Here is a 72,089-nt window from a genome sequence, read left to right on the forward strand (position 1 = left end):
TTAACAAATCCCTTGGCTTGCCTCTGTTGGGTGTAGGATCAGTCCAGTTCTAGTATTAACTTTGTCTCTTTCACACAGCCTCCATCTTGGTATTCCTAATAGGCAAGCGTCAGAAAAAGTGGTTGCCATGAGCTTGGAGTCTTTATGATGACAACGGTCACCTCCGTCAGCTTATTCTTCACTCCTTCCTTCTAGATTTCTTCTACTTTCAGTTCAAGTTCTACTCTTGTGGCATCACTAAGTTGAATTTTAGTTTGTCTTCCTCCCTCCCTTTTTTCCTTCCTCCCTTCCTTTCCCTCCTTCCTCCCTCTCAGAGCCTGAATAAAGTGGGCACCAATGCCCTAGAACTTTAAAGTGCTAAAACTTCCTGGAGTCTGTGGTGAACTGAGGGAGAGGCTCATTGCCCATTTTGTGTTGTTTGTCTGTCTGTTCGAAGCTGGGCCAAAGATTGCTCCTAGGGATGTAAAAACTGCAGGTAGTTGGAACTACAACTTGGAGAGGTGGTCACGTTCCACTAAGAGTTTCTGTGAAGTCGAGGGGCGCCCGGGTGGCTCAGTCGTTAAGGGTCTGCCTTTGGCTCAGGGCGTGATCCCAGAGTCCTGGGATCGAGCCCCACATCAGGCTGCTCCCCTGGGAGCCTGCTTCTTCCTCTCCCACTCCCCCTGCTTGTGTTCCCTCTCTCGTTGGCTGTCTCTCTCTCTGTCAAATAAATAAAATCTTAAAAAAAAAAGTTTCTGTGAAATTGAGAAAGGAGCTTGCAGAGTGAGAGAGGAAAAAGTACTTGTAGAATCAAAAGCAGAAATGAGACCCTAACAGCTTTGCAGGCAGTTTCCAGGCTTGTAGGCCTGACTCCACCCCTGCCCTTGGGGCTCCCTAAGATACCTCTGAAACCTTAGAATAAATCCCTCTCCTCTCCCTTTGTGCTTGAGGTAGCTCAAATTAAATTTTGTTGAGGAAATCATAGAGCCTTGATCAGTTATTACCCCTTCCCGTGCCTGAGGCGATGTATAATAAATTTAAAAAACAAATATATAAAAGGAGGATGTAATGTTTAATTCCATATGTCAACTCGAGTGGACTAGAGGAGGTCCAGAGAGTTGTACAACATTATTTCTGGATGTGTCTGTGTGAGTGTGTCTGGAAGAGACTAGCATCGGATTCAGTCGTGTGAGCAGAGAGACCCACCCTCACAATGTGGGTAGGTATCATTTAATTCACTGGGGGTCTGAATAAAACAAAAAGATGGAGGAAGGGGGAATTCTCGCTCTCTTCACGTGCTGGGACATCCATCTTCTCTTGCCCTTGGATATTGGAGCTGATGGTTCTTAGACCTTCAGAATCTGGGACTTACACCAGCTGTCCCCCGGTTCTCAGAACTTTGGACTCAGACTAAATTCTATCACTGGCTTTCCCAGTATTGTAGCACGCAGATGGCAGATGGCAGGACCTTTCAACCTCCATAACTGCATGAGCCAATTTCTATAACAAATTCCCTGCCCCCCTCCCCCCACGCCAGACATTTGAACAACACAGGGCCTGCGGTTCCCAACTCCCAATATAGTGAAAAATCCTCGTATAACTTTGCACCAAAAGTTAACTGCTAATAGCCTACTGCTGACTGAAAGTTACTGATAACATAAGCAGTCGATGAACACATATTTTGTATATCATATGTATTATATAGTGTATTTTTAAAAAAGATTTTATTATTAGCGTGTGAGAGAGAGAGAGCGAGACCATGAGCAGTGGGGAGGGGCAGAGGGAGAAGTAGACTCCCTGCTGAGCAGGGAGCCCTACGCAGGGGCTCGATCTCAGGACCCTGAGATTGTGACCTGAGCCAAAGGCAGATGCTTAACCCACTGAGCCACCCAGGTGCCCCCGTATACTATATTCTTAAGTGAGAGAAAACATTGTTAAGAAAATCCTAGATGGACCCGTGTAGTTTAAACCTGTGTGTTTAAGGGTCAGCTGTGTGTGTGTGTGTGTGTGTGTGTGTGTGTGTGTAATGTATGCACACATACATGGTCATATATACAGGACACCTACATCTATCTGTAACTATGTATGACATGTGCTATATATAAATATTCCGTTGGTTCTATTTCAGGAAGAACCCTGACTGATACAGAGGGTATCTGCTTACTCCACACCATTGCTTTTCTTCATAAATACCTCTGGCATTCCCTGCATTTTTGTATTTCCATTCTGTGTCTTTTTTTTTTTTTTAGCAGTATACAATGTTTTTAGCCATCCCTCCTGCAGTGCTTACCTTTTTGTCACTCTCTCCTCCCAGCGCTATTATTTTTGCCGTCCTTTCCAACATCTTTTCATTAACCTTTGTCCACGTTGCTTTCTTATTCAGTCCGTGTGCAGTTTCTCACAACTCCTCTCCTCTCACTTGCTACATTTGAAAACAATTTCGAGTTCAGGGAGCGGAAGGACTTGCTCAGTGCCCATGGCGAGCCTCTTCCCTTCTGCCATTCTTTACTATAAGCCATTCTGAAAAGTTAAGAATGCTGCAACTGGCCTAGCCTGCACAACTGGAAGGATCTACCGACAAGAGCTAAGGTCAGGATGCGGGCATTGCAGGCCCTGTCTCCAGACCCTCTCCGTGCAACCGCAACCCCGTCGATGAAAACATTTCAGAGTGACCTTTCCTGAAGTTGGAGATTCCACTGGGACTCTTATGCACTAAGGTGTAGAATACAGGACCAGAAATCGGTAGCAGTAATTTCACTGGTAGCAGCTTTTCTTCAGAGTTCTTCCTGTCCCTCCAGGTCCTTCCAGGCCACTCTTAATCCCTGAAGTTCTGTCCAGGGCAAATGGTTGCTCGCAAGTCAGGATCACTCTCTTAGTAGGGGCCTTGAGATTTCTGCAGCAGCACGGTGAGGAGGCAAGCCAGAGTCACCTGGTGTGCCCAACCTTTGCACTTCGTCTCACTCCTTCTAGGAGACATGGTACCGAGTTCATCTCCTTTGTGGGATTGTGGGATGTGCACAGGGGCATAAATGCAAATTGAGTTCTAGGAATGGCTCAAGGGTTTGCCGGTTCCCAAGTACGAACACACAACCCTCCATCTCAGGTACATTTTTTAGTAATCTCTTGATTGCTAGGTCTGTGCTAGTGATGTGCTAAGAACTTCAGATGTGGTAACACATTTAACTCTTACAATGAATGTTTGAGGTGCAGAGTTCTAACAGGGTCTCCATTTTAGAGGCGAGGCTATGGTTTGGCATTACCTACGGCTGTGTAGCTAGTAGGGTTGGTGGATTTGAACTCCAAACCATGGGATTCCACAGCCTGTGGTCTTGACCACTAGGCTATGGTGCCAGATCTAACTCTACTCTTATGCGGTGTGCATAAAATAAATATTTCCACACAAATGGACCTTTAATAACGGTCCTGTGGCCTACAGTGTAATCAGTATCCACTCCATATTTGTCATTCTGGTTTGGGAGCTCCTCCCCTACTGTTGCCACCCTTCCTCCCAGCTCCCCAAATACGTTCACCTCGTTCCCGACCTCTAAATGTCAACCACATTTCCAATGTAACAGAACACTGACAATCTTTATTTTTGTGCCATCCCAGGTTATTTTACTACTCTTTCTTTTTCCTTCCCAAGAAGGAAGATGAACATTCATGTGGTGACTCTCCCTCAGAATTCATCCCTTGTACTTAGTGAGCAAATATTAACCCTCTGCAGTGCTCACTGCACCAGGGACCAACAATGTATTGACGGCAATGCTATTTGGCAGCTCAAAAGAAGGTCTTGCTAGAAATATATTTTTTGTCCCCTTTAGTGATTACCACCTTGCTGTTTCCCATGTGAAGTCTTTGAAAACCCTTTGTGTCATCAAGTAGCACTATTTCCCTTGTCAGTGCCAAATTATTTTTTTTATTGGTGTATAATTGACATATAATTCTATTAGTTTCAGATATACATGATAGTGAGATATACATGATTGTTTAATATGGAGTGAGTACTTTGTATATTTTGGATATTAATTCTTTATCACGAGTATGACTTGCAAATACCTTCTTCCATTTAGTGAGTTACCTTTTTGTTTTGTTCATGGTCCCTTCACTGTGCAAGAGCCTTTGAATCTGGTGTACTTCCATTCATTTATTTTAGCTTTGGCTGCCCTTGCCTGAGGATACTTGTCCAAAAAAATACCACTAAGACTGGTCTTCTAGGAGTACTATGGTTTCAGGTCTTACATTCAAGTCTTTAATCTACTTCGAAATGATGTTTCTATATGCCTTAAGATAGTGGTTCCATTTCATTGTTTTGCGTGTAGCTGTCCAGTTTTCCCAAGACCGTTTGTTGGAGAGATTCTTTTTCCCCAATTGTATATTTTTGCTTCCCTTGTCATAGATACATTGACCATAGAAGCATAGGTTTATTTCTGGGCTCTCTATTTTGTTCCGTTGATCTGTGTGTCTGTTTTCATTCCAGGACCACACTGTCTTGATCACTATAGCTTTGTACTATAGTTTGAAATCAGGGATTGTGATGCCTCCAGCTTTGTTCTTCCTCAAGATTGCTTTGGCTACTTGGGGTATTTTGTGGTTCCATACAGATTTTAAGATTATTTGTTCTAGTTCTGTGAAAAATACCATTGATATTTTGCATTCAATTGCATTGAATCTGTAGACTGTTTTGATAGGATGAACATTTAGCAATATTCTTCCAATCCATGAGTACAGAATATCTTTGTATTTATTGTGTCATCCTTCAACTTCTTTCATCAATATCCTACAGTTTTTAGAATGTAGGTCTTTCACCTTCATGGTTAAATTTGGTCCTAGGTATTTTATTTTTTGATACAATTGCAAATGAGATTCTTTTCTTTTTTTTCTTTTTCTTCTTTCTCTTTCTTTTTTTCTCTTTTTCCGTCCTTCCGTCCTGTCTTCTTTTTCTTTTTTTTTCCTTTTCTTTTCCTTTTTTTTTCTTTTTCTTTCTTTTTGTGGATGGATTGTTCACCTTTATTTATTTTTTGTATCTCCATATGTCATTTTGTTTAAGTACAATTAACAATATTAGTTTCATTGTACAACATGATTCAACAAGTCTATACATTAGTGCTTACCATAAGTGTGTCATCATCTATCACTATACAAAGTTATTAAATTATTACTGGCTTTATTTTCTATTCTGTACTTTTCATCTCTGATATACTTACTTTATAACTGGAAGTTTGTACCTTTTAAGCCCCTGTATCTGTTTCACCCATCCTGCCATCCATATCCCCTCTGACAACCCGTTTTTTTTTCTCTGTATTTAAGGGTCTGGTGTTTTTTTTTTCTTTATCCCTATTGTTGTGAATATGAAGATGTCCTTCTTTTTTATGGCTGAGTAATATTCCTGTGTGTGTGCGTGTGTGCTGCAACTTCTTTGTTCATCTATGGATGAACACTTGGGCTGCTTCCATATCGTGGCTATTGTAAATAATGTTATAATAAACTTAGTGGTGTACGTATATTTTCGAAATAGTGCTGGTATGTTAGGTAAATATCCAGTAGTGGAATTACTGGATCATATGGTATTTCCATTTTTAATTATTTTTGGGGAAACTCCATACTGTTTGCCATATTGGCTGCACCAACTTGTATTCTCACCAATGGCGTATGAGGGTTCCTTTTTCTTCACTACCTTGCCAATACTTATTTCTTGTCTTTTTGAGTTTAGCCATTCTGACAGGTATAAGGTGATATCCCATTGTGATTTTGATTTGCTTTTCTTTGATGGTTAGTGGTGTCGAACATCTTTTCATATGCCTGTTGGCCATCTGGGTGTCTTTAGAAAAGTGTCCATTCAGATCCTCTGCCTGTTTTTTCTCCCCAGAGCCCACTGTAGCTTAATCCCGCAGCAGCCACTTGTAAGACACATTGGTCCCCAGGTGTGTTATGGAAACATCATGGCGGTATCAGCAAACTGCCAGAGTGGATTTCCCGATGGTCACACATTTAGTTAGCCAAACAAATGGCCTTGTTTCCAGCAGGTAACAGATGTTATTAGGTGTAGGATTTGCTATTTTTTAATTGGATCATTCTGTGTGTCAAGCTGTATAAGTTTTTTATGTATTTTGGATTTTAATCCCTTATCGAATATATCATTTGCAAATATCTTCCCCTATTCTGTAGGTTCCCTTTTCATTTTGTTGATCATTTCCATTGGTGTGCAAAAGCTTTTCATTTTGGTGTAGTCCCAATAGGTTATTTTTGCTTTTGTTTCCTTTACCTGAGGAGGCGTATCTAGAAAAATGTTAGGGCCAATGTCCAAGAAATTACTTTGTATATTTTCTTCTAGGAGTTTTATAGTTTCTAGTCTCACATTTAGGTGTTTAACCCATTTTGAGTTTATTTTTGTGTTTGGTGTCAGAAAGTGGTCCAGTTTCATCCTTCTGCACATAGCTGTCCAGTTTTCCCAACACCATTTGTTGAAGAGCCTGTCTTTCTTCCATTGTATATTCCTACCTCCTTTGCCATACATTAATTGACCATGTAAGTGTGGATTTCTTTCTGGGCTTGGTATTCTGTTCCATTGATCTATGTGTCTATTTACGTGACGGTGGTTTTTTTTTTCTTTAGTTTTGATTACTGTAGCTTTGCAGTATATCTTGAAATCAGGGATTGTGAGACCTCCAGCTTTGTTTATCTTCCTCAAGATTGCTTTGGTTATTCAGCGTCTTTTGTGGTTCCATACAAATTTCAGGATTATGTGTTCTAATTCTTTGAAAAATGCTGTCAGTATGTAATAGTGATCGCATTGAATCTATAGATCGCTTTGGATAGGACGAACATTTGACAGTAGTCTTTCTATCCATGAGCGTGGAATGTCTTTTATATGTGTGTCATCTTCAATTTCTTTCATTGTTATTTTATAGTTTTCAGATTACAGGTCTTTCACCTCCTTGGTTAAATATATTCCTATGTGCTTTATTCTTTTTTGGTGTAATTGTAAATGGGATTGTTTTCTTAATTTGTTTTTCTGATAGCTTATTATTAGTGTACGGAAATGCAACCAATTTCTGTTTGTCCATTTGTTTTGTCCTGTGACTTTACTGAATTCGTTTATCCCGGTAGTTGTTTGTTGTTTGTTTGTTCGGTGGAGTCTTTAGTGTTTCCTGTATATATGATCGTGTCATCTGTGAATAGGGGTACTTTTTCTTTTTCCTTGGCAATTGGGATGCCTTTTCTTTTTCCCTCCCCTCCCCTCCCCTCTTCTCCCCTCCCCTCTTCTCTTTTCCCTCTTCCCTTCCCTTCCCTTCTCTTCCTTTTCCTTCCTTCCTTCCTTCCTTCCTTCCTTCCTTCCTTCCTTCCTAATTGCCATGGCTAGAACTTCCTGTACTATGTTGAATAAAGGTGGAAAGAGTATCCTTGACTTGCTTCTGATGTTAGAGAAAAAGCTTTCAGCTTTTCGTTATTTAGTATGATGTTAGCTGTGTGCTTGTCATAAATGGACTTTAATATGTTGAGGTACATTAATTTTATACCCACTTGTTGAGAGTTTTATCACAGATGAATGTTGAACTTTCAAATGTTTTTTCTGCCTCTATTAAGATGATCATAGAACTTCTACCCTTTCTGTTATTGTCGAGTATCATGTTGATTGATTTGCAGATGTTGAACCATCCTTGCATCCCTGAGATAAATCCCACTTGATCATGGTGTATGATTCTTTTAATGTATTGTTGAATTTGGTAATATTTTGTTAAGGATTTTTACATCTGTGTTCATCAGGGATATTGGTACATAGTTTTCTATTTTGTGGTGTCTTTGCCTTGTTTTGGTATCAGAATAATGCTGGCCTTGTAAAAGGCTTTAGAAGCATTTCTTCCCACTCATTTTTTTTTTTTTGAATAATTTGAGAAGGATAGATACTAACACTTACCTAAGTATTTTGTAGAATTCACGTGTGAAGCTGTCTGGTCCTAAAATGTTATTTGTTAGGAGTTTTAAAAGTAGTGACTTAATTCCATTTCTTGTATGGGTCTATTCTATTCAGGTTTTCTTTTTTTTTTTTTTTGTGATTCTTTTTTGGAAGGTTGTGTGCTCGTAGAAATTAATTTTTTTCTAGATTTTCCAGTTTGTTGACATGTAATTAATAATTGTAGTAATCTCTCACAAACCTTTGTATCCGTTGTAAGTCCTTCCTTCCTTTTTTCTTCTCTCCTCTCCTCTCCCCACCCCTCACCCCTTCCCCTCTTTGCTTTGCTTTTCTTAAGTTTATCTGGGTCCTGTCTTTTTTTTCTTGATGAGTCTGGCTAGAGATTTATCAATTTTGTTTATCTTCTCAATGAACGAGCTTTTCATTTCCTATTATTTTTTTAAATCTTTATTTCTATTCTGATCTTTATGATTTCCTTCCTTTTACTGTGAGCTTTACCCTTCTTTTCCTAGTTCCTTTGGGTATAATGTTAGATAACTTGCGATTTTTCCTGATTCCTGGGGTAAGCCCGTATTGCTATGAACTTAGAACTGCTTTTACTGCATTACATAGATTTTGGTAAGTTGTATTTCCATTTTCATTAATCTCGAGGTATGTTTTGATTTCCTCTTTCTTCACTGACACATTAGTTGTTCAGTTACATACTGTTCAGTCTACATGTGTTTGTGAGTGTTTTGTTTTGATCTTGTAATTAATTTCTGCTTTCCTAATGTTGTGGTCAGAAAAGATGCTTTCGGTCTTCTTGAATGTATATTCCTGTTTTGTGGCCTACCATGTAATCTGTACTGGAGGGTGTTCCATGTGCACTTGAAAAATATGTCTATTTTGCAGTTTGGGATGAAATGTTCTATATGTATCTATTAAGTCCATCTGGTCTAATGAGTCATTTAAGGTCAATGTTTGCTTACTAATTTTCTGTCTGGGTGATTTATCAATTAATGTAAGTGGGGTTATTAAAGTCCCCTACTATTACTGTATTACTGTCAATTTTCCATTTATGTCTGTCGGCTTCACATGTTAGGTGCTCGTGTTATATTAGTGATTAAGATGATCACGTGTTTTTTTTAACATGTCATTTATAGCAAGTGCGGTTCCTGCTGTTAATTTACGTACGGTTTGGCCGTATGTGTTCCATCTGATAGCAGAAGTGTTCCCTTTTTTCTGTTTCCCTTTTTTCTGGAGTTGGGAGTTTTCATTATTGTAATTTAAAAAAGGGGGAGGGGGGTCATTGAACTGTCCCCTATGAAAAACTCTCATTCAGAACACTTGGCTCCGTTGCTTTCTTCTTGCTAGAGTTTGATGGACCTACTTTAATATATGTTAGTTGACCAGACTGTTTTGTTCACTTGGTTTGATCACCGTAACCGGGCAAGGGTGAACATTCCACCTGTGTAGGATGTGTTAGCGTTTCCTCCTGGGCTGGAGATGCCCCCTCTCCGTACACATCTACATGCTACTCAGAAGAAACATGAACACTTCTGCACTCCAGGCATATACTTCATATTTTGGGTCCAGAAGACTGTATATCCTACTATTTAGTTGATAGTGTCACACATCTTATTTACTTGGCGGAGGTAGAGGAGTAAGTTCAGAGGAAAATACAGTTTAAATAATAATGTGAATATGCCTTATCCATTTGGAAGACAGAAAATGAATGAAAGGAGAAACAATATGGTTAGCTAGGCAGTCAGATAATAAGGAACCATGGACTGCTTTTTCTTTCTTTCTTTTTTTAATGTCTTAATTACATTCTGGGGCAGGGAGATGCTCCTTGGTACACACGCAAAACATTGCTAGTTTTTTCCTGCTGTTCCCATAAACAGAGGATCTTTGCTCAGAAAGGACTGCAGGAATCCAAGACTGCTTTACTCCGGCGCCTTCAGGCATTAGAATGCTAAATGTGGCTACCAAAAAAAAAAAAAAAAAAAATCAGATAACAGGATTCTTTGGGTTTTTTAAAGTCCCTGTTTGCTGTTTAAGACAAAGTTAAGTTTAGGTTTTTGGACAGTCGCTTAAGTTTCAATCCCTGAAAAGCTGGGTCTGGACGTAGTACACTGAAAGAGAAGTTTTGACTTGTAAGCATAGACCTCGTGATGTGGATTATTTCTTAGTATTCATTTAGTACCAGCTTATGCATTAGTCAGTCAGTGTCTTTATCACTGTCCTCCAATTTGTGTGTTTCAGATGACATTTTATTTTTTAAATTCTGATCTACACATAAACACTAAGAGTATAGATTAAACCTTCTATTTAAGAAATGATTACGTAGGTTTCCTCCAGGTGGAATTTGTCCCAGTTAGTATTTGACTTAGTAGTAATTGATTTCCTTTGCCTTCAGTTTGGGCTTCGTTCTTTTTCAAGTTTTGCTACCTTTTGGCGTGTTTTTTTGCACAAAGAACAAGTTGAGATCTTGTGATGTCTCTTTTTAGAACATCCAAGAAAAGGGGATTTACAAGTTCCCAAAGCCAAAAACATCCTGCTCCCAAGTCTATCCCACCAGAAGGAAGTTGTTGCAATCCACACTATCTTAAAAGAGCCACAGTGCAGGTCCCTGAAACTATTACTGAAGACAGGCCTTTGGGATGATACAGGTGGGCTAGTTTCACAGCCATTGACTTACTTGAAATTGCTTTAAACTTAAAAACGAAAAACTACAAGAAAGATGTAGTTTAGAAAATAAGTGAGTTTGTGGGCAGGTTGTATGACGTGTTATCGGTAATCACCAAGGATTTTGCATAAATACACCCTCGCTCCCTTTCCTCTGCGCCTGTGTTCTGCAGCCCTTCCAGCAGGTGTCACTATAATCACAGAACAAACATTCCACAGCATGGTATGTAACTTTATTTTTCTAGCATAATAATTTAAAGTATTTACACACTGCACACTCACTGTTTTACACAGATACTTATGCATATACCTATGAACCACATCTAAAGGTTTCTTTGCAAAGACTCGACACACTGGGAATTTCCAAGCATAACAGAGAAGAAAAGTACAAAAAAATGTTTTGAGTCTTTTAAAGACAGCCATGTGGAGCATCTGTGAAAACCAGTGTTTTCCCCCAAGTTTTAAGCTCCCCCAGGAGACCTCTGAATAGCTACAGCCTAGCCACATGTAGGTATAACCTGAAATTCTATGGGCTAAGGAGGATTTAAAGAACCAAAACATACAAGTACTATTTTCTCTAGAAGTCCTGGAAAAGAAATGGAAATATAACCTGGTCCTTCTCTAGAGAAGCATCTGTATTTGTCAGTTGTCTGTGGGGACTGGAAATGTTGTACAGGGACACTGATTGTAAAGGGACAACAAATACACCGGTACGGGTGCTAGTGATAGAGAACGCTTATTTGAAGCGGCCTTGCCAGTCTCAGTGTCTTTCCCCAGCTATGAGTCCAGGTGGTGGTTTTGCTTTCCCTGAAAAGGACAAAGGTTCTATTAACCGTATACACTCTAAAGCCAGATACTGTAGAAATTTCTACCGCTTTTACTTCACTTTTATACTGTTTGCACAAGAATAGTGGTTATAAGTACTCTATTTTTCCTCCTTTGTTCTACTCAATTACATAACAAAGTTACTAGCTAACTCTTGCTTCTGAACCTGGCACATGGTTCCATAGGTGAACAGAAACAGCCCCAGTTCAGAGCCGATGGCAGGTAGGCCCCAGTCCAGTTTTTACGAAAGGTTAACCGGTTTAGGTTTCAATTCTCTGGTGTTGCAGCTTTATCAACTAAGAAGCAGGATGCTTTTTTTGCGATTTTCCCTGACCTGCCCAGATGATTCTGTCGTATACCAGAACACGAGAGGAGGGTTGCCGCCTATAGACGAACCCACAGCTCCCTCCTGTGATCGGATGATAGCTCAGTTCACTACGAAACAGAAGTTCCCCAAAACGAAATCCTCTTTTCCTGCCAGCTGGGGCCTCCGGCAGTGAGCCTGATCAACAGGACATGGCAAAAGGCAGAAATTACCCGGCCATCTAAAACTGAGCACAGTCTGAATCCAAAGTGCTGTGTATTTAAAGTTCGTTAACTTTTCCTTGCACTTAGGTAAGGTACAAATTGTCACCTTTCTCCTTGGTACCAAACATTTATTATAGACCCCCAAGAGAAATTTACCTACCCTAGAACTCCCTTCCTCATGGTTCTTGAATTTTTTGGTGGTGCTTTCCTTTTGCAAGGGGATGCCAACAGTGAAAGGGAAGAGGCAAGGAGATACTTTACAGGAATTTTACCAAGTTAACTAAGTAATAGTCACTACAGATGTTGAGAGGGAGAGTACCTGATGAAAAAGACCGCCTGGAGAGCAACATTGCTTAGTGAGAACGTCTGGGTTAAGCAGCGCCCAGTCGCATACTGGGTCAGGCCAGGAAACACCCTGTTCATCCCCATCCCTACAGATACAGCAGCGGCTGACGGAGACCACGGTGTGGGGGGCAAGGAAGAGTGGCAAACCTTGTGATGGGAGCTGGGCCTTGATGTGAAGCAAGAATCCAACAAACCCCAATCTCTGGGTTCATAAGGTGAGACTGAGGAGGGTTCTCTGTGGGGGTTGGGGGGAGACAGGGAACAGTGTGTTTCTGAATACAAGCGGCCAAGGACCAAAAGGTTAAGAACTTGGGCTTGCACAAATTAGAAGAGCAAGGTGTGACAGTTTCAACAGGGACAGGGGACGAGGAAAAGTCTGAGAGCTCCTGGGGTCTAGTAAAATGCCTGGTATTTATCCATGAAATTGCTCTCTCTAGATCCTTCTGACCTATTGAAACAGCAGTTTTGTCTGGCTCAACCCCACATACGGTAAGTGCTCAGATAAAATGATCCTAGTTCATAAAACCGTTGTAATATTCTCTCTGCCCTTTGAAAAAGTGACAGCTGTGACAGAGGGTGAGGGTTCCTTCGAGATGTGTGTTTCACAAGAGCCGAAGTGCCTGTCGGGGAATTAGCCGTCCGTCCACATCCAGTGAGGGCAGGGGGAGGCGAAGGACATCCCCCAGCTCACAGGAAGGACATAGCTCCCCCCAGAAGGCGGCGAGTGAAAGCTGCACACCCACTGTGGCAGGTCAGTAGCCAAGGGAAAAGGCAGGATCGAACGGCCAGGAACAGCTACAAACACCGTCACTGGTCATCTTCGCCGGGAACGCTGCGTATGGTGTCTGTGTATATGTACTATACATACTAACCAGGTACACACATAAATATTTAATATATAAAAAATAAAGTGCTTTCTAACAGGTCCCCAGGCAGGGACATTATAAAATATTTCACAAAACTGCAAAACAAAATCAATACAATCAAAGAACACTACATCCGACATACACGAAAACAGTCAAACACAGTATGTACACTCTGGTGGGTGCCCCAGGACAAACAGCCTGTCATATACATGGTATATACATATATACTCTTGTACTCAATATATTATGACAATATATATTTTAAAATTCTGTTATAGACAAAAAATAAAAAACAGAAGACGACCCCTACAAAAACAGAACGAAGATCAAGCACGGGAGTCCGAGGCCGACAGCCCAGGGGCTGCCTGCGCGGGCCGAGCCCCGGCTGCCGCTCGGGAAGATGTGCCAGCGCTCCTTGCGCGGGTGCAGCGCCTCCACGTCCGCCAAGGCACTGTGGGCGGCGGCGGTGAAGTTGGCGTCCCCGGTGGTGAGCAGGTCGAAGACACAGGACTGGAAGTAGATGTCCTTCACTGGCATCTTCTCGTGGCAGTGAGCACTGGCAGCCTCCAGGGTGTAGCCCGGCCAGGCCGGCGCCAGCGAGGTGCGAGGCACGTGGTGCCCCAGGATGGCAGACACCTGGCCCTGCCCGTCGTCGATGCGCTCGCTCAGGGGGCAGCCATTGACGCACAGCTGCAGGTCCTGGCTCTCCTCGTAGGACATGGCCAGGTCCTCGGGCATGCGCACGGCCAGCGTCAGGTAGCGCCCCAGCTGCCGCACGAAGACCGTGGTCCCGATGTAGCGGGCGTGCATCTCCACGTAGCGGCCACTCTCCCGCTCCACGACGAGCAGGCTCTTGGTGTCGCCGTCCCCGCCGCTCGTGCTGCCGTCCACAAAGGCGGCCGGCAGGTCATCGGTCACAGCTTGGTACACTTTCTGATCTGTACACTCCCGGTGAGCTTTGAAGATGATGGTGATCTGGGGGCAGGAACACATACAAACGTAAGCAGCCCGGCGGGGACGCAGACGGCGCTCCCCTGCGGCCGGAGCCGAACGGCCAGCGCAGGGGCTCCTGCCTCCCCAGTGAAAGGGGTCACTGTTCAGGCAAAAGAACCTACGGGTTTAGAATAAAAATTTAATGCGAATCTAGGGAGTGTCCGTTAAGAAAATGTCTTTACTTTCCTGAAACAGAACTCCGTTGCTGCTGGGGCACAGGTAATTTTTACTGATAAGCTGGGTCTGTCTGCTTCCCCGGTAGATGACGGGCGGTATAGCTTCCACTCTACGTCCGTGGAAACGGCAAGGGGCGTAATTAATGATACACCCATCAGAACTTTGATTTCTAAAAGATCCTCCGTCTACAAACTGTTACAAACGCTTGGGCCAGAAGCAGAGTTGAGGAGGGGCCATCCCACCGACAGCCACCGTGTATCACGTGCCTCCGCGAAGGTTTCTGTAAGTCTCTTCATCAAAAGTCTCACATGACTGGCTAATCCCTGCGACTGGGAAATCACTTGGCAAACACAGCTCCCAGGCACTGGCAGAGAATAAATACCCTCAACCTAGTTACAGCAAATGTTTTCCCCAAACAGCACCACGGCCCTTGAACTTCTCCAATTTTTTTCCTGCGCCAACTCTCAATTCTCCAAATTAAGCAGAAAAAACGGATACTACAGCAGCTTTCCTTGAGGAAACCCATTTTCCTTCCTTATTTAGAACAATGACAAGACACCGAACCTTGGCCTCCAGCACCGTCCGCCTCCTCCGGTCCGGGGCGGAAGGGAAGAGGACTAAGGAGAGAGACGGGGCCTTCTGGGTCACGCAAGGGGGGAAGAAAGACAACATTTTGAGATTTGTGTTATTCTCAGGACCTGAAGTAATGGCTTATTTTTCTTTCTTCTTAAAAAAAAAAAGTATCAGTCAAGGAGGAAGGTAGGCAGGCCACTCTACAAACCTCCCTGGAGAGAGGAAACCTCCTACCTCCTGCAAGGGAACTAATCCCAACAATAGACCCTTGTTACAGAGGCCAGCAAGAGCCCTGCCTGCCCCCCCCCCCCCCAGTCCTCACCACCACCCTCAAGTTTATGTCTGAAGCTTTGTTCCTCAAGCCGGCCAGCATTTACTCACACTATTTAATTCCACATGTTCCCACTGGTGTTACTTGACTGGAATTTTCCAGCCATTTCATTTTACTTCGGCCAGTTACAAAGCCAGATCTGAACCAGCTGCACTGCAGCAACTGGTGAAGTTCATGCCGTTGTTTGCAGCTGCAACTACAAGCCAGACAATGTACTAGGAAAATGCTCGCTTCGCTCCCTCCTAATTACCCTGACCCACAGTTTAATTTCACTACCAGCCTTCTCGCATTTCAACACCTTCTTAACAACCCAAAGGAGGTGTACCAGAGATGACTGCAGGAAATTTGTTGTGCATCCAAGCATAGGACCTTCCAGAGCGAATGGGATTTTGAGCAAGCTATCTAATGGGACTATAAAATAGATTTATTTGGTGGCTCTCAAGACAGTCTGACAAGTGCTTTCTTTAGGGCAAGCTAGGATCCCTTGGAGGTGAAAAGCCTAAATCAAGTAAAGTCTGCACCTGAAAGAGCTGAAAGCTGACACAGATGGCTCCAATAAGGGCAAGACTTTTCATATAATCAGTGTCCTCATTTTCAACTGAAGCATTCGCACGTGAAGACTGTCTTTCTAGTCTAACAAACTTCTAGTTTAAACTAAATTGACAGTATTTTCAAGAATTAAATACTTCGTTCATCTTAGGAAAAACAAAGAGGAATTAGTTTTGTTGAGACAACAAAACAGATCTAATTCCGAACAAGCTCCCAAGGGTAAGCAACGGTCGGTACGGACATGAGTGGGGTAGCTCCACGTGCCTTACCAAGCCTCGTGTTGCCACCAAGCACAGCGATTCCAACTCAGGAGCCCTTTCGAACAGCTCATGCATTCCTGTCTTCTGCTGGGCTGGCGGCACTAATTCCCAGACCTCGAGAAGACCAAAGAACACTCAAAGCTTGACTTCTGCCCTAGGCTCTACACTGACCAAAGATCCCAATTTACTTAACAGATTTTTGTCTAATTTTCTAGGAGTCCTTTTCTCTAGGAGACAGGGAAGTTGGTATCTTTTTGTCTCTCTTCTGGGTGAAGTAATTCCTACACAGAGCAAATAAGTGTACAGAATTAGCCCTTGAATCAAAATACTGAGGGGGATGATGAATCAATCTCCAACCGTGGAGAGGGGTTTCCGGAGGGCTCCTCCGTAGTTTGGGTACGTAGTGAGGAGGAACCTAGAGATACAATCAACGTAGGTGTCGAGAACACGAGGCAACAGTTGTACCTGACTTAACATTTTGTAATGTTCATTCCTCACACAATCACAACTCAAACTCTCAAAAAAAAAAAAAAAAAAAAAAAGGCATTCAGCCAGGTAGGGCCAGAAATTCATTTTCAGAAAAACAACATTTGTTCATTCTTATGAAGAAGTCTTAAAAAAAAATCAAAACTGAGAATTTTTGGAAATTCCCAATGTTTTCTATTTTAGTTCTGATAGAATACAGTTTTGATTTTCCTGTTTTGCTAATGCTTTCAAACAGATAATTTAAAAACACCAGCCATGCTGCTTGCTTTCCCCTTCCGTGAACCGAGCCCTATGCTGTAATAACTCAATCTGGCACATCTGTTCTATGCCACACCATTTATCATTGATGGATGGCATTTCTGTGCATTTAAAACATCAATGCCTTTTGTTAAACCTTTCCCACCAAGTCCCTCTCAACCCCTGCCTCAGACAAACTACTCGAGTTCTCCTCATTCATTTTTAATGTTTCACTCCCTGAGATCTTTACCACCCAACAGGGTCTATTAGGAAGACGGAGATAGCAGCTTCAAATCAACCTTTCCACATGCGATTTAAGGATTTAAAGTTTGCTGTGAAAAATCAAAGTTTAGAGGCACCTGCCTTTCCTTTCCACCATGAAAAGAAAATGCATTAAAGAAGAAAACGAGGTAGCCAAGGAAGGAAAACCCAGGCACTGATTTGCCAAGAGACAGACGTAGCTTCCCTAGGCTCGACAGCTTGGGCATAGGTTTTCAAACAGCAGGATTCCCGAGAGCTGTACACTTAACTACTTGTGCTTCTTGTATTTTGGAAGAAACAATTATCTGTGTTTAGTCAGGCTCTTTGGCGCTGCATGTGCAGGACCTCGTCAGGGTCGATAGGAACCTGAGGATTCACCAGAATCCTCAAATTCCAGAACTGGACTCCCAGGTCAAGGGACTCACATCTCTTGGATTAAAATGGGCCAACAAAGTAAACTGAGATAGTCACAGAAATTAGGTTGGAACAGAGAGAAACACAATTTTGATAAGTTTCTGGTTAAAATTCTGCTTGTGGTAAAGGAAGCTAAAATGAATTCTATTTCACATAATTAGCTTACATGTCTACTGCATTAGACCCTCTGGGTGCAATTATAGGTTGAAAAAGTAGGCACCTCTGAGGCTAAGAGACCACTGCTCACAGCCCCTTTTACTCTTACACAGGTCAGTGGCATCCAGCCTCTACAGTAAGTCCCCAAGTGTGAGCAAAAATCAACCACTCCAGGAGGATACATGCTTCAAAGGAAAAAATTCACATGCTCTATCTCCAGGTCTAGAACATCTCATCTTTACTTCTGATGGTCAATTTCCTCTCACATTAGGAATAAAATAAAGATGTCTACTTTTGCCACAGCAATCAGACAAGAAAAAGGAATCATTCCAAATTGGTAACAAATAGGTACCACTGTCACTATTTTTACAGATGACACTGATACGACCTCATCAAAAACCCCATTAGAATAAACCAATCCAGTAAAGTTACAGGATACGAAATTAATATATAGAGATCTGTTGCCTTTTTATACACTACTAAGAAGCTACTAAAGAGTAAGAAAACTATCCCATTTACAATTGCATCAAAATGAATAAAATACCTAAGAATACATTTAACTGACTAGGTGACACACCTCTACTCTGAAAGCTATAAAACTGATGAAAGAAATTTAAGACACAAATAAAGAGATGTACAAATAATTAAGATATACCATGCTCATAGCCTGGAAGAATACTGTTAAAATGTCCAAACTACCCAAAGCAATCTATAAATTAAATGCAATCTCCATCAAAATACCAACAGCATTTTTCACAGAACTACAATAATCCTAAAGTTTATATGAAATCACCAAAGACCCTGGATAGCTAAAGCAATCTTAAGAACAACAAAGCTGGAGGCATCACAATCTCCGATTTCAAGCTATAGTACAAAGTTGTAGTAATCAAAACAGTACAGTACCGGCACAAAAACAGACACACAGATAAATGGAACAGAACAGAGAGCCCAGAAAGAAACTCATGCTTATATGTCCATTAATCTATGACAAAGGAGAAGAACATACAATGGAGGAAAGAGTCTCTCCAATAAATGGTGTTGGGAAAAGACCACTTTCTTACACCATAAAGATAAAATGGATTAAAGACCTTAATGTTAGACTGGAAACCATAAAACTCTTAGAAGAAAACATAGGCAATAATCTCTTGAACATTGGATTTACCAACGTTTCTCTTTGTTATGTCTCTTCAGGCAAGGAAAACAAAAGCAAAAATAAACTACTGGGACTACATCAAACTAAAAGGTTTTGCATAGTGAAGGAAACCAACAAACAAATAGGCAGTCTACTGAATGGGAGAAGATATTTGCAAATGATGTACCTGGTAAGAGAATAATTTTCAAAATATATAAAGGACACCAAAATAAATCCAATTACAAAGCAGGCAGAGGAAAGGATTTAAAAATACAGATTCAAAGGGTACATGCACCCTGATGTTTATAGTAGCGTTACTGACACAGCCAAACTATGGAAATAGCCCAAGTGTCCATCGACCAATTAATGGATAAAAAAGATGTGGTATATGTATATACATTGGATTATTACTCAACCAACAAAAAGAATGAAATCTTGTCATCTGCAGCAATGCGGATGGAGCTGGAATGTGTTATGCTAAGCAAAATAAGTCAGAGGAAGACACATCATATGATTTCACTCATACACGGAATTTAAGAACAACAGATGAATGTGTGAGAAGGGGGAAAAAGAGAAGGGGGGAGGTAAACCCTAAGAGACTCTTAACAACAGGGAACAGAATGAGGGTTGATGGAGGGAGGTGGATGGTGGATGGGCTTGATGGGTGACGGGTATTGAGGAAGGCACTTGTGATGAGCACCGGGTGTTGTATGTAAGTGATGAATTACTGCATTCTACTCCTGAAACCAGTATTACACTTTACATTAACTAACTAGAATTTAAATAAAAATTTGGAAGAAAAAAAATGGGCTGAGGACCTGAATAGGCATTTTTCCAGAAAAGACCTACGGATGGCCAACAGACACATGAAAAGATGCTCAATATCACTCATCAACAGGGAAATGCCAATGAAAACCACAACGAGAGATGACCTCACACCAGTCAGAATGGTTAGTATCAAAAAGACAAGAAATAACAAGTAGTGGTGAGAATGTAGAGAAAAGGAAACCCTGGTGCACTGTTGGGGGGAATGTGAACTGGTGCAGCCACTTTCTGTAGCCACTGTGGAAAACAGCATGGAAGTTCCTCAAAAAATTAAAAAACAGAAATATCAAACAACCCAGTAATTCCACTGCTGAGTCTTTCCCCAAAGAAAATGAAAACTAATTCGGAGAGATACATGCATCCCTAGGTTTATTGCAGCGTTACTTACAATCAACAAAATATGGAAGCAACCTAAGTGTCCACTGAAAGTAGAATGGATAGATGTGTGTGTGTACACACACACCCCCCAAGGTGTTGCCGTTTGCAAGAACATGGGTGGATATAGAAGGTGTTACCCTAAGTGAAGTCAGTCAGAGAGATACCATAGGACTTCACTATATATGGAATCTAAAAAACAAACTAAAAATACAGAGACCAAACTGGTGGTTGTGGAGTTGGGGGGGGGGTTGGGGGAAAGAGATACAGGGGATTAAGGTACAAACTTCCAGTTATAAAATAACTCCTGAAAAGTACAACAAAGGGAATATAGTAAGACTGTAATAACACTGTATAGTTACAGACAGTGACTACACTTACTGTGGTGAGCATTTTATCATGTATGGAATTGTTGAATCACTGTGTACATCTGCAACTAATGTTAACACTGAGGATACTTTAATTAAAACACAGGAGAGTATATATATATGTATGTTGAGATGGTTACTAACTGAAATGCAATTTTACAATTATGACTTAATTATGTATCAAGTATCCACCTACAGGAAGGCTGAACTTCAGACCTAGAAAAGTATTTTGTTCGACACTAAGACAGTACATGTGTGAAAGGGGCAGCAGATGAAAAATCTTACCCTAGATTCCTCTTGGGGCTGGAATGAGCGCTTAAGGGCCTGCTACCTTCAAAAGAGGTCTCAAATTAGGTTTCTCTACCCTCTGAATCTCTTTGCACAGAGCTCTGTTCCAGGAGCACTTCCAGGATTCCAGAGAAATGGAATGGATCAGACTTATTTATGCTTCAGTGTTGCCCCAGGTAATACATGCAGGAACAAGGGCTGCCTTGGCTGCTGGAGGGCTTCTTGGCAGCAGGTGGAGAAAGAAGAAACCAAAGCAGAGGCGAAGGACACCCACAGCTGAGGCTGCTAGGGTGGTCCAGGAGAGAAGCATTAAGCTCAGTGGCTGGAAAGAATATGCAAGAGTGAAAGCAAAGCGGGCCCAGGGATGATACTTGAAAGAGGCACAAAAATGTCGACTTCCAGAGAGTAATTTCTGTACACTTACAACAAGGAAGGCTGGATGTATAAATAGGTTCCAAAACAGTGAAATTGGCCAGCTTCCTTGCACAGACCAGAGCCATGCTGCCCTGGGCATGAGGAGGAAAGGCCTTGAATCCTCGAGTCTTAGCCACTCAGAGGACTCAACATGCAAGTGTGTGTTTGCTGTGTTCAGACTCCGCATTAGAAGGAGGCCAGTAAGTGTAGGAACTCAAGGTGCTTCTAGATGGGAAGTCAGGTATGTGGGGACACTATTACATCTGCCACTGTGCTGCAGACCAGAGGCCAGAAGTATTTTGAAAGGTGAGAGCCAGGGCCAGAGGCAGTAACTCCAGGGGCCGGAATCTGCCCTAGCAGGTCTTGCCTTCAGGATCTCCCTTCTCACAGGGGGAGGGGGCGGGGCCATAGGCCCTGAGGCCCCAGAGCAGGACCTCTGGCAAACAGCTCTAGGCCTTGGTTCGGCACAGCTGAGGCCCGAAGCAATGGGGATTAGGAAATCACAGCCTCTGATCATTTTTCAGTTTTGGGAGGTGATTTAAAAAAGTAAAAGGGCTTGGGGGCGCCTGGGTGGCACAGCAGTTAAGCGTCTGCCTTCGGCTCAGGGTGTGATCCCAGCGTTATGGGATCGAGCCCCACATCAGGCTCCTCCGCTGCGAGCCTGCTTCTTCCTCTCCCACTCCCCCTGCTTGTGTTCCCTCTCTCGCCGGCTGTCTCTATCTCTGTCGAATAAATAAATAAAATCTTTAAAAAAAAAAAAGTAAAAGGGCTTGAAGGTCTTTCTTTACAATACACTCACACTCTACCACTTCTAGGTTCAATTTCAAGCTCCCAGGGCTATTAAAAAAAAAAAAGGAAAGAAAGAAAAGCCTACTGCCGAAAGAGGCGGTTAGAGGTGATGACCCTCTGTTTCAAGAAGCCAGTTAACTGAAATGCTACCGAACAACATCCTCTGTCTTCATTGGCCTGAGGCAAGGAGTGAGGAGGACAGCAACAGCACTCCAGCACAGACGGGGACAAGGGGACACAAGGACACACACCTTTAGGTATAAGAGGAACCCTGACCCCCTCTATTTCAGGAGCAAGTGCAGAGCAGAGGAGAATTCAGTGTGTAAATGCCGTCCTACCAATCCGCCCACAGTACACAAACTGTGTTCTAACACTCGAAGAACCCCACCAGAATTAGCCATTCTTTTGGCTTCCACTCTTAAAATAAGCAGCTAACTGGGACACAAAGAACTCCTCGCCACAGACCCAGTTTCACCGAAAGCTCTTTCTACGAGCGACAGCGCGGTGTTCGCAGTGCAAGCCCGTCCAGCTCACGTCTGTACCTTAGACACGTGCTATTCTTGTTAGTTATCGCTTCCAAGCTGAGCAGTTTAAAAAGTCCTTACGTGACCCCACCCACGAGAGCACAAAATTCAAAACCGTGGAAGAGCAAGTTCTACTGCAGTCAAAACCAACAAAGGCAGAATGGGTAAGGGAGATCTTGCATTGTTCACTACCGTAGGTGACCTTTCACGTGCCCCATTCCACACAGGCAGGAACTGTTTGGTTAGCATTAATTGAGGCCAGCAGAAAAGTACCAACCATCCCATGTTTCCTTCTCACCCCTTCCTCTCAAAATGTTGACTCAAAGAAAATTTAACAGGCCAGAGAAAGACACTTAGAAATGTGGCCAAGAAGTTCTAACTCTCAGCTGTGTATCAGACGTGGCCTGTGCCTCTGGTTTAGACTACGGAGGAGCATGGCTTGTTTGAAAGCAGCAGAGGCCCACAGCGCCGATGGAATCCTGGCCTGGCTTGGGCAGGAGTTGGGTTATTTTCATTTACAAATGGGGGATATTTTGAAAGTCTCCTCCTCCTCCTAAACCACAGCTGGGACAGAGGGAGTGGCACAGAGAAGGATGATTCAAAATACAGTATTTAGGAGATACGCAGATACAAACTTTACACGATTTTAGAAGGTTTCTACTAACATCTTTAAGTCTCTTCACTCTAGAGCATTAAGATGGTAAAAGACTCATTACCCAGAGTATTGAAATGCATATGGACAATACGACGATGTAGCTTGTACAGAAAGTACAGCATAGGGGCGCCTGGGTGGCTCAGCTGGTTAAGCGTCTGCCTCAGGTTCAGCTCAGGTGACAGTCCCAGAGTCCTGGGATTGTTGGGCTCCTTGCTCACCGGGGAGTCTGCTCTCCCTCTGTCCCCCACCCGACTCATGCACGCAAGCTCACAGTAGGAAAAAGTACACCATAAACAATAACCAAGGTAGGGCCATTTATCTTACAAAATGATCTTTCACACTTCTGGATATACCATACAGCTAATAATTTCTCCTTTTTCTGCCCCCTCCCCCCCATACTTAGAAATCCTTTTACCTCTAGAAAATCTGCTGAATCTGTATGAAATAAAGTTCAGTAGTTCCTGGGCCTAAAACCTTATATCCAATACAAACAGGAGCTATGCAGGAAATGGAAAAGGACAAAATAAGAACACTACCACCTGAAATTATAGCCAACTTCTACTCTTCTAAAAACTATTCTTTGCTGTTTCGATATTGTTTCTACAGTAAGTAAATTCAGGGAGGAGAAGGTCATCAACGATACGCTTTCATGGGTTTTAAAAATGAAATAGGAGCCAGAAAAATGAATTTAAGAATTGGAGACTCTGACAAATTCTAGAAAGCTTTGGGTATTAAAGAACAGCAACCAGGGGGAGAGAGAGGCCCTGGGTAGTACATCAGCCCATCTCTCTGGCCCTTCTTGACATCTGTGACAACTTGCTAAGCAGGAACACTTAGAACCAGCTTATGAATATTCTAGAAACACCTAGAACCAGCCTACCAATGTTCTAGAAAGAAACCCTGAATGGCTAGTTTTACCCACAAGCCCCACAATGCTCCACAGACCGCTGCAGGTTTGTTATGTGCTTAGACTGAGACCGAGACTGAGATCGCCTCTACATCTCCCCCACTGTCCCTCCACCCCCACAGGAGGCCATGTGATGCTCGGCGGTTCCGATGCAGTGCTGAGTTAATCATACGTTTTTATCAGAGAAATGATTACACCGAGCAGGAAGCTGCAATGGCAAACTTCTCCCCCACCTGCTCCCCAGTATGCCTCATTCAGGGTGTGTTTTTTGTTTTTTTTTTTTGTAACCGTTTTTGCAAAAATGAGGACCAAGACAAGGAGCTATTATAAAGAGATGGCAAGAATTTCCCAAGTAACAGATAATCATAACAAAAGAAAGAGCAATTTCAGCCTTTAAAAGTTAGTTATGATGTATCTGTAAGACAGTTTGTGACCTCTGGAAAGAAAGGGCTCTATATTCTTAAAGAAAATGCCACTGTCCCCTCTGTAACAATGCAACATGCAAGAACAGGGTCCATATATTCAAAATACAATCCTGCCGTTGGGAGTACGAGGCATCTTCTCTAGTCGATAAAAATAAGAATGATCACCATTGTGTAGCTCAGACTATCTCCATAAAGATATTTTTACTATCAAAAACTTGGCCAAAAGAAAATGCACTAAACCTCAGGTCCAAAGAGGATGGTGTCTCCAACCTTGAACCAGAGATTGCTTAAAATGACAGTTGAAAGCCTTTGAAATGCAGGCACGCCTGATTTGCTTTCGTAACCAACAGAGAATGGGCCCAAACACTGGTTTACATGCCCACAGACTGCTATGAAACCATAGCTACATGCGAAGGGGCATGAGAAAAGAGGAGAGGACCCAACTCAGGCTCTAGGACCCCACAAGGGAGTATGTTTTGTAACGAGGAACACCTTGGGTTACACAGTTTGAAGGAGACAGAAAGCAAGAATTAACCGAACAGTCTCAGTCTTCCTACAGCTCTAGTATCAACCAGTCCAAGTTTTCAGGCATTTTCCAGAAAGTAGCTGGAATTTGGGATTTAGGGATAATTATGGACTTTAAAAAGTAGATAACTGCTGGGCCTGGCCTCTTCCCATGCTTTGTACCCATGGGAACACAAGGAGCTGGCAGCCCACAGCGACAACAGGGGCATGCAAGGCACGTCAGGGTGCTCACCCATCTGGCTTGGTCAAGACAAACAACACACCTCTTTCCCAAATGCAAACACTCAAAGGTAAACCACTTTTTCTCACTGAAGGAGGAAACATGGAAAATTCTGTAGCAGATCTATAAAGGAACCTGCTGTCAACCCCCAGCTCCCCTCCTACTCGTAATTTTGTTTTACTGAGACTGAAGGACAGGATGACAAAGCTGGAGTGATGGGAAAGGACATGACTACATTAAAGCAAATAGAAAAATAAACCAAAAGTATCCAAAGTACTTGTAAAAACTAAGTTTAAAAAGTATTCCCATTGTTTAGGTGTACAATAAATGCATTCCTGAAATTTTTCGGAAAAGGAATCATTTTAAATGTACCAGAGAGACTGGCAATCTTAATGCATGCTGTTAGGAACGCATCTGTAAGGCACAGAATCTTATCAGAAAATTCACTCCACAATCACTCTCTGTAACCACGGCATATACAAATCCTTATTGAGTCCACTTAAACAGAAACACACAGACACACAGAGTGAAGTCAGTAGGAGATGAAGGGGCTGGCAAAGAGAATGTGCAAAAGGGGGTACAGAAGATAATTATCTGCACAGGTGATCGAGCCTATTTACCTGAGGCCCAGGAGAGCTATGTACACATGTCCTTTGGAACCTAAATACTTTCCTCCTCTCCCCCAAACAAAAACTGCTTCTCTTTCCTATGTGGCCAACTCTGCCAGTTCTAAGCCTGTCCCTCTCATCGCTCTTCCCCAGGGCCTGCAGGCCTGAAGCCGCCGCTCCCAGCCGAAGGTGGGGAAGATGGCCCTGAGCTGGCGTGGATCTCAGCCGAGGCATGCAGGTACGCCAGAAAGCCCCGCAGCCCCTGGAGTGGAGATGAAAAGCTAGCCCTGGCCTCCCCTTCAGGCACACACCTACCTGGCAAAGCAGCGACTGCAGAAGACTCCTCTGGAGAGAAGGAGCCAAACAGGCTGGTGGAGGGCCTAACAGCACGAGTGGCCCCGAGGAAGCATACCTGTACACACTATGACCAACCGGAAAACCACATGAAGTTTCCCAGGGAAGGGGGACAGAAAGCAGACGAGGGGGAGCTGAGGCCACATTGCTGAGTGCTGCAGGTCTAGCTGCCCTCAACTTGCTGCTTGCTGTGTGGACAACGGAAAAGGCTTAGCTAAGAAATGGCCCCTTGAGTACAGGACTTTTCTTTCATTCCGTTTAGATTTCTCCCCCTACCTTTTGTCTTTTTGTATTGAGAGAAAGATACTTAGGGGCAGCTAGGGATCACAAAGAGGACCTCTGAAGATGGCTTGCTCAAGAAGTTCCCAGGACTGAGGAAGTGTGTTAAGGACCTCACTGCACCTAACACCCGGGTCCAGTGATGTAATGCAGTGCGGAAGGTAGTGAAAGCAAGGAGTGGTTACATACAACACCTTCAGCAGCACAGCTGGCCAACCCCTACCACAGCATTCGTCAGCTCCTCAATCTAGTGACACTAGCACATGGATCATTACAAATGCTTGACCCCCAGGATGACTCGGTATCTGCCCAGCACAGTTACCACGTAGCTGGTCTGTGCACATGTTTCAGGGCTCCGTCGAGCGGAGACTCATACCAAAAAATCTTCTGACAGATTTTTTAAAAAAGTATTGCAGTAGCCCTAAAAAAAAAAAAAAAAAAAAAAAAAAAAAAATCACATCTTTTTGGGAACTGATTTCAGATGTATTTTTTGCCTCAGAGCTTTTTTATTTTTATGACCGTCATTTTTTCATTGCTTAGAATTTTTTAAAAGGTTTCACTTTGGCCCTGGGTAGGTGAGAGGAAACTGTGCTGCAAAATTTTACGCCTTTAGTTGTGTTTCACCAGCATAGGTCATACCAGCACCGAGACAGGTCTTCAGCAGTAACCTTCCAGATGCTTTTGGGAACTTTGGAGAGAGTTGCAAAAAACAGAAGGAAAAAAAACCCCACGACTACCAGAGGTCGTGAAGCCATAGTCATCTGCTCCTGAACAGCATGGTCACCAGATGCGGGAACTACTTTCCAACAGTGCACTTAAAGACCAAGTATTCTCATTGTCTGCTGGAATCTGAGTCAGAGGTCAGCTTGCCTCCCACATCCGTTTTGGAAAGGGTGAAACTTTTGAACCTCATCAAACTGCGAGAGAAAACAAAGCTATACTTTTTATTCATTTGTGAAAAACGATGGTAGACCCGAGCATAACTGAAATGGACCGACCTAAAGTACTTCAGTGTCAACTGTTCCTTTTATGTAATATCGATACTCAAAAGGTAACTGTTCCCAAATGAATTCCACCACGATCAGTAAAAAAGTAGAGAATTTTGAAAGGCAGATTAACAAGTAGAAGTAACACGTGACTGGATGGAAGGCATGGAAAATTAAATTTAGGGCTTGTGAAAAGAACCAGTATTTTCCCAGGCACAAAGCACCTGCTACTCTCCAAAGTACTGCCGACGGCCCTCCAAACCCTCAGTTATCTACGCCATTGCTGACAACTTTCCCCACTCCCAGCGCAACTGCCGCTTTGAATTTTCAATCTCACGTTTTCCCAAAGACTATTCCAAGTTTTATGCCCTATGACGCTGCAACAATGATGGATTTTTGGCCATGGTTTGCTTTTAACTTCATAATTGTGTAACTTTCTACCATAACTTACAGCCAACACATATATTAAAATACAGATAGGAAAAATTATTTACATACTTATAAAAACCAGAGGAGGGAAGGTTTATTTGAGATGTAGGACTTGGAAAGGCAAGCCTGCGCTTTTATTGGGAGTTGAAGTGTAAACATTTTTGAGTTCCCCTAAGATGTCTGGACTAACGTAACAGACTTCTTTGTTCAGAGCAATGACTTCTAATCTTAGATTTGTGACACCCCCGGGGGTCTCCAGATATCTCCGGAGGTGCTGTAAAATCACCTCCTCAAAATGCCAAGTCAAATAATTTAAATTCACTTAAAAAATATGCCACACATGTCTGGAGGCAAGGGAGGGTGTCCTGGAATTAAAAGAACGGTCATAAATATTACAAAAGCTTGATCCTTGTCAATTATATTTTAGTCTAAACCAACTGACGAATAAAGGCAATTGAGCAAGATGAGACAGTCTGTGTGATTTTTGTGATTAGAGGAGACCGGGAAGGAGCTGGTTACTTGCAACAGTCTTTTTTCTGGAAAACCTTTCCTGACCTCTACATTTACTAATGCCTGAATTAGCACTCACTGGCAACTGGGAACCTAGTTCCTACCTCTTCACCTCTTGCACTGACATTGGTGTCTTAAAGTTGGTTTAAATGATCTCTATTAGGTGTCAGTTTCTTTAAAACAAACATGGAAACAAACAAGAACACAGGGGCAGCTAGGCAGAGTAAGCTTAACTTAATTTTGTCAGTTTCCCCCTCAGCTTCTTAATTAAATTGTTATCCTGGGATTACATGCAGGTTATACATCACTGCTCCACAATATCCAATTCTAAAATTGCTTAGTCACGACAAGGTTAATAACTAAAACACAACTGTGGGGATTGCCACTAGGAAGCTGGCTTATAGCCATTCTATTTTACTACAGTTTCCAAATTTCCAATAAATTATGTTTCCTGATGGGCTATTGCCCCAGGTTTCAGAACTTTCTTTACTCTGAACACCCACTTGAGTCACCTGAAAAATCAGAATATGGATTTAGAAATCGAAGTGACTAGAGTCACACTCGAAAAAGACATCACAGAAAAAAAGTATACATTTTTCCATAAAACAGGCCTGTCTTTTCATAAAAACTCAACTTGTGTTTAATTTTTCATATCACTGCTTAAACTTAGACCCGTATTTTACATAAGCCTTAGGATTCCAGTGGGAAATTCTTTACTAAATAATTTTCATTTAATCCTCCATTCACCCTGTTAATTGCTTGCCAAGAACAAGTTCCTTTTAAACTAGGTCTTTTGTATCATACTTCAAAAATTGTCTGAAGGAACAAAAAAGTTGTCTGAAGAATCAAACACCTGCAAGTTATAAGTTAGAAGGAAAAGAAGTTTACTTGCCTTATTTGTAGCAGTAGCACTGGATCCAGGGACCACAGGCACATTCGTCACTTGAACTGAAAGATAATTATTGTCTATGAGTGGCCAGGCTCCTTCCACTTTGCACGTCTGAAAGTGATCCTTGAAAGTTCTAAGGTGAGGATCTCCGAACAAGCCACAAAAAAGGTAACTGGAAGGGTTCAGATCCCCTCCCCTGTGTTCTCTGGCTCCTGCATGGCTGTGATAGTTACAAGGGTCATGGGTCACTTCAGGGTTGGTAGAGGATGTGGGTCCATCCTTCGAACAGTTCCTCTGGCTCATGAGGTCACTGATACCCAACACAGCAGAATGGTACACCAGGTTACCACGGCAGGCTTTTGAAGTTCGCTGGGTGCAGCCGGCATAGGCACGCAGAGCCTTGCAAAACTCAGAGTCAAAGCCGTCAATGGCAGAGTTCAGGTGTGAAGTCAGGGACACGAAGTCCGTGGTACATTTCTGGATTCGACATTGGGCCGGCTGTTGGCAGTCACCTATGAGAAAGAAAAGACGACCCCACGTTTTTTAAATGCTTCATAACTTCCTGAGCTACCTAAGAAAATGACATTTTCCTTGGGGAACTGTTTGTTCTATTTCATATCCTCCTATTTTAAGAAGGCCTTCAGAAATAGGGTTGCATTTGCCTCTGTGGGTCTCACAAATTAATCCACTGGGAGAAAAACTGCATGCAATTAGTCACCTTAAAACTTGAGATCGGGAGCAGCTCTGAGTGAACAGGAGTCCAGCCCAGCATTCTTATGTTAAAATTACAAGGGAATGGCTAAATGGAGTATCTCACCAACTTTGCTATTGTTTACAGATTTTGAAGAACGATTCCTTCGCTCTAAAGCCAAGCCAAAGGCGTGAGCTTTGTTTTGAAAAGGGCAGAAGTCATTTGCTTTGGAAAGCATGGGGTCTATGCACAAAACCAGAGTAAGGCTTCACACCTCAAGCAGGGATCCCTAACTTATAGCATGATTAGTTAAAACACCTTTACCTGATTGTAGTACAGCTACAGGGTAACAAGAAAAAATCTAGGTACTAAGTTACTCTGCATTTCCTTAGGGGTGTTTGCTAATGAACTGTATATAAACTGACAATCTCCTGGGTGCTACGTTATGTAAACGTTCTCTTAAAAAAATAAAGTGATTCATTTGATCAAGCTGTTTATTTACTTCTCCCTTAACAGCCATCACCACTGGATCCCAGATCCCAAGCAGCTCATCAGGAAAGCTACAGTGAATCTAAAAGGACACCGAATTGAAATCCTGCTGCACGGACAGATGATTCCACTATGTTTTACAGAGAGAGAACCAGGGAGCTACAGCACACAAGATTCTCAGAGGATATATAAATGAGTTTTTTCCTTAAGTCGACGGTTCAGATACACCTAATGATCTAAGCAAAGCTAAAATTAATTTAAAAACCAACTATTACTGCCCTAGTTTTTAAAAAGTCAATTTTCAAATGATGTTTTGCCACTAGCTTCTCATATAAAAAAATTAAGGGGTGCCTGGGTGGCACAGTTGGTTGAGCACCTAACTCTTGATCTCAGCTCAGGTCAACATCTCATCATCTTGGGGCTGAGCCCCATGCGGGGCTCAGTGCAGAGTCTGCCAGTCCCTCTTCCTTGGCTCCTCCTGCACCCCCCTCCCCGGTGCGTGCACGTGCGCTCTCTCTCTCTCAAATAAAAAAAATAGATTTTTAAAAAATTAAAAACCTCTCAAAGCATAAAAAGATGTAAGAATTGCCAATACTAGGTCAGCTGTGTGCGCCAATTAGTTTTATATTCTAGTCCATGAAGTGGGAATGCTAGAATTACTGAAAAGGAAAATTTTTTTCCTGATCATCCACCTCAAGTTTTATAGAAACTAACTTTAACACGTACTCTGTGTTACTTGAATATTCTTTTTAGGTCTCTAAACTGGAGAAAGTTTCAATACTTTCAAGTCTTAGGTTCCTCAGCTGAGAAACGAGGATGTTGTTTTTGTGATCTTCTCCAGGCATAGAATATTTTGTAATTCCTATTCTAGGTGAGGGGAAAAAAAATCAGAGTATTATTAAATATATAATTATTTTAAGATGTGGACATAAACTTCAGGATAATATCAAGATTTAGGACTTCATCTGATGAAAACTTAAAACTAACCCTAATATCATTTTAGAAAAATACTTTAATCTTTTCAGTATTAAAGTGCTTTTAAAGCTGAATGGAATAACCTGTAATCTCTTTTTCTGGCTAGAGTTCAGCAGAAAAGACTGGGGGATGACAACCTCTCAAGCCACCTCCCCCACTATTTTTACATTTCAAAGACCAAGAAGGAAAAAATGTAGTCTAGATTGGGTACTCTAACCTGAGTAAAAAAAAAAAAAAAAAAAAAAAAATTCAAGGTTTTGGGACTATGGACTTACAGCTATCACTAAATCACACTTAAAAAAAAATCACAAAAACACCTTCATGTGTTTGGCCTATCTCATGCTGGCTCATTCCAGAGTTGACAAAACCAGCTCCTATATTTACAGAACCCCTCTCTCCAAAGTAGATCCAGTCATTTTCAACTGTTTGACTCGAAAAACCAAAAACCAACCAACAACCTCAAAGGCATTAAAGCCATTTTACAGATGGGAAAAATCAAGACAAAGGGATAAAGGCCTTGTCATGGCTCGATCATAAATAGCTAGAATGAAGCCGAGGATGAAGTACCTTTCCTCAAATCCCCTGTCCCTTCCTCAGGTCACATCTCCTCTAAATTCCCGACTCTCACAACAACAGCTGACTGTTTAAAAAAAAGACTTAACTACTGTATCAGTTTTTTTTTTTCTTTTTAAATGAGAGTCACAGCAAGCAGAAAGCAAGGAAATGAAAACTAGGCCGAGATCAGTCAGTAATGAACAGCTGCTAGACTACGAATAAATGACAGCACAAGAACTTTCCGCTAAACTTGCAATGCCTATTTGTTCTTTTTATGGTCTATAAAATCTATCCGAGCATACATTTATTTATAATTATTTTAAATAGTCATAAAATATCCACAGTAAGAGGAGCGTGAGATGCAGATGCAAGCGTTGAGAAGAGAAGCAGAATACAGATTCCCACCTCCCTTTCCTTCCTTGTCCTCCTCCCCCTTCCCTTATTCCTAGCAGGCAGGTGCGGATTCTTTCGAGAACTGTCACATCAAACAGAGCTCCTTGGGTTCTTTTGTGTGGGATGAGGTTTCCAACAGCCTTTTCAAATAGAGATGGTGGGAAAATAGGAGGGCTAACTAGAGAGTGCATCTGGTCAGCAGTTTCGGCCCCATCACAGGCTCCTGTATAATGACTAATTCGAAGCATACACCCAGAAATATCCAGGCTTCATGAATTTATAATGACAGCACACACTTTGCCTGTTACAGGCGGTAAAGTAAGCTTCCTGTCAAGATGCCAACACAATGCAGAGCAGAAACAATCTCAAGGATGCAGCCAACAAAGCCATGAAGAGTATGAGTAAGCAAGTAACTCCCATATTGCATCTCCATTCAGGAATTGTAGAGGTTAGCTTAAAGTGGGGGGGGGGGGTATGAAAGGACTTTGTTCATTTCCTAGGGCAGAAAACAAAATCTGCAGTTACAGATGTCTCCATTTTTCAAGTCAGTTGACCTACGGTTGGTGTGATAGTGTTTTCATTCCAGTTAATGAAAGCGCTAAAGGATTTGTGGGTCTACAGCTTTCGTTAATGATTCAAAGAGCTCACCATTCAAGACCCTTTCCTTGAGGCCAGGACTGCACGTGTGAATTTGCAGCACAATCACCAGTTTATAATAAAAGAAATAAGATATGCTAAAACCGAATTAAGTGAAATGCAGGGCCATATGGGGTGCCGAGGCAAATTATATGGATGCAGGCATAAAACATATGGTAGCCCATCTGCAGGGAGCACTCAGCTAGGCTCTCTGAGAAACAATCCTTGCATTTCAATAGCAACACTCTTCAAATAAATCTTTCAAAAGGAGCCCTTTTTTTCTGTAACCAAATTAATCACTCCACCCCAACAAGTTGTCCACAGATATCACTAACCACGGAAACTCTGAATTCTACGGTGACTTTAGTGAAGACACATTAAGATACTGACAGGAGTTTCACATCCCAAGTTCTTGAAAAAAGGCACTTTCCATTAAACATTAAAACAATTTAAGTTTTTCAACACTGGCCAGAAAAGAAATCTTCAAGGACCACATTCCAATCTTGTCTGACAACCAAGGGAAACAATATCCAAGCAGTCATGAGGGACACACAGTCCTACCTAACACTTCAATTTCCATTTCAAGAAACACACATTTTGACATTATGAAGACATATTCTTCACACGAAACACTCCTGAATGTATCTTTTGACACAGTAGTAAAAATTTCCACGTGACCATAAGCAGGTTGACATTACTTTCTAAGATTCTAAAGTCACTTATTTAAAGCCTTAATCACTGTAAAACTTACTTCTACACCCTGTATTTCCCCAGTGTTAAAATGCAGCTCTTCCATCACAATGCAAAGTTACTAAAAGTAAATTAAGTCTCTTCAAATGCCACATTTCCCCCCCATTACTTAAAAGAACTCCCAGATTTTTAGCAAGGCTGGTATGACTTAATAAATAAATACTACTCCACACAGCTGGGTGACATTACAGTTCAGGATTCTCCAGATCAGAGAGCGGTGAGACTGCTGTCATAAAATACAGGACAAAAAAAGGTCTCGGAGAAAAAACTTATCGAATGCTCTAGTTGTTCTCAAATTAAAATAGAATTTATCTCTCAATGTGGCATTAAATAAACTCTTCAGACAAACTCCTAGACGTGGTACTTATAAAAAGCGTCCTAGATATTACCCCTCAGCTTTATTGAGATACAACTGACACAGAACATTGTATTACTGCAACTTATTTCACAAGAAAAATAAGTATCACCTGCTAGAAGGCTCATCTGTAGGCCTACTTCGCCAAAAACAGATAACTCACTCCCCCTTCCACAAGGGAAGCGCCGACCTCCAGAAAGCAGTGTGAGATCTGTCAACCCTTCCTGGAACCCGAAAACACGCGGCGAGCCACAAAGCACGTTTCTCCAAGGAGGCTGAAAGCTGAATCAAAAGCAGCTTTCGCAAATACGAAAGAAATCCCTGTTTAAAGACAGTTAAGTTACTTCGACATTAACCCCCAGGTTTTCAAATTTCGGTGAAAATCTTTACATCTGGGGCGATTTCTTCTCCTCATCGCCACCCCCAACTCCAGAGAAGCAGCACAAGGCTCCTTGTCTCCCCTCGAAGGGGGCGGCGGCGGCGGAAACCTGATCCCAGGCTGACTTTCAGTAAACACCAATGCAGTGAGCAATAAAGCACCCGGAACATTTGTCTCGGGGGCGCAGCACCCGTCGCCCCCGCCCTCTAAATCTTTGATAAGCGACTGTTAGGAAGGAGATTTATCAACGGTCCGAGCCGAAGGCAGGGTAACTGGAGGGAGGGAGAGAGGGAGAGAGGGAGGGGGAAAAGAGGCCTCTCCACTGCGCCCTGGGCGCGCCGCACGACCGGCGGGTGTGTTCCTGCTGCTGCGCCGCGAGCCCGGCAAAGGTGCAGGTCTGGAGCGCGTGAGGCCTCTCCCGTCTCACCACGCCACGCCGCCCTTCTGCCCCAGCGAGTGCCTTCGGGACCGGGGGTGTTTGGGAACAAAGCACTCGGCCTTGGGGCTGGCTCCCCTAGCGCGCGCGCCTCATACCTGCGTGGAGCAGCCCGAGGCTGAGCAGCAGCAGCAGCAGCAACGCCAGGGGCGGCGGGCAGAGCTGGGGGCGGCGGCGCTGCTCAGCCCCGGCGGCAGCAGCGGAGGCGGCGGCAGCGGCGCAGGAAGGTGCTGCTCTCAAGCCCATGCCCGTCCATGCAGGTCTCGTGGGCTCCGGCGAGGGCGGCGGCGCGGGCGCCGTGTCGGGGTCGTGGCCGTGGCTGCGGCATGGACCGGGGGACGCGCCTCGCTTCCTCTTCTTCCTCCTTCAGGCCCGCGTAGAATACGGGCCGCCGCCACCGCCGCAGCGAAAAGCGCGCCGCGGGCGGAGCGAGGCGGCGGCGGCGGCGGCAACGGGGCGCAGCGGCATCGCGGCGGCCGGAGGCGGCGGGCGGGGCAGAGGGGGCGGGAGAGAAGACACAAAGACAGTGAGCTTAGTGCCGAGCCCGGCCCCAAAAGCGCGGGCGCCCCGGTCCCGGCCAGCGTGGGCTCGGCAGGCGTGGACCCACTGGAGGCGCGCCCAAGCCTAACGAGCAGCCGCCGGCAGCCCGGATATCTCTGTGCGGCGGCCCCGCGGTCAATCAATCTCAGCCCCGCACTGCCGCCCCGCCCTCCCTGCATGCGCCAATCCACGTCGTCCCCACCCCCGGCCGAGCCCCTCCCTCCCACCCCATTGGCTGTAAACGCGGGTCCTCTGGGCCCAGCCCGCCACTCGCAGGGCCCAAAGCGCCCGCCTCCGCCCCCCGCACCTCCTCCCGCCCTCAGCTTGCTCATTGTAATTCGAGTTCCGCGTCCGCGGGCGGAGAATCGTGTCCGCCGCGCCCGGGCCCAGCCTCCCTCCTGTTCCCTCCTCTTCACCCCTTTCCGCGAGCTACTGTTTCCTCGTGCCCTACAGAAACTGGAGACGGCAACTCTCTCTTGCCGGCGTTACAAAGGAACCGGCTTTGACTTCTACTTTTATGTTGATTGGGTTCAGCTTCCCCCAAAGGTTTTTTTGGGGTGTGTGTGTGTGTGTGTATTAAATCACCCCCACTCTGCCCCTCCCGCTCCAGCTCTGGCTCCTGAGAGGAAGTGGGCGCTTTTACCGAGCGCGGTGCGGCAGGTCCCTTCGCAGCCAATCACAACTGCCAAACCGCGTTCGGAGCCTTTTCCGGACGTTTGGTAAAGATAGCGCCCAGCGGCGTTGGAAATCCGACTGTGACCTGCGGTCCAGAACAGATCGGATGGGCTGGGAAGGTACCCACCAGCTCCCGGCGGAATTCGCTGGCAGCTGTGCGAGGCTCTGGCGTTATTGTTCCTCTGACATTTCCCTTCCTGAAAGCAGCGGGGAGGAGTCTGAGAGTGGGCGAACTTCAACGTGTTCGGTTACAGTGTAATTAGATTAATGAGGATAGTGAGTTTTTAATGCAGTGTAGAGTAATTATGCCATCATTTCTTGTTGCTCGGTGGCTTTTCCACAAATTCTCGCTGTCTATTAGCATAGTAATTGAATGGCAGGTCACTTTCTACTTTTGTCACTTGGATGGATCCAAAAATGAGGGAAAAAACCCAATTGTGTGCCACAAAAGAGGTTGCCAAGTGTTGTCATAGGAAAGCATGTTGTGAGGTTGATGATAGGTTCCAATTTGTTATCAGTAGGTGTGAAGTGGTATCTAATCTCACGAATGGCTTCAAAGGCTAGGAGCTACTTCGACTGCCCTTGCCTTTGCCATTCCTCCAAGGGGCTCAGGGCTGCCATTTTAAATTCACTTATAGCCAAATTGCAGTTTTTAACTGTACCTGTTCACTACTCATAATCTCTAATTAGTAATTTCGTATCAACCACGGACACGTTAATATTTCCACACGTTACAATGTACTAATCAATGGACTAGGATAATTGAGGGCAAACCTTCGATCACTCCGGCTTACTCATTAGACACATTATGAACTGTACAAACCACTAGGTCCCTAATGAAGGATGCCTATCTATTTTTACTGTAACTCTTCATTACTTACCTATTACATACTATGATGACTCAAGTGGTAAACACACCTTTCACTGCCCAAGATATAATCCAAACCTTCTGTATATCCATAATATGCTTAATAATAGCTTCAGAGTTGCCTGGAGAAATGACTTTTTGCGGGCGGAGTTATCTGATACGATTTTTAGATAGTATTGTGGAGTAAATACTATGAGACCAAAAATTTACTCTCTTGCAATTACTACATAAATCAATGAACTACAGTTAATGAAATACTGGTGAACATCTTTTAAATGTAACCAAATTTGAGCAGTTTTGAAAGTATTTTGCTAACAAAGACTAACAGTAATATGTTTCTTTTTCCTTAAACCAAGATTTAATTCCACCCCTCTGAAAGAAGCATGCCACTTTATTGACCAGACTTCAAAACACATAACAAGTTAAGGATCTACTTCAGTTTAGTTGGGGGCTTTTCGCTGTCATTACTTTCTCCGATTTCTCCCCCTGCCACTTCTCCCCCCACCTCTATATCCTGTTCCTTAAACACACAGTGTTCTAAATTATTCTATCAATAGAGGGCATCGTCGAGTCACTGCAAATTCTGGTATCCAACTGGAACTGTGCTTTAGAGGGAAAACTTCATTTTTTTCTAAGGTGCTTTATTGCTCATCTGTTGTAAAATTTGACAGGCTCAAGATTTATAAGGCTAACAATTCATTTTTTATTACCACATAAGTGTTCAGCCCGCTAGAGTAAAATGTTAATTTTCACAATTAAACCGCAAGGTGGTTCCTGTTTTCAAGTCTTTAGGTCAGTTGACACACTCTCAGGGTAAATTCGGACTGTTAGCAAGATCCCGAATCGGGTTGGAAACAAGAGGGTGGTGAATGGTTGCTTATAGCGCATCCATTCCTCCAGCTCGAATGCTGCTGTTAAGGAGGATTTTAAGATTCTATAAAGAAAAATCTGGGGATTTCCCCCCATAAAATCAATGGCTTCTAAAAGTTTTACATCTTAATCAAAAAAATCGTCAAGTGACAGCTTGCACAACTCACAAACCCACCCTATTTCTTGCCACTTGTACTCTTTCTATCTTCATCTTTGTTTTCAGGAAGGAAAGATGAGACCAGAACAGCACAATTAGGGGACGCGGCAAAGCATCCCATGGTATGAACGTGCAAATGAATAGAATTAAAACACATGCCAGCCATATGAATGGATTCTAAATAAGAATTAGAGGTTTCTTATCCTGAACCTATACATGCTGTCTTAACTATTCCCCTGTTGATTTATCTCCATTTACAAAAAATCTAACACGAGGGGCTCACCTAGGACAGAGGAGCTAGAAAGCAGACCACAGTAGCTATTTGTGCAACCCCTTCTAGAGTAAGGGCCCCCTCGCTGCTCCCCAGTCTAGGGCGTCCGCAAAGCGGGAGCTGAAATATCCCGGAGTCCGACAGCCCTGCAGCAAGCGGCTAGTGGATTGTACTTACATCATTCTTAACCCTTCCGATCCTGGAGGGGGCTTGACGGGATCAGGGATCCCCTGAGCTCTGGAGCACGCAGGACCTGGGTGTGAGAGAAGACCCCAGAGCCTGGCGTGAGCGCTGCGCCCCCGGAAGGAGGGGGCCCGGGTAGTCAGTGGGGCTCATCACCCAAGAGCACACAGCCGGCCCCCACGATCCCTGCGGGCTCTGCAGCGGATCACACCGCTCAAAGCGGCAGGTGCAAAAAGCATTTGGGAGCCGCTTGCCAGCGCGCGGAGGTAATGCGCTTCCTGTCCATTTATCTCAGGAAACCAGCGCAGCCTTCTCTTCCAAACAAAATTAACCTCTCATTAGCCAGCCACTCACTCCCGAGAAGGCCTTAAAAGCTTTACCAGCTCGCTAATGTATTTAGGCTTTTCTTCCAGGCAAACGCAGCCACGGTGGTGACTGTCATCAGCCCTGGGGGGTTCCTCTGTGTTCCCCTGGGAGCCAACCGCTTACCGCCCCTCAGCCTCAAGTCTGGGAAACTCTGGCCAATCTGCATCCCAGTTTGTGATACTCTGCAGACCCGACACGTCTGAATGGACTTCATGCCACAAGTAGCCAAACAAGTTCCCACTAGTTTCAAGAGCGCCCCTCATATCACACGCTCAGCTCTTCTATCATCAAGAAATGGGGAAGGGTACTCTAGAGGTCCTTCTATGGCCAGCTGTCCCACGGTCATAGGCGCTGACTGTCCTTTTCAGCGCCAGCCCTGTACGCAACGGGTGCAGGAAGCAATGATCAGGGTATAGTATAGGGGTAGTGTAAGCTAGAATCTGGCCGATTCCAGGAGTGGGGAATCAAATGTGGTTCTAGGTCTGCAAGAGAGGCCTTTTGGAGCGTTGGGGTTTTCTCACCCAGGCCCCCCACCGCCCTGAGGCTGGCAGATTTATACCACACAGGTGGACCAAGACCTAAACAAAACAGTCCGGGCCTCTGCCTGCCGCTCGCCCCCCACGTCCCCCTGGCCCACCGCAAACTTCGACAAAACAAACAACTCACCACAGGCATTCCCTTGTCTGCAGCGCGACGCTTGCCAGCTGGGAAAATAAGCCGCAAGCCACGCGGCGGGGGCGCAGAGGGAGGGCAGCGCGGCGCCCGCCTCTCTCCCCCAGGTGGGGGCAGCGATACCCGGGGGCTGGAGGGAGGCTCCGCCTCGGGGGCCGCTCTCTCGCCTCCCTGACTGCTGAGTGAGCGCCGAGCGAGGGGCTGTGCCCTTCCAGCCAGCGCGATCTCGCGGACACCTAGGGAGTGGGGCGGGGAGGCAAATCCCTCAATTCCCTCCCGCTTTCTCGAAGTGTCTTTCTCTGGCCTCAGGTCTCAAAGAAGACCAAACCTAGGGGCCTTCACCGCCCCCCCTCCAGCGCCACACCGCCCCCTGTCGGCACTACCCGGATCTTTCCAGCTCCGCCAAGGAGTGACGGGTAGCGGCGTCCCAGAATCCCAGCCTCCAGGTCCCGGCTCAGCTCTCTCCATTCTCACCGCCTCTTCACCCCCAAGTCCCGCACAAAGACGCCTTTCATGCCGCCAGCACCACCCTCCGCACCGCCTTCCACTCCGCAGTGTTGCCTTTGCCCACCCGCGGCACCAACCGATTCCCGGTTGGTGATCGTGCCCGCCGTCTTGGGGCAGGCCGGCCACAGACACGTGCAGGCTGTTCCCATTCCGCGCCTCGGCACAGGCACAAATGCGGTCCCCCGTCCGCCTTTCCACGATTTTCACCAACTGGGCACCAGCAGCCACAAAATGCACCCCTCCTACATAAAAGATCTCTGAGGGTCTTCTGAGTGTGTGTAAATGGTGGGTGTTTGTGGCGGGGCCGGGGGTGGGGGTTGGCGTAGTGGCGGGCATGGTCTCTGGGCTTTCGCTGAAAAAAGGAATCCAGCGATCTTTCCTGTCCACCCAAGGTGCCAATGTGGAAGTTTACAGCTTACAAAAGCCCAGGATAACGATTTGCGAATTGTGATGGGAGAGAGAATTGAAAAAGACGTCTAAGACCCAGGTGAGGAAGTGTGTTATAAAGCACAAGCCCACGAAATGTTCGAGGAGCGACAGTCTCTTGAATCAGAGTAGAAGGTGTGGAAAGCAAGAAGGAAGGGATTAACTTTCTTCCCCTAGGCTGATCTTCCGAGGTTGGAAATAAGCATTATAGGTATTCAGCAGTAGCTATTGTTCCGTGCGTCTGTGCGTTCAATGCCTAGGACTAGCACGGTGCTTTATTTTTTATTTTAGTTTTTTGTCCAGGGAAAGGGTCCAGCATCTTGACTTAGGTATTCCACTTTTTTTTCTTGTCTCCTTAGAAATATCTTTGACCCTCTCCAGCTTTTTTTCTATTCTCCTGTCCCCACTCTTCCTTACGATTTCCTGATCTAACGCTAGAGGCAGCATAGGGCAGCGTAAAGAGGACAAAGTGGCAATCCAGAGAGGAGAATCTTGACCTGACTTTTTGAGCGGGATTCGTGGACAACTGATTTAATGTCTTTGAACCTAGGGGTCACTATCAAGAAAGAGTGTGTTAAGGGCAGTGGTCTGGTTCCTTCTGGTTCTGAAATTAGAAAGGGAAGCCTCCTCATACCTTCTATAGATTCCCTTTATCCCTTTAGCCTCTCCAAGTGCCAATCAAATTGGAAAAAAAAATATTGGGGATGTTTTAAGGTAAATGTAAGATACATTGAAAAATCCTTTTCTTGGTACTTAGAATTAAAAAAACAAACAAACAAACAAACCCAAAACAAAACAAAAGCCCCTCAGCTCCTGGTCCATAGAAACAAGGAATTTCAATGTCCCCACTTGCTTTGCCTTTGAAAAGCCACACCAACTATCAGCAGAGCAGAGCTTTGATTTAGAACCTAAAGTCCAGTCTTATGTTTCTCGATTTCTTTTTTCTGCTACCAACACAAAGACAGGCTGACACATAAAGTAGTGGTGAACAAGAGTTCAAAGCAAGCCTAGTGATCCATTTCCTAATGCAGACCTTGTCCTTCCCCACTCCCCTGTTAAAGTGGCCCCAGATGGCACAGAAATAGTAGGTACAAGCTGCCAGAATCCTCCTCCCCACTCCCCTTCCCAGAAACATTGGACAGTGGAACCTGGATGCTAACTTGTCAATCATCATATAAATGCATTCATTAAATCAGTACATCTACCTTTTCCTTAGCCTCATGATACCTTCCAGGATTTTCGATTCACTATCCACTTTAGAACCTCTGGGCGACCCTGGCTGTTTTCTATGGATTCTTTTCTGAAACCAAGACAAAAAAGGGTGAAATTTCATAATGAATTCTTAAACTACAAATCTCTTGCTTCTTCAACTTCAATAAGAATTTCAGAATTGCTTAGCTTTCACAGCAATGCACACTTTAAAAAATTATCCATTAGGGGCGCCTGGGTAGCACAGTGGTTAAGCATCTGCCTTCAGCTCAGGGCGTGATCCTGGCGTTCTGGGATCGAGCCCCACATCAGGCTCCTCCACTAGGAGCCTTCTTCTTCCTCTCCCACTCCCCCTGCTTGTGTTCCCTCTCTCACTGGCTGTCTCTATCTCTGTCAAATAAATAAATAAAGTCTTTTTAAAAAAATTATCCATTAAAGAGAACTCTTAAGGATACTTTCATTGGGGAAAAAAAGGTTTCTTAAACAATAGTGGTGGAAAAATATTTTGAGCTTACCTAATTTGGTTGCTTTCATTTGTATTAATCACCTCCCCCCTCACCCACCATCCCATTCGTACACGCTAAAAACTATTATATTTCTAATTGGATCTTGGATGTTCCATTAGTAAAAGGACATAGCTTATTTTTTTCTCTCAAAATTCCTTATCTTGCTCAATGCTCTACTACATTTTTCTCTTATCTCACTTTAATCTTTCTTTTTTCCCCCTCATACCAACCAATATAAACCAAAGATAGGAATAGAAAAGAGACAAAAAATCACTTTTCCGTAAAACCGACTTAGCATTTGTCTGTTGAGTGTTAAGAAACCTGATGACGCAATGTGTATTTGCACCATCTTCTGAATTTCCACTTAAATGTGATTGGAACTTCAGCTTTTAAGACGATCAGCTAATGCATACGTCCAACTCTCCAGACTATGTATGTTAAGATCATACGTAGTTTGCTTACTTTTGATGTTTCTAAATTTTTCCTTTTGCAATTTGGTGGAGTCATCTCAATTACCTAGTAGCATATGAATCTGTTTTCTAGTATTTCTTGTTTGTTTTTTCCTGTATATTTTGTTGAAATTCTTCTCTAGTTTCAGGTTGATTCTCAATTTGACAATTCCTTTATGTACTTACAATGTTTGAGAATTTTTATTATTGCTAATAAATTACACTATTTTAAATATTAATAGCACTTATAAGATTGGTAAGAGAATATTTATAAAATAATGCTAGGAAAAATGCTACTTTCTACATGTGATTAATAAAGATAGTTTAGTTAAATATTATTGAAGTTCATCAAGACCTTTTTTGTTTGAGAGGATCATTGTTAAATTGAGTAACAACATAAAGGATCGAAGACCTACTTCTACTTTTAAAAGGATGAGAATTTGCTGTGCTTTTTCCCTCTGTACAAAGATTTAAGAACACTGTCTTAAACCATCAGCTCATATGATAGTTAAGGTAAGGAATTCTGGTAAATTGCAAATTTTAAAAATGAAACCTCTGGACACAGAGCTATTGAACAAAGAAAACAAACAAATAAAAGAATATCAGAACATGAAAACTATTTCATTCTGTCAGCAATGTAAGTCTAATTTTCTAGAGAAATCCTGCAGTGCTAAAGTATCCCTACATATGTACACAAAAAAATTGGTAAGTGAAAGTCAATATTCATGAAAAAATATGATAAAAAAATGGACCATCATCTCCTTGAAGTGCCAGGAGAAAGGCCATATATTTTTTTTGTCTGCTTGCTATTAGAAAATCTTTTGTCATGAACCTTTTAGCCATTCGGCACAGTGTAAAAGAGTAGAACATGAAACTTCAGGGACTGGCCTTCTCCCTATTGATTAGGGAGAACAAATATGATTCTTTGTTGATCATTTCAATTGCAGTCATTATGCACAGACACAGACTATCTTTTCTAGATCTTGTAATATGAGTTTTAAGAGGCAAAGTATATATCTACTCTTATGTTACATTTGCTCTATAAAAAATAAACTTCCAGAAGTTGGAAAATTATCTTTTTAGAGAGTAAATAAATGCAGTTATTCTTCCGTGAACCAGTTTAGACCTACCGTGGTAATTTATAGTTTCTTTTAGAGGCAAAATCTCTATCCAGACACTCACTTGTATACACAGTGGCAAGAACAGTACAAAAACATTACGGAATGGAATACACTACAATCCTTGAAATTCCACGAAATCTAAGATATATGGGAAATTGGATACCCTCTATTCTAATAGTCAACAGTACCACTTAAGAATTTTAATTGCTGTGTTCTAATATAATAGATGATTATGTTTATACTTTACCAATATTAGAGAAAATTCCAAAAATACACATTTTAACTCAATTTAGTAAATTGGAAAAATAATGGGACCAAAGGAATCTGTTCAAATAATAACAAGTACAAAAATAGTAAGTCGTCTTCTCCTTCTCTTCTCATATTTCATCATCCCATCATTTCAGCTCGTCCTAGCCATATAAAGAGGCTCGGGTAGTGTTTGTGCCAGAAACGAGGCTAGACTCAAGCCCAAGAACGAATCCAGGGATGAAAACTGTGTGTTTGTCAGAAGCTCGAGTGAAATAAATCTGGCTGAATTCAGGAGTAGGGTTTGTTTCAAAAGAAGAGGCTAGTTTAGGAGTAGGAAAGGCTCCTCAGAGGTCAGGCTCTTGCTGTTGAGTAGTTGATGTGCTCTTCAGCTGTCCCAGTTGGGACTGTCCATCAACAGAGAATGTGAGGAATGGATGAGTGATGCAGGAATCTGTGTGAACTACATGAAGCTTCCCTTTCCTCTGAGGCCTGGGGGCGGGGTCCACGGGGGAGAGGGGATGCATTCCCCAGAGGACCTCCCCCTCCCCCCACAAGCAATCAGCATCCGGGTTACTTGCTCCTCCTTAAAGAAAGGATCTGATACTGACTAGATACAAATCCTTCCTTTCAATTCTTTCATTAAGCAACTGGTTTTTGAGCACTCACTAAAGAGCCTACCAGTTTTCTAAGTCCTGGGGTTACTGCTGTAAACAATTCAGACAAGGCCCTTAAGAATGTGCATTCTGGTGGTGCTGGGAGAATAAAGAGGTAAACAACTCAACAACAAAAAAAATAGCTTTAATATTGCATTAGAGTTTAAGGATTAGGGTGCTATGCTAGAGAGTAAGACGGCCGAAAAGAAGCCACCATTAATGGAAGGGACTTTCTGAGATACCACACCTGTAATGAACGCCTGTAATGAAAAGGGGCAAAGGCTTCCAGGCAGAGGTCAAAGTCTCAAGTATGACCGATCTTGGAGTGTTCAAGGAACAGAAAGACCTATGGCAGAAAGTACCTAAACCTGGGAGAATTTTTAGCAATTTAAACAGAGTTCTTTAATTCCCAGTGGGCATTTGAATGAGGGAGACTTCTTGGTTGGCCCCAGACCTCAGGAAGATAAAAAACGAAGGCAGCATTTATTGAATCTCTAGTAGGAGGTGCACCTGGTATCTGGCTCCCTGGATATCTAACTGCACCCCTACAGCCTCTCTGAAGTGCACATTATTGTTCTCATTTTCTAGTTGAGGAAATTTAAGTTACAAGATTTAAAAACATGCTCAAATATACATAATAAAGGGTTGGTACAGGGTTTGAACGGAGTCTTTCTGATTCGAAGCTCCAGGTGTTTCCTTGGGATTTCGTTGTTCTAGATTATTTACTGGACAGTCTTGTTAGAATGAACACAGATTCATCCTAAAGTTTTTGAGCCACTGACAAATAAATTCAGTGTAATTAATAGGGGAATTGAAAATGAACTGGTTGGAAAAAAAACCGTAAAGAATTATTTTTAGAGGGGCACCTGGCTCAGTCGTTTAAGAGTCTGACTCTTGATTTTGGCTCAGGTCATGATTTCCCGATTGTGGGAGCGAGCCCCCGCCTGGCTCTGAGCTCAGCATGCAGTCTGCTCCAGATTCTCTCTCCCTCTCCCTCCTTCTCACTCACTCACTCTCTCAAATAAATAAATAAAATATATTTTTTAAATAATTATTTTTAGAAAATTTAAATAAAAACTGTGGTCCTCTTCTAGCCCGCTCAGAAATCTCTCCTCAGTGGTGCAGAGAGCCAAAGAGTCTCTAATTTCCCCAACTCACATTCTGCTACTCTGTACAGCTCTTATCAAGACTTGAACGAACATTCTTGGCTTGATTTAATGCCCAGTAGCCCATGGCTTGATCTTGGAAGTACAGGTTTTGATACACACTCCTTCAACGGGAGCCCTCTAAGTTTCTAATGAATTCACAAACAGAACTATCTTATGGACAAACTCTCCCCTGTTTCACAACTTAGCTTATGCCATCTCCTTATTATTTAGGGCCGTGAGTTTATGGTAATGCATAAGTGTCCATGGTGCCAGATACACGGTAATACTAGTGTTTCCTACCACATTCAGAGCCTGGAAAGAGAACTAGGGATAACGATGTGGAAAAAGTCCAACAGAATCATAATGGAAATTAATCCAGTCATCAGTGCACAGTTTCATTACTGCACTCATTATTACTACAGACAGATAGTTAGTATTGTTATGCTCACTTATTCATACAATCAGTTGAGTTAGTTATCTGGCCAATCTTTCAACAAATATTTTTTGAACTACCTACTATGTACCAAAACTCTTCTAGGTACTACAGATATAGCAATGAAAGAGATAAGAGTTAGGAACTAAGAAATACATCAATGAATAAAACATAAAAATGTTTCTCCCTCCTAGAGAGAGAGAGAGAGAGAGAGAGAGAGAGACAATAAACATAAACATGAAGACATTCTAGAGTGTATTTAGAGGAGAAAAGTGCTCTGGGAAAAACAGAACATGATAGTGGATGTGGCATGCTGGTTTGTATGCCCAATTTTTCAAACGGTGGTTAAGGTGGGCTTCATTGAGAAAGTGACATTTGAACAAACACTTGGAGAAGATGATTGAATGACCTATGTATCTTACCTAAAGGAAGGGAGCTCAAGGCAGAGGCAACAGCCAGGACAAAGATTCTGAGGCGGGTGCGTGCTTAGCATATTCAAGAAAGAGAAAAGAGGCCAGTTTTATTTGTCAGAATGGAGTGAGCAGGGGAGAGTGGTAGGTTATGAAGTCAGAGGTATTGTGGGGGCCTGGATCGCAGAACTTCCAGGCCACTGTAAAGATTCTGACTGAATTTAGGAACCCGTGGAAAACCTTTGAGCATGACATGATCTGAATTTCAGAAGTTTTTTCACGTTGTTTTGTTGAGAACATCCAACAGGCAGGCAAGGGTGGAAGCCGAGAGTCCAGCGGGATGGTTATTTCAATAATCTATGTAAGAGATGGTAGCGGCTCAGATCCATGGAAGACATTGTTCACAAGTGGCTAGATTCCGGATATGTTTTGATGTTCAAATCAAAAGGATTTCTTGATCGATCAGATGGGATGTTTGAGGGAAAGAGAGGAGCCAGAGATGCTCCTCAGGCTTGTGGCCTGAGCCACTATTAAGATGGATGACCATCAGTCGAGCTAAGAGTTGAAACAGGTTTCTGGTGTGTGAAAAACAATATGCACCAGACAACTAAGAAGATGATTTTATTCAGTCTGTTGCAGTAGGGAAAAAGATTATTAATAACCAGAACCATCTCAAGGAAAAAGAAAGGGGCTTTGAGGGAGAGGCAGGGAGGCAAGGGAGTCATCAGGCTGTCTTATGGGAGTCATGAGGAAGGATGGAGAGGGCTCTTATCTGAGTCCTTGAGAACGGTGGAGGTGGGTTATCTTGAAATATTTGAGTGCAGGGTGGTGCTTTGGGTTCTCCACTTCTTTGAATGCAAAAGGGTGGGAGCAGAGGGCACAGGTAAAGTTAAATTTTGTCTGGGAGAAAAGCAAGAGTTCAGTTTTGCATTTATTGGGTTTATGATTTTTTTTTTTTTAAGATTTTTTTTTTTTTTAATTTATTTGACAGACATAGAGACAGCCAGCGAGAGAGGGAACACAAGCAGGGGGAGTGGGAGAGGAAGAAGCAGGCTTATAGCAGAAGAGCCTGATGCGGGGCTCGATCCCAGATCGCCGGGATCACGCCCTGAGCCGAAGGCTGACGCTTAACCGCTGTGCCACCCAGGCGCCCCCCTATTGGGTTTATGATTTTTGTTTGACTTCCTAGTGAAAAATCTCTTCAATATTTTCTTTTCTTTTTTTTTTTTAAAGATTTTATTTATTTATTCGACAGAGATAGAGACAGCCAGCGAGAGAGGGAACACAAGCAGGGCGAGTGGGAGAGGAAGAAGCAGGCTCATAGAGGAGGAGCCCGATGTGGGGCTCGATCCCATAACACCGGGATCACGCCCTGAGCCAAGGCAGACGCTTAACCGCTGTGCCACCCAGGCACCCCTCTTCAATATTTTCTTGTCTGACATCAAGATATTTGCTGTTTCGAGCCCTCAGTTCTCACACTGCATGTAAAAATATGTGATTGAAAAATCAATTTTATTTCAGAAATCAGAGGAAGTCTCTGAATTATTTTTTTTCTTATGTAAGCATTTTCATCTTTAACAGCATTCGTATTACTAAATGATCTATTTTAATGAAATTGGAGCCTAGTTTTCCTTCATCTGACACTTCATTCTGGGTCTCCGTGATTGCATTCATGAATCATGAAAGACTGCTGGGTGCTCGTCAGGACTGATTTCATATTCACACCTCTCACATGTGTCATATGTTCTCTCCCCTGTGGGCACTTAGGTGTCCAGTGAATTAGACAAAACCTTACCTTTCTTTAGTAAGGTCTCCTAAAGATACATGAAAATCTGTTTGATGACTAGACACAATAAAATAGATGAAATGGTGCATTTAGTTACAGTGTTAGAGGTTACTGATTTAGATTTTCACCAAATCTAGCCTCATGGAGTGACTCACATTTCATCTGAAATCACGCAGCCAATGTTTGAGCAAAGTAGTTAGAGAAGTAACAAGAAATGTAGGCCTTTTGAGAAAGACACTGGAAATAGCAGACTTCAAATTATATGTATGAGGAATGAGAAAAGAGTGAGGATATAGAGGTTTTCGGTAGGAAAGAACACATTATGTTTAGAAATCTTATAAGTGAAATTTAAGGCACAAAAGACAAAAAAAGAGTGAGAGCAAACTGTAGCCCAAACTTGTGAAATGTAATAAAATATTTTAAATAAGCTTTGTTTGCAAGTTTGGGAATCTGATTTAGACCATTCCTTTTATTTTGGGTAAGAGACGACTCGGTTTTAAAATAATCCATAGTTGGGATGTAGTCTAGTATTTCCTGTTTTTCACTGTAGAAAAGTATTATTGTAACTAAATTCTCTCTCTTTTTAAAAAAGAGATTTATTTATTTATTTTAGAGAGAGAGAGTACAAGCAGGGGGTTCAGGGAGAGGGAGAGAGAATCTCAAGCAGATTCCTCACTAAGCAAGGAGCTGGACGTGGTCCTCGATCTCACAACCCCGAGATCATGACCTGAGCTGAAACCAAGAGGAGGATGCTTAAAGGACTGCACCACTCAGGTGCCCCTGTAACTAAATTTTCTTAACTTACAAAGGAAATGAGACTCAGAAACCAGTGCAAGCTCTCACTAATACATTATCTCACTTATTCTCACAACAGTCCTACAAACCTAGATATTACTGTTTTCTGCATTCTACAGATCAGGAAATTGAGAAGGCGTGGTAACTTACCAAGTCATGCACTTTCTGTGAACAGAAACAGTAGGAAGTTCAAGAGGTAGGATTCAAACCCACGTCTCTCTCTGCCTATAAATTCTCTTAACTGTCACACCGAGTACAACTTTCCATATGCATATTATTCAAGAGTTCTATCATTTTCACTTTGCCTTCTTTTTTCTGGACTAAAAAATTCTTGTAACTTTCGTATTGAAGGTATCTCTTTCCTAACCTTCTACTAATTCTTCTTTTCTCTTCAAATTGTTACAATCAGGGTCTCTTGTATTACGTAATTCTCCTAGAATGAACTTTACTTGGTACTAAACCAGAGCAAGGCAAATAAAATTCACTCAATTGTGTTAAATACTATACTTAATGAAGGCTAAAATGTATTATAGAATTTTTGTGTTGGTGACACATTATTTACATCTTTCATTTTTCTCACGTTCTTTTGTGTTCTTTTGTTTTCATTAGCGTTTTGCAGTACTCACTGTTTTCTGTGCTAACCACGTCACTGTTGTCCTTTATTGAATGAATCATCTTTATTGTTTTTAACCTGTTTCTCCAGATTCTCAGGCTCATATTCTACTTTAATCCTAATTTTCAAAAACAGTGTAATTCTTCTAATCATTTATAAGTTTGATTACTATTAATATCTTCACTCTGAGCTTTTAATGAAAGTCTTAATTAATACTAGCTTCTTAAGGACTTTGTGAAACTCCAGGTAGAGTTTTCTCCCAGTCTGGATATTTTACATTTATAATTACTTTCTGGGCTTGTTTTTTTCTGAAATGGCTTTTTTTTTCTTTTTTAAGCACTGTTGTCTCACCAGTAGTTCAATTTTAGTTTCTCCCATCTCTTGTCACAGAAGAAATTACATACCCTACGTATTGGCTTGAATAGTAATTCATAGGTAGAGCTATTTTGGCTACAGGGGCTTTGGGTTATTTTGCCTTCCTAGCTGCCAAAATGCTAATAACTTCCAATGGTTCCCTGCAAGGGCTAACTTAAGAGACATATCGGGCCGTGTGCACCAGCAATACTCAGATCCTTCTGACTTCAACGATGCTGTTCCAGCCATGAGTCCTGGAGCTGGTCAACACTGGGTAATCCACTAAGTGGGTCAATAATGAAATCATGAAGCTGGTTGCATGCCATAGCTCAAATTTATGAGAAAGAGATAATTCAAAATTTAGCATGTCATTGAATTCATACCCCCCAAATTTACCTTTCTAACATTTATTTCAAGGAATCTGAGCCTTGGTATATCCTTTGGTTCTTCCACACTTCTTTGCGAGGCACTCCGTGTTAACTCACTGATTTTCTTAAACTGTTAAGACTGATGGCAAGCAAAATGTCAATCAAATGCCATTTTCTAATGTGAAACTTCTAGTTCATGTTTGGGTTTCTGCCAGAATAGATTTATTATGAGTAAATCCTCAAGTCAATCTGTCTCTTCTCTTTTCTTAAAAATAGTAAAATGCAATTTGAAGAGAACATTTTCCTTCCTTCCTTCCTTATGATTCTTCAGACTGTTTCTGATCAGAAGGGTTAAAAAATAATTTGAAATTTCATTTCTTTCTTTATTTTTTTATTTTTATTTTTTATTTTTTTTTTAGATTTTTATTTATTTATTCGACAGAGGTAGAGACAGCCAGTGAGAGAGGGAACACAAGCAGGGGGAGTGGGAGAGAAAGAAGCAGGCTCATAGCAGAAGAGCCTGATGTGGGGCTCGATCCCAGAACGCCAGGATCACGCCCTAAGCCAGAGGCAGACGCTTAACGACTGCGCCACCCAGGCGCCCCTTTTCTTTATTTTTTTTAGAAGATTTTATTTATTTATTTGAGAGAGAGAGAGCACAAGCAGGGGGAGAAGCAGACTCTCCACTAAGCAGCGGACTCCGGAATCATGACTTGAGCTGAAGGCAGACACTTAACTGACCGAGCCCCCAGATGCCCCTAATTTGACATTTTAAATCAAGTAGGAAAAGCACGTCTGATAGGTATGTTTTATTACTGTCCTGTGTTTGGAAAATATCAGGTAGTTGGTAGAACACTTGGAGATTTCCAATTACCCACATCTGGTTTGACAGTATGCAGTTTGCAAGTTCATATTATATTTAGAGCTGTAAGAATCCATGCTATTTTGAGGTGAATTGTGCTATAATTGTTTTAGGGTTTTTAAAATTTTTTTTAAAAATATTTTATTTATTTGAGAGAGAGAGAGAAGGAGAGAAAGCATGAGCAGGGTGGAGGGGCAGAGAGAGAGGGAGAAACAGACTCCCTGCTGAGCAAGGACCGCCCCCCCCCATGCAGGACTCGATCCCAAGACTCTGAGATCATGACCTGAGCCAAAGGCAGATGCTTAACCATCTGAGCCACCAAAGTGCCCCCTTTTAGCATTTTTTAAAAGACGTTGATTATATCATAACATTGAATTTTTAACTGATTCATAGAAGTGCTAAACTTGGTAATTTTTTTATAACTACATTATAGACAGTTATTCATCTATTGTTTTGTAGTTTCTGGACGTCACCAAAGACTTTATTTATTGAGTAAATAAATATTAATATAGGGGAAAAAACAAACTTTCTGGTTTATTAAACATATTTTACAAATAAAACTATTTAAATAATCATTCCTAGGATGATAAACGGAAGTGAATGATGTCACATCAGAAATATACATGTAACAGATGAAGTGTAATATATCTGTCAACTTTTTGGTATGCAGATGAGCCTGAAGGAGATCTGTTATTCAGAAAAATGCTTACTGTGAAACACTTGGTGCTGGAAAGAACAATTCACTTTACTCTCTATTCATGGTACTCATCTCTCTCCTCTCTAAGAGCATATTTTTATTAGTTTGTATTACGCAGCATGTTCACAAGCAAGAGACACAAAGACGCACTGAGATTAAGCAAACAAGAAAGTGGATAGGCACATATACAGTGAAAACAAAAGAATTCAGAATATTCAAGATCTTACTAAGTGGAGAGACTGGTTACATGCTGTAGCTAAAATCTATTAGAAGGAGGCAATTGAAAACTTAACATTAGCTTTTCTTAATGAAATATATCAGGGCTGGCTTCAATGTTCCAGACTAATTTCCCTCTCACCGAAGCACATTTTCTGGCTTGTCATTGCCATATTTTTCCTTCCTGAAATAAATTGCCTTTTAGCTAGCATTTTCCTGTTGAGACCTAACTATGTGCCTGGGTGGAATTCAGGGGAGAATGAAAAGAGATGAAAAGTCTTCTGCATAACGCAAGTCGAAACTAGAAAGTCTGTGCTCTGAACAGCAGAGCCTAGGCTTTATGAGTTTCCTCCTCTTTGGAGAGCACGAGTGGATCCAAAGTGTCATCCCTGGGGGCACCTGGGTGGCTCAGTCCTTAAGTGTCTGCCTTTAGCTCAGGGCGTGATCCCGGCGTTGTGGGATCGAGCCCCACATCAGGCTCCTCCGCTATGAGCCTGCTTCTTCCTCTCCCACTCCCCCTGCTTGTGTTCCCTCTCTCGCTGTCTGTCTCTCTCTCTGTCAAATAAATAAATAAAATCTTAAAACAAAACAAAACAAAACAACAAAGTGTCATCCCTGGACAAGCAGCATCAGCATCAACAGGGAACTTGTCAAAAATGCAAATTCTTAGGTCTTACCCTGGACTTACTGAATTCAAATCTCTGAGGATGGGGTCCAGCGACCCCTGTGTTTTAACAAACCCTCCCAGTGATTCTGATGCACGCTATGAGAACTTTTGGGCTGCCTCGTGCGACTCACAGTGTGGCTGTTAGCCCAGCAGCAGAGGTATACCTGCAAGCTATTAAGAAATACAGACCTCAGACCCATGAAATCAGAATATACATTTTAACTGGATTTTCAGATGATTCCTCTGCTCATTAAAGTTTGGGAAGCACAGGGCTGGCCGTTCTGTTCCAGTGTTCAGCCTCGGGTGCACAGTGAAACCACCTGGGATGTTGAAGATTACCTTGAGAGATTCTGATTTAATCGGTCTGGGATGTCGTCCGGATACCGGGGATTTTTTTCAAAGCTGCCCAGGTAATTCTAATAGGCAGGCAAGGTTGAGAAACACTGCTTTGAGCCCTCAAACAGAGTTTATTTACTAGTAAGCTTCTATATCTGATTTCCAACATTGTAGGAGATCTTAATCCTTAGCTAAATTAATAGAAGAAGATCCCAGGTAAGAGAGGTGATTATTTCACCTTATTCTGAATGATCAGATCACACTCAAAGCACTGCCTTCAGCTGTGGGCCCCCTTCTGGAGAAGAATGTAGAAAAACCAGAGCATGTTTAGTGGGGTGGGACCAAGAGAAACAATGCAAATCGTTCCTGTGAGAAATGGTTACAGGAATTTGTAACGTTTAGGCAGTGAGAAGGTTCTTTTAATTACAAATCAGATGTTATCAGCTGTCATGCCTGTCACTTGTCATTGCATTGGAAAGAAATCTAAGCCTTTTTACCAAGTCCCTACATGATCTGGTACTTCCTACCTCTTCCACTTTGTCATACACCCCGTGCTCCTTCCATTTCTCACTCTCTCCAATCACAGTTGCTTCCTTTACATTACTTGATCATTTTGAGAGTTTTCATTTAAGAATGAATTCACATTCTGTTCCTTCTGCTTCAAGTGCTTTCCCCTTAGCTTTCCCCAAGGGTAAAGCTTCAACTTTCATGTCTACTCTGATATGGTGCCTTCCCTATGTACTCGGTCTCTCCCAGTACCTCTCTGTAACAAAAGCCTACTTAGGTTCTTCCTGATACCTACTGTGATCTGTAATTATCTTGGTGACTTACTTATTTTCTTGTCTATTATCTACCTCACTAAAATGTGAGTTTGATGAGGACAGGGACCTTATTAGTCTTATTTATTACTATATTACCAGTGTCTAGAGTAGTGCCCAGCACAAAGTAGGGGGTAAATAATGATTCATTGATTGAATGAAAAATGAAGGAATAGAGAAGACTTTGGCTACTATGATAGTTATTTGCAAATATTTCGAGAATTGGAACTGGAAGGGTGTTAAGATTTGAATGGCTTCAAGGGCTATCCTTAAAACCAAAATGTTAACATTGTAGGGGAGCTAAAAGAAAGAAATTTGCAAAACTGAAAGGAGCAATAGGCAGCCAGAGGGAGAAGTTGTCATAAGTGCGTGGGTGCAAGTTTTAACTGAATGGCATTTGACAGAGTTGTCATTGAGGTGACTTGAGCATTCAGAAGGTCATTGGTTTCAAGGATGGCTGACATCTTATTCAAGCTCATGTGTCTGGGAGAATGAGAATGGGGGGGCTGCTATGCACAGAGGTACTGTCAGTACTGAGAAGACAGAGAACATTGCTGTCCTGGAACTGGAGAAAGGCAGAAACATTTCAAAACTCATGCACGAGACCTGACACAGATTAGAAGACAGCCTGATTTTTTTTTGTGTTAGAGCAAACAGCTCTATGTTTGTTACCGCTGTGTCTTTGTACAATATCACAATTAATATTTTCATAGTAACATATTTTCCTTTCTTAAAAGTGTGACATGTTCCTTGTCATTTTTCATCTTGTAAAAATGTTGTAAATGTTGTGTATTTTATTCACCATTTATCTGTACTGTTTTGATGGTTTTTGAGTATACATCTTATAAATAATTATTTATGAAACCAACCTTATATGAATATCGTTAGTAAAATTTAAGACTGTGATATAAAGACAAATTCCTAGTAATGCAAATGTTAACTTAAAGGGTATTCAAGTACTTAAGACTTTAATAATTGTTATTTATCACGATCAACTTGAGTCAATATTCTTTGTATAAGGAGTCAGGCAAATAAGTGATTTAGTTTGGAAAGACTTCCACCCAAGAAAATTAAAATATAAGAGTTTGGGTATATAAAATTATGAAGTCAACTTTCACAAGAAAAGTCAGCCATCTGGAAATTTCTATTCACCAAGGGTTCCGTAGCCAAGATGCTACATTCTATGTCTAAATTTGTGTACTTTGATTTATACTACTTGAATGCAAATGGTTAATACTAGAGATAATCTACATATAATCTCATTGGCTTTACTGGCACTGTCTACTCTGTCAGCAGAAATGCATGGTGATAATTAAACTTTGTTCTTTTCTAGTAATGAAAAAAGATTAGTGGGCTAAGATATTTCACTCATTGATCTGTACAGCATGTATGTACTGAATACATGTTTTGACACCTGCTTCATTCTGATATTTAGATTTTTTCCCTGATATTTAGATTTATTCCTGATGTTTCCAGTCAGCAAATCTCATCAGAAAGTTCAGTGCAAATTCCATAGGAAGGCCTGGGACCTTAAGTAATTGGTGAGAGAATGATACCAACTAATTATTAGGGTAATTTCTAGAAGGTAGTTCTACCGCACGTTGGATATTCAGCTGCGTCTTTTTTGTTGTTGCCATACACTTTGCTATCATTAAATTATCAATGAGCTCATTGCTTGCAATGAATTTGGGCAATTAATTACTGGAATAGCTGATGGTAGCCCTAACTAAGAATTAGAGTCTGGCTAATCAACATGTTCACAGCAGTTAAATTATAGTTTGCCATTGCTACTGCCAGCTACACTGTTAGAACTCGGGAGGAGGATTTCTTAACCAGCTGATAACATGCTCTGTGCTTTTTTTCTGCACTGTAATGAAATCGTCAGTGCTCTCTGAGTTCCCCTATCTTCTAGGTTCCCTTTAATTATATCTTTGTTCTTCACTCTATTTAGGCCTTTGCCAAAAGTTGTTGTTTTTACTTTCTCTTCTAAATTTGCTCCTCTTTTTTCCTGTAACTACAGTTCTCCATCACATTCTCATTACCACTTGCTTGAATTATCAACTTATACAAAACTTATTGGGAATGAAATTGAAAAAACTAATAATTATCGAGGACTTTGTGTAAGCTAAGCATCATGGAAACATGTTTCAAACATTTGCTTTTCAGCACAATCATGAAAGTTATATTATTATTCCTATTTTACACATGAGGAAACTGAGATGCCAAGATATTCTATACTGTGGTTAAGTAGCTAGTTGGAACCCACTTGGGCTTGCTTTACAGCTGTCTCCACAGCACCACATACACTATCTCTACAATTACTTTGAGTGTCTACTATGTTCCGGAAATTAAATTGTGCAGGCTCTATGAATATGAAATGAATAAGACATAATCCCTTGCCTGGGAGAGCTCATATTTCAGAAGGGAAACAGGCCTACACACAAATAAGACAATTCTGGAACACAAGTATTTGTAAAAAGGTAGAATAAGCAGAGAGAAGAGCAGAGAAAAGTAAAAGATTGTGTGATATGGGAGAAAAATCCTATGGTTCCCTTTTCTTTGCTGAAAGCTGTGTGTCAAAATAACGCTGTGAAGCAGATACGTGGTCCAGCTGGATTCAGGGGCTCAACCAATGCCAACCGGGGCTGGGGTTTCTCTTTCTCTCATCTCTGCCTTGTTTTCGTTGACTTTGATCCTAGGAGGGCCCTCCCCTTGTGATCAGCAGCAGCTGTTAATCTTTTGTGGTTTGGTTTTCAAATCCCGTATGCAAAAGAGTGAGAACTTCTGACCCCTGATTCTTAAGATGATTTTTGTCTCTAACTGGGTCAGCTGCCCATCACTGAACTAATTGTTACTGCCCAGGGTAATGTGCCATGCCGACTGGTTTTGGTCTGTGTCGCACACTGTCCCTAAGCTATCTGTGGAGGCTCACCTGGGACTCATGTGCTGGAATGGAGGGGAACTACATCAGGGCTCTCTTACCAGGAGAAACATGAGTGGGCACTGGGTGGTAAAACAGCTATTTACAGAAATCAGTGTTCTCCATGCATGTTGACTTTTCTTGTGTTCCCTTTTCATTTCAGATCCAGCTAAAGGCACCAATGCCTTCTTAATTCAATTCCATTTAACAATCAATCACTGAGTACCTGTTTTATGCCTGGCCTTGTGTTAGTCCCTGGAGAAACAGCTGAAAAAGACATGGATCCTACTTTCAAGCAGTTCATATGTAAGAAAACAATCTCTCTTATCTCTAAGTAACGAACTTACATTTTCTTGTATTTTGTGGACATAATCTTCTGGCCTCATCAGTACTGTCTCCCTTGGATAACAGCCTCATGAAAGACAGGAACCTGCTCTTTTTGGCTTGTTTTGTACTAGTTCTCAGCTTTTCTGACAACTGCTTTTCATTGAAGAGTATTTCAATGGACATTACTTTGCCAAGGGCAAAGAGGACACTGAGAATTCTTGAAGTTTATCTCTTTAGCTTCAAGTAGTGTCACACCCATTGGTGATAGGTCAAAGTAATGGGAAGGAACTCAATAACCTTCATCACAAACTGCATTACTATTTAACTACTTTGTTCTTAAAAGTACCTAATTAAAAAAATCTATCATTTTTTCAGACTTCACATATTTTTGTGATGCAGATCATTTTGTCTTAAAAATTACCAAAAAAAAGCATAGATGCAGAAAAAGCATTTGACAAAGTATAACATCCTTTCTTGATTAAAACTTTTGACAGTGCAGGGATATAGGGAACATACCTATATCATAAAAGCCATATACGAAAAGCCCACAGTAAATATTATTCCCAATGGGGAAATTCATGCAAACCAATGAAAATGAAAACACATCAGTTCAGAACATATGGGATATTGCAAAGGTGGTCTTAGAGGGACGTATATAGCCATCGAAGCCTCTCTCAAAAAAATTAGAAAAATCCCAAATGCACTAGCTAACCTTATGCCTAAAGGATCTGGAAAAGAACAAAAAATAAAGCCTAAACCAAGCAGGAGAAGAGAAATAATAAAGATTAGAGCAGAAATCAATTAGATAGAAACTAGAACTGTAGAACAGATCAATGAAACTAGAAGCTGGTTCTTTGAAAGAATTAATAAGATCAATAAACCTCTGGCCAGATGTATCCAAAAGAAAAGAGAAAGGACCCGAATTAATAAAATCATGAATGAAAGGGGAATCATGACCAATACCAAGGAAGTAGAGACAATTATTAGAACTTATTATCAGCAGCTATATGCAAACAAACTAGGCAATCTGGAAGAAATGGATGCATTCCTGGACGCTTATAAACTACCAACACTGAAACAGGAAGAAAGACAATATGAAAAGACCAATAACCAGCAAGGAAATTGAAACAGTAATAAAAAAAAAAACCCTCCCAAAAACAAGAGCTCAGGGCCAGATGGCTTCCCAGGGGAATTCTACCAAGCATTTAAAGAAGAAATCATACCTATTCTACTGAAGCTGTTCCAAAAAATAGAAATGGAAGGAAAATTTCCAAACTCGTTCTATGAAGCCAGCATTACCCTGATCCCAAAACCAGGCAAAGACCCCATCGAAAAGGAGAACTACAGACCAATATCGCTGATGAGCATAGATGCCAAAATACTTAACAAGATCCTAGTCAATAGGCTCCAACAGTACACTGAAAGGATTATTCACCACGACCAGGTGGGGTTTATTCCTGGGATGCAAGGGTGGTTCAACATTCGCAAATCAATCAACATGATGGATCACATTAACAAAAGGCGACAAGAACCATATGATCCTCTCAATTGATGTAGAAAAAGCATTTGACAAAATACAGCATCTTTTCTTGATTAAAATTTTCAAAGTATAGAGATAGAGGGAACATACCTCAGTATCATAAAAGCCATCTATGAAGAGCCCACAGCAAATATCATTCTCAATGGGGGAAAACAGAGCTTTTCCCTTAAGGCCAGGAACATGACAGGGATGACCACCGTCACCACTTTTGTTCATTCAACATAGTACTAGAAGTCCTAGCCCCAGCAATCAGACGACAAAAAGAAATAAAAGGCATTCAAATTAGCAAAGAAGAAGTCAAATTCTCTCTCTTCACAGATGACATGATACTTCATGTGGAAAACCCAAAAGACTCCACCCCTAAATTACTAGCACTCATACAGCAATTCAACAACATGGCAAGATACAAAATCAATGCACAGAAATCAGTTGCATTTCTATACACTAATAATGTGACTGAAGGAAGAGAAATTAAAGAATTAATTCCATTTACAATAGCATCAAAATCCATAAGATACCTAAGAATAAACCCAACCAAAGAGGTAAAGGAGCTATACTCTAGAAACTGCAAAACACTTCTGAAAGAAATTGAGGAAGACACAAAAAGATGGAAAAACATTCCATGCTCGCGGATTGGAAGAATACACATTGTTAAAATGTCTATGCTGCCCAGAGCAATCTACATTTTCAATGCAATCCCTATCAAAATACCATCAGTATTTTTCACAGAGCTGGAACAAACAATCCTAGAATTTGTATGGCACCAGAAAAGACCTCGAATCACCAGGGGAATGTTGAAAAAGAAAACCAAAGCTGGGAGCATCACAATGTCTGACTTCAAGCTATATCACAAAGCTGTGATCATCAAGACAGCATGGTATTAGCACAAAAACAGACACAGATCAATGGAACACAATAGAGACCCCAGAAACGGACACTCAACTCTATGCTCAACTAATCTTTGACAAGGCAGGAAAGAATACCCAATAGAAAAAAGTCTCTTCAACAAATGGTGTTGGGATAATTGGACAGCCACATGCAGAAGAATGAAACTGGACCATTTTCTTACACCACATACAAAAATACACTCAAAATGGATGAAAGACCTAAATGTGAGATAAGAATCCAGCAAAATACAAGAAGAGAATACAGGCAGCAACCTCTGTGATCTTGGCTGCAGCAACTTCTTGCTAGACGTGTCTTCAAAGGCAAGGGAAACAAAGGCAAAAATGAGCTATTGGGACTTCATCAGGATAAAAATCTTTTGCACAGCAAAGGAAATAGTTGACGAAACCAAAAGAGAACTGACAGAATGGGAGAAGATATTTGCAAATGTCTTATCAGATAAAGGGCTAGTATCCAAAATCTCTAAAGAACTTCTCAAACTCATACCCAAAGAACAAATAATCCAGTCAAGAAATGAGCAGAAGACATGAACAGACATTTCTGCAAAGAAGACATGCAAATGGCCAACAGATACATGAAAAAATACTCCACATCTCTCAGCATCAGGGAAATACAAATCCAAACCAAAATGAGACACCACCTCACACTGGTCAGAATGGTTAAAATTAATAACTCGGGAAATGACAGATGTTGGTGAGGATGCAGAGAAAAGGGAACCCTCCTACACTGTCGGTGGGAATGCAAGCTGGTATAGCCACTCTGGAAAATAGTATGGAGCTTCCTCAAAAAGTTGAAAATAGAGCTACCCTATGACCCAACAATTGCAGAACTAGTTATTTACCCCAAAGATACAAATGTAGTGATCTGAAGGGGCACCTGCACCCCAGCGTTTATAGCAGCAATGTCCACAATAGCCAAACTATGAATAATACACATCCATCACAAAATGAAATCTTGCCATTTGCAATGACATGGACGGAACTAGAGGGTATTGTGCTAAGTGAAATAAGTCAATCAGAGAAAGACAATTATATGATCTCACTCATACATAGAATTTAAGAAACAAAACAGAGAATCATAGGGGAAGGGAAGGAAAAATAAAACAAGACAAAACCAGAGAGGGAGACAAGCCATAAGAAACTCTTAATCATAGGAAACAAACTGAAGGTTGCTGGAGGGGAGGCAGGTAGGGGGATGGGGTAACTGGGTGATGGACATTTAGAAGGGCTTGTGATGTAATGAGCACTGGGTATTATACAAAACTGATGAATCAGGAACTCTACCCCTGAAACTAATAATATACTGTATGTTAATTAATTGAATTTAAATTTAAAAAAAACTGGAAAAAATAAAAACTAAAAAAATTTAAAAAGCTTCCATCAAAGCAAATATCTTGACATGACCTCCTGATGAAATCCAATCATCTATCTATCTATCTATCTATCTATCATCTATCTATCTATCTATCTATCTATCTATCTATCTATCCACCTACCTACCTACCTACCTACCTATCTTTTTTAAAGAGACTTCAGGAGACACTTTACAGCCAATGATTTTGTCTGCTTTAATGTTAATAACCATGTTCACTTATGAATTAGTCACGAATGTGACTTTTTTACTATATGACTTAAATAATGTAAGTTCCCAAAGGAAATGTATTTTCTGTTTATTTTAATTATTATTTGTAGCTCCCTGGATCCAGATCTTTGTGATTAGCTTTCTTTCTTTTTTTCTCTCTCTTCCTTCCTTCCTTCCTTCCTTCCTTCCTTCCTTCCTTCCTTCCTTCCTTCCTTCCTTCCTTCCTTCCTTTCTTTCTTTCTTTCTTTCTTTCTTTCTTTCTTTCTTTCTTTCTTCTCTCCTTTTATGGTTCCTTTTCCTTCTTCCTCATTTATCCCCTCATTGATCCATTTCCTTTTTGCCTGTAGGCCTCTGTGCCTGATGATGACTGATTTTTTTGTGGGGGATCTTTTGTTTTTCTTCTTTTCTTCTCACTCTGTGTCTGTTAGTATCTATATGTATAAATATACATACACATACGCATACTTACATATGTATGTCAGTATATACTTGTCTAGTAAGAGTTATCTAGTTAAAACAAAAGCATTGAGTTTAGTAAGACAAGCATGAACACCACCATTTCACAAAGAGGGAGCAGAGTTTGACTGATTGACCTGAAATCTCTTAATTAGTCAGCTCCCCAGGAAGCAGTAGAAAGAAGTTCTTCCTGATGTATGTTTGTAATAAAGGTAATTAAAAGTTTTTGCTTTTTATATTCATACTTATGCTATTAGGTGCATACAATTCATTAATATTACTTCTTCTTGGTGGATTATTTCTTTTATTATTGTATAGGTTTCTTCATCTTGGTTAATGACTTTTGACTTTATTTTGCCTGATGTTGATATTGTTACTCAAGCTTTTTACAAGACTAGTATTTTGTTTTGTTTTTTTTTTCAAAATTTTATTTAAATTCAAATTAGTTCACATGTAGTGTAGTATTAGTTTCTGGAGTAGAAATTAGTGATTATCCCCTCATCCACCTCCCCTCCAACAACCCTCAGTTTATTCTTTGTTTTAGTTAGATTTTTTGAAAGCAGAGTATAACCTGGAATTAAAGGAAAATCAATTGATAATTGGCATAATTAGAACTATTGCAGTTTTTCTGGTGGCAATTCATGTATTGGGCTTATTTCTACTACCTTAATTTTGTGCTTTGTGGTTATTGTTCTTTTTCTTTTCACCTTCCTTGCTTTCTTTTAAATTGATGAAATTTTCTTTTTTTTTAATCATTCAAAAGCTATAACTTCTGTTTTTATTGTTTTAGTGTTACTCTTAAAATGTCCAGATAGATTTTTAATTATAACTTCTCCTAAACAGGGCTTCCATTAGTCAGTATTTGTATCCTTTACCTAACCATGAAAAAGTATTAATATGATCTAAGCATGCATTGGAAATCCTTCTACAATTTTATTCCTATTTAGATTTTTATTTTTACCATTTTAACCCTACAGATTTGGTATTTTTATTTTAATATTATTAAAATAGCTGACATTTTATCAACATCTGTGGTTTGTATTTCTTTTGGTTATGTGTATCTTTTAATAGTTCTTTTAGCACAGGTGCAGGATGGTAAGCTCTCAGAGTCTTTGAATGTCCAAAAACTTTTTTTGTTACTTTCACTGCTAACTGTTGGTTTAAACTATGTAAAAAATTCTAAATTGATATTTTATTTTTTTCTGTTTAGTTGGTATAGCAATGACTAAGAAGGGTATTAAAATCTCCAACTAAGATTTTCTATTTCTCCTTTCCAGTCTGTCAATTTTTGCTTTATATATTTTGAAGGACTGTTATTGTGTCTTCTAATGAATTAAGCCCTTTATCATCATGAAATTTCCTTTCCTCTTTAGCTCTTGTAATAGTCTTTTTCTTGTTTTTCTTTTATCTGATACTATAGACACTTCAGCCTTCTTAGGCATACTATTTGCACAGTACATCTTTTTCCATTCATTTACTTTCATTTCCATTTTTACAGGTTACTTTTTATCTTTATTTTTTAGTATAACGTGCATCCCTTTAGATTGCCTATGATTTTTTAATCCATTCTGAAAATCCCTGTCTTTTAATTGGAGTGTTTAGTACATTAATAATTAATGAAATTGTTATGGTAGATTAGATCTGCCATTTTGTTATTTGTTTTTTGTTGGTTCCTTCTGGGTTTTTTGTTTGTTTGTTTCTCTGTCCCTTCTTTTCTGCCTTAAATGGGATCATTTGAATATTTTTAGAATTCCATTTTAATTTATGTATTTTTTACATTTGTAATTTTGCATTATTTCTTTTAATGGGTGCTCTATAATTATATCCTTAACTTTTCACAATCTCCTCAGAGTTAATATTATACCACTTCACATGGAATGAACAAAGCTTTCAATAGTATAGGTCTATTTACCCCTGTTGTGTATTCTACAGTTGTCATATGTTTCATTATACTTTTGAAACTGACAAGACATTACTGTAATTTTTGCTTTAAATAATCCTGAGTTTCAAAGATATTAAAAAGAAATACTACTCTTATATTTACCCAGATATTTACCATTTCTTATATTCTTCATTCCTACCTGAAGATTTAAGTTTCTATCTGCTATCATTTCTCTTCTACCTGAAGAACTTCTTTTATTATTTCTTGTAGTACAGGCCTGCTGGTAATACGTATTTTTCATTTTTTTTCTTTTATATAAAAATGTCCTTGTTTTGCCTTCATATTTGGGAACACTGTCACTAGATATGGTATACTGAGTTGACAGGTATGTTTCCCCCCAGCTTTTAAAGATATTGTTCCACCGTCTCCCAGCTATCAGAAGCTTTAATAAGTTAATGGCAGCTCTAATCATTGTTGCCCTAAGTGTAATGTGTCATTTTCCTCTGGCTGCTTTCAAAATTTACTTGTCATCTTTGGTTTTCAGCAGTTTGACTATCATGTACTCACACATAGTTTTCTTCTCCTGCTTGGGGATCTTTGAGACTTCTAAACCTATAATTTTAAATTTTTATCAAACTTTGAATATTTTCAATATTCTTATTCAAATTTTTTTTTTCTGTTTTATTTTCTTGTCTGTTGCTGTGACTACAGTTCTGTATATATCAGGCCTTTTCATATTGTCTAACAAGTCCATGAAGTTCTATTTTTTCTATGTTGTGTTTTTGTTTTTGTTTATATTTTTTTCAATTTTGTATCTTTTGTTCTCCATATTGAATTATTTCTGTTGACCTAGTTTCAAGTTTATTGACTTGCTTCTGTCATCTGCATTCTGCTATGAAATCCATTCAAATATATTTATAAAATTTTAGATATTTTTCAGTTCTAGAATTTTCATCTTTTAATATATTTGCTGAAATTTATTTATTCTGTACACATTTTCTTTTATGTGCTTGAGCATAGTAATAATAGCTGCTTTAAAATCCTTGTCTGCCACTTCCAATTTATGATCATCAAGGACTAGTCACTGTTTACTATACTTTTCTCTTGAAAATGGATAATATTTTCCTGGTTGAGTTAATTTTAGATTTTACCCTAGATATTGTGAAATGTTATGTTGTGGAAACTCCGTTATATTCCTGAAAAGAGTGTTGACTTTTGTATTTTAGCAGACATTAATTTGGTTGGATTCAAAAATCCAAACTGGCTATTGGGAAGCAGCTCAACTCTTATTTGAGTTCTTCTATCTTTAGTGGAGTCTGTGCAATTCCTAATCAGGAATTAGGCAGATATTTGTGCAGAGTATATACAAAATTTGGGGATTTCCTTGTCTGGTTTCTTTTTCACAGAATTATCCTCCTCCCAACTTTCCACTGTTTGTTATTTCTTTGAACTCTGTCCTTTGGTTCTACAGGTGAAAAAGATTGTGTTTTTTCCTATTGGAGTCTTAGCCACGTTGTACAGCATCAACTTCTACTTGTTTTTTTGGCTAAAAGCTGTACCAAAAAAATTGGGATCTCAAACCTTGCTTTTGTTGTCTCTATGGTGCCTTCAGATTGTTGCTTTCTGTATTTTATTCAGAGTTTATGGTTGTTATTTGCAAGAAAGTAAGGTGTGGTAGGAGCTTACATACCCATGTAATCTTTTTAATATCAACTTGATCTTATATCCTTTCTGCCTATATTGGTTTCATGATGTCTTGTTATTTCTAAATGGATGTTGTACCTTCATTTCCTTTTGAAATCCTCCATGCAGTATTTCAAGCTCATTCTTATGTTTTATAAAATAAATTCCACCTCCAGGGTAATCTATTTTCCTCATGGTTTTTGTTTTGTTTTCAGCTTCTCTCTCTTTCTCTCTCTCTCTTTTAGAATTTGCAGGCTTATTTTGAATGCTTTTGTTTGTTTTTTTTGTGTTCTCTATCCTCCTGTACTATTGACCTGTTTTATGGTTGCCTCTACTTAGTTCTCTGGGCCCCCAATCAAAAACTAGGATTTATAATCTGCTCCCCTGATATGTATGAGTATGGAAGACCCAGTAAGAAGTTTAGCTTAGCTTTTAGCACCAAGGTTGTTTTTTTCCTTAGGTTCACTATTACTGATAAAGCTAAAGTCCCCATCAGCAAGTCTGGACCTTTTTTCTCAGCTTCCTTTTACATGTGAGAGAACTCACATAAGGCCCTGATGTTAAGCAGTGACACTACTGTCCCCATCTTGCATGAAACAACTTCAGCATCCCTTCCTCCACAGGAGTCAACTTCCCAGGGGCCACTGCTCCCTTCTGACCTGGATGGCAACACACTTGACACTTCAGGCCCTATCTACTCTCTGGATAGTACGGGTATTATCTTTTATATGAATCTGAATGCATCTTTTTTGTTTTCTCTTAATATTTTACCATAATTAGGGGCACCTGGGTGGCTCAGTCCATTAAGCACCTGATTCTTGATTTTGGCTCAGGTCACGATCGAAGTGTTGTAGGACTGAGCCCCATGTCGGGCTCCTTGCTGGGCATGAAGCCTGCTTAAGATTCTCTCTCTCCCTCTCCCTCTGCCCCTCCCCCCTCTTAAAAAATAGTTCACCCATTGTTGCAGTGTGTTTTGAGTAGACGGTGTTTACAAAGCATGATCCCACTACACAAGTTTGACCCTGAAGTCAATGAAGGTTCTTCTATCTTCTCTACTACATACAACAATGCCTCTATGTATTCTTTTGCTTGTTTCTTTTCTATGTCTACCAGAAAATACATTAAGTTTTCCTTTCTGTTTTTTTGCTTAAGCCAGATGATATAGTCTTGCTTGTATGAAGCCAGGCCTCCTGACTTTAGAATTAAGGTGTAGAAGATGGAGTTAGTGAGTATTTACATGTAAGGTAAGATATCAAGGGGAAGAAGAGCTAGTATTTGTGAAGAGGACACATTAGGATTTTGGGGTAAGAGAACAGTATGTGGAGTTCCAGTGTGTGTGCTACAATCTTGGCTCTGCTGGTACTGGCTCTATGGTACTGAAAAGGTACAAACCTTTCTAAGTCTCATATCCCACAGCTGGCAACAGAATTCCTATTAGGGAGAAAACTTTTACTTTTGGTTCATAAAAAGACCTTGATAAGCCATTGGTTTAGATGATGAAACCCTTAAGGTATGACCTATCATATTGCTCCAGGACAAAAGAATGGGAGAGTAAACTTCTCTATAGGAGAAAATAAAATACATTTTTTTATTGTGCTCCTGAGAGGAAATAAATATAGAATATGGTTCTGTGACAGTAAGAAATGATGGAGGAGGACTAAGGTCTGAAAGTTCTCCAGTGGTGGTACAGCTAAAGGACATCTCAAGAATAAGAATGCATATTGCTTATGGAAAAGTTGCTTGTCTCCTAAACTGTGATGCTGTCTTGTTCCACACCCCCCAAACTTGAGCAATATCACTAATCTCCTCAATGGCTTATATGAGATTTTTGTGTATTTATAATTTTTAATGGAAATAGCCTGGTGAGGCAGTCCATAGATTGAATGGAATCCTCAGAACCAGTGGAATGAGCCCCAGAGGTGAACAAGAAAACATATACTTGGTTATTTATAGAAATCCCAAGGAGGCTTCAGATTTCAATTAGGAGACCCCAAGTTAACAAATGCTCAAAAAATGAGGTAGGGATAAAGGTAAAGCTAGCAGAGCTCTTGGTTGAGTGGGAGAAGGTTAAAGATCCACTGAAGGCATCTTGTACTGTCATCTGACCATTCATAGACTAATTCTGACCACAAGTACTTACAGAAGATTCTCATTGTTTGCAGTAGGGATATTCTCTAAAGTTGCCACAAACACTAAATTAATGAACAGTGAACTAAGGGAAAACAGAGTTAGGTCCTTGTGAGCCTCTGATCACAACATTGATCAATGTTATGATTGACCAATACACACCTTCTTTTATGTGTGTTTTTGTTTAGAGACACCTTATTTAACGTACTGTTAACACATAACACTCACGTAGCCTTGAGTTCTCCACATGGAACATGGAAAGAAGTTTATCTCACACACATACGTTCTGTGTGAAGCATACCAAGCCTTCCTGTGCTTAGAAACACTGGACAGAACTGTATTACTTTACTTGGGGGCTATTTTAAATAGTGAAATGACCAACGGAAAGCACAAAAATGTGAAACACATGTGGCACTAAACAGACCACAGAAAGAACACTTGTTCATAGTATGAGAGCTGAAACAAGAAGGCGGAGTGTCACCTTGGTCAACTTCAGTTAGGAATGTGGCCATCAGATGACTCAGTTTTTTTTTACTGCTCTGCACATGTCTCTGAGTGACCTCAAAAGCACAGCAAGTATTGATTTTGGGCTTACAAATAAATTTTAGTGACTAGGCAAATGAACAAGTACAGATTCCATAAATAATGATGATTGCCTACATTTTAATTTGACAGGTGTCAACATGAGCTTAGGACTCGGCAGTTAGAGCAAAATCTTCAGTTGTGTTCTTAATATTACAAATGAAAAGAAAAAGATAGAACATGATCTTTAATGATATACTTCTACTTACAACCCAGTCAGAGAACATAGGACCAGCTCAGCAACTTTGCTTCTTTCAGAGGTTTTGCTATGGTGGAAAATGTGCATTTTCCCCAGAAAATTAATGGAATAACTTTCTAAAAATTTAAAGCTCAGAAGTTTACAGACTTATGACTAACTAAGTAAACTTTCAACTAAGTAAAAATTGTAGAAAAATTGGGAGTAATTCGATACATTAAAATTAGTTTTACTCTCTATTCCCCAAAGTCTCAATTGCTTTTTAAAATTGAGCACTTAAAAACATTTATGAAACTACAGTAATCACTAACTATCTATAAAAATTTGCAATTGCTCAAGATTATTCCCTTGCACCCTCAATTTCAAAGTAAGTCAAATAGTTATCTAACTCCACAATTCAGACTACATTGACTGGATCAGAAATATAACATTCACATAAAAAATAACACTTTAAAGACATTAGTGATGGAACTATAGTATTAGGTATCTGCCTCCAGAGAAAGAATCGTATTTTTAAAACTTTGGCAACCAGAGTCTATCAACTATCTGGCCCCTCTTTTTCTTCTTCCCTTTTATTATTCTTGGGCAGACAAGGTTCACCCAATATAAAAATTATTTGCAGCAACAGAGAACACTGCTATTTTTAAAAAAGTATTTGTATGTGGTATTCATTAGGGTAAGCTGTAAGGAAGGATATCATAAAGCCTCTGTTTCAATGGTGTCAGCATAAGAATAAGACAATTGAATAGGGTTAGAAATGAAGTTCTAGGTCCTGCCACATACTCCACTGTTAGAACGTGGCAGTAATTCAAAGAAATTTTAATCTGAATAAAGCTTTAAAAGGCTCAGAATTATAGGCACCTAATTAGTGATCAGAATTTCTCTATCAGGTGTGTGGAGGGGGAGAACTTGATGGAATGATAGTTGGTAGATGACTTGTGTCTTTTACTGAGAGGGTACTTGCTTACTTTTCATAGGGTTCATGCCTGATTCTTCTGTCTAATGGAGCCATAATCTCTTGCTTGGTTTTCCTCTTCTCCTAGGAAAGGATATCTTTCATTTTGTAGTGCCAGGATTCAGTAAGCACTCTGTGACCAGATAATAGATTTATATTAACTGGACCTTTTGGGAGCTTGATTTTACAAATGTGGTCCCACTAGCACCATGAATAAACTACATGTGGCTCCTAATATTCTTGTCTGCACATGGGAAGAAATGTAAGCACTAAGTGTTTGTTGAAATTACCCAAATGAAAAAGGACACAATATATACATTAAAAAACCCCAAACCTTGTTTATTTTTTTGTTTTTTACCACTATTTGGATTATTAGATACTAGAGTAGGTGACCAATGAAGGGCATTAGCTAATTGAAGAGGTTAGATACTAATTGATTTAGGACTTTTCCGCCTGTTGGGAGAAAGAATCACACACTATAGAATTTTTGGAGGCTCCTTTCAGTAATACGACTCTATGATCCCATTTTACAGGTGGAGATGGAAATATATATATGGAGACACTGTGTCACATATCTATGAGAAATGAGCTTAATCAGAGATAGAAATTGATATAAAATATACAAGACAAAAATGATTAACTCCTTTACCTTATTATTTACCCAACTCCTTTGTTTCTAGCCTAGGAAGTTGGTTTTTGTTTATTTTTAAGGATTCTGGTTGGAGCCTGTCAAAACTAACTGACCCAAGTGCCCTAGGATCTGTTAACCAATAGTAAAATACATGCTCTGACTTGGTTAGAAATCTCTTCAAACATTAATCACACTCATATCACTTGACTAAATTGTCTACCTCCCTGTTTTATTTCAATCACCATGCAGTTGTCAATGAAGAGGAAGCATCTTGTGGTACAGTTTATTTTCTATTTGCTTGACTTAATGCATTCTGTTTTGTCTTTGAAAGAGAAATGCAGAAATCTGCAGTGATTTAAAGGAATAGAGAAACTTCCAGGCAAGATGCTATACTTCCCTGTGTGATGGAGAAAGAAGGCAAACCCATTAATGCAGGATTTGATTTCCTAGGAAAAGGACTGGCCTTAATCAAAGCAGACATTTGTAAGCAGTCCATTTACTCAGCTAGTAGGCATCTCTCCTGCCTCAGGACCCTCACACACAAATGTCAAGAATAGTTTCTCACTTGTGGTCAGAGATGATCTATCTTTCCTGATCATGCTTAGCGTAGACTCACAGTTTCACTTATCTACAGAGAGATGAAGATCCTGGAAAGGGAGGGACCTAATATACTCTACTGAGTATCTTCCATGTGACAGATCATATGTTAGCACATTATCATCTTTGATCCTCCTAACACCCTATGGAAGTAAATACCATTCACATTTTACTGTGAAAGGTTGAAACTCAAACAATTTAATTATTTGTTGAAAATGATATACTTAGAAAGTTGAGATGGTTGCTGAATTTGGACACAAAAGAAGCATAGAAGCTTGGCATAAAGAGGGCCGAGGAAGAAAGCAAAGTGTACCACACCTGTGAGCAATCAAATCTGCGTGGAGACTTTTTGGAAAGTTCAGTCACTTCTTTGCAGAATCATATGAGTAGCACTGTTATCTATGTCCTTGTTCTTTTTGACTAAATTCATCCCTCTCTCACAATAGGGGAAATTTCTGTTCTTTTAAAGGTCATGTTTTTAAAGCTATTGACCTAGAGTTTTCCTCACATTCTTCCTACTTCAAATAGTTTGAGTATTAATATAAATATATTCTCCCTCATTTACTGCTAACCAAACTGACCCTTGAACCATAGAGAAAGAGCTAACTCATGAAAAATAATATATAATACTTGTCTCCACAAAGTAAAATTTCTCCCTAAAATATACATGGATTAGAATATCACCACTCTGGGATAGAAGTAGCCCATATAAGAAAGGTGGGACTCTGGAAATATATATACGTATAAATAAAATATATTTATGTAAAGAAGTACATTGAATACAATATGGATAAGTAGAAAAGGAATAAGGCAGCTGGGTTCAGGAGAGGGAAAGCAGTGGAGAGACGAAAATCCTTCTTTGGACATTTTCTTCCACACATGCTTGAAGAAAAAGACATTAGCAGAGAGGGCTTCTCTAAATGTGGAGCCATTTCTCCAACCAAGGTTGGTCTTTCTATTTCATGTTTCTCAGGGGTCAAGTTTCATGCTATAGGGCTCTAATTCCTTAGTACTTCTAGGTTGCGTGGTCTGCCCTGTAGTGACCACCTAGGAAGCCAGGCACTAAAGACTCAGTGACTGCATAGATCTGCTTTCCATGTAAAAGTGGAGAGGATGACCTAGTGATAAGGAGCATGAGTGGACCATAGGGCCATGCAGCCATGGGGATTCACCCAGAGCTCCAGCTAGCTTGAAGAGCTTATCAGTGGTACCAGTAAAGGCAGCTACAGAGTGGTCCAGGCGAGGATTGTTATTTTTGGAAAGAATGAGACAATCAGACATTCTGAGAAGGCATAAAGGTTTGTGTCCAATAAGCAGGCCTGTCAAAGTCTGCCTGAGGATCATTACTTTCTAGCCAACCAGAAAAGAGAACATAGAGGATTGTATCTGGGACGTTTTTAGGGGATAGTCTTCCAAGGCACCTATCACTTGTGTTCACATTTTATTGATTATGATTCAGTCATGTGGTCACATTTAATTGCAAAGGAGGCTAGGAAATGTAGTATAGTTGTGTACCTAGAAAGAAGAAGGAAACATGGGTTTTGAGAGGCATCTGACATATCTGCTGTATATTTTAGAAAGTAAGGTCTAGAGAAATTGAGTGCCTTGCCAAAAGTCACACAGCATAGAGCCCGAGTTCTCCCTACAATAATATGCTTCTTACTTTTTGCCTCTGAAATAATCTGCGAGTCTGTGGCTATGAGCATCATACTGTGTTCCAGACAGAAGGGCCGACCCTTTTGTTTGATTTTGAAAGGAAAG

At 41.1% G+C, this 72,089-nt stretch overlaps 1 protein-coding gene and 1 long non-coding RNA gene across 2 annotated transcripts; one reads left to right on the forward strand and one right to left on the reverse strand.

Moving 5' to 3' along the window:
- The first annotated feature begins 8,357 nt into the window (after positions 1–8,357).
- LOC121100689 lies at positions 8,358–12,745 on the forward strand. The gene is made up of 2 exons (XR_005832394.1): positions 8,358–12,471; positions 12,694–12,745. It is a non-coding gene; the product is annotated as an uncharacterized LOC121100689 (long non-coding RNA).
- A 655-nt stretch (positions 12,746–13,400) lies between these two features.
- Positions 13,401–39,751, reverse strand: RGMB (repulsive guidance molecule BMP co-receptor b). Its single transcript, XM_040622047.1, has 5 exons — positions 39,317–39,751; positions 38,279–38,354; positions 34,819–35,084; positions 29,065–29,573; positions 13,401–14,097 (listed from the first exon to the last, which is right to left on the reverse strand). The coding sequence occupies exons 2-5, from the start codon at positions 38,281–38,283 to the stop codon at positions 13,429–13,431; spliced, it is 1,449 nt and encodes a 482-aa protein (XP_040477981.1). The 5' UTR covers positions 38,284–38,354; positions 39,317–39,751; the 3' UTR covers positions 13,401–13,428.
- Between the last annotated feature and the right edge of the window lie 32,338 nt (positions 39,752–72,089).

The sequence above is a fragment of the Ursus maritimus genome, unplaced genomic scaffold (assembly GCF_017311325.1).
Source record: "Ursus maritimus isolate PB19 unplaced genomic scaffold, ASM1731132v1 scaffold_5, whole genome shotgun sequence".
Taxonomy (NCBI): domain Eukaryota; kingdom Metazoa; phylum Chordata; class Mammalia; order Carnivora; family Ursidae; genus Ursus; species Ursus maritimus.

Bases quoted from the DNA above. Each gene is read 5' to 3' on its own strand.
- RGMB (XM_040622047.1), bottom strand. The intron at 29,574-34,818 runs GTATGAGGCGCG...TCTTTCTCATAG, and splicing joins CCTCGGGCTGCTCCACGCAG to GTGACTGCCAACAGCCGGCC. The intron at 14,098-29,064 runs GCAAGTAAACTT...TCCTGCCCCCAG, and splicing joins GTGCTACTGCTACAAATAAG to ATCACCATCATCTTCAAAGC.